The sequence below is a fragment of the Echiichthys vipera genome (assembly GCF_963691815.1).
Source record: "Echiichthys vipera genome assembly, chromosome: 8".
In the NCBI taxonomy this organism is placed as follows: Eukaryota; Metazoa; Chordata; class Actinopteri; order Perciformes; family Trachinidae; genus Echiichthys; species Echiichthys vipera.
In genome coordinates, this window is record NC_139833.1 from 10760803 (window position 1) to 10830982 (window position 70180).

General features: G+C 41.4%; 8 protein-coding genes across 8 annotated transcripts in view; 3 read left to right on the plus strand and 5 right to left on the minus strand.

Annotated features, from left to right (window-relative positions):
* Window positions 1–9282: 9282 nt before the first annotated feature.
* Window positions 9283–12318, minus strand: LOC310950306 (uncharacterized protein). The gene is made up of 3 exons (XM_083918026.1): window positions 12277–12318; window positions 11500–11990; window positions 9283–11001 (listed from the first exon to the last, which is right to left on the minus strand). Exons 2-3 carry the CDS (start codon window positions 11963–11965, stop codon window positions 9617–9619), a joined length of 1851 nt encoding a protein of 616 aa, XP_083774152.1. The 5' UTR covers window positions 11966–11990; window positions 12277–12318; the 3' UTR covers window positions 9283–9616.
* Window positions 12319–13732: 1414 nt separating this feature from the next.
* Window positions 13733–33194, minus strand: megf8 (multiple EGF-like-domains 8). Its single transcript, XM_083917972.1, has 44 exons — window positions 32834–33194; window positions 31935–32124; window positions 31652–31815; window positions 31351–31560; window positions 31004–31184; window positions 30655–30743; window positions 30338–30551; window positions 30038–30221; window positions 29476–29621; window positions 29272–29382; window positions 29001–29152; window positions 28793–28894; window positions 28487–28634; window positions 27945–28108; window positions 27353–27556; window positions 26788–26985; window positions 26344–26604; window positions 25598–25716; window positions 25358–25489; window positions 24968–25081; window positions 24700–24783; window positions 24205–24444; window positions 23934–24118; window positions 23595–23808; window positions 23169–23409; window positions 22908–23040; window positions 22515–22765; window positions 22109–22219; window positions 21883–22001; window positions 21540–21777; window positions 21273–21444; window positions 20983–21146; window positions 20740–20875; window positions 20421–20652; window positions 20200–20326; window positions 19891–20101; window positions 19377–19591; window positions 19086–19281; window positions 18788–18956; window positions 18460–18652; window positions 18200–18370; window positions 17959–18089; window positions 17136–17268; window positions 13733–16928 (listed from the first exon to the last, which is right to left on the minus strand). Exons 1-44 carry the CDS (start codon window positions 32855–32857, stop codon window positions 15429–15431), a joined length of 8673 nt encoding a protein of 2890 aa, XP_083774098.1. The 5' UTR covers window positions 32858–33194; the 3' UTR covers window positions 13733–15428.
* Window positions 33195–34176: 982 nt separating this feature from the next.
* On the minus strand, window positions 34177–39862 carry trim35-28 (tripartite motif containing 35-28). Its single transcript, XM_083918787.1, has 6 exons — window positions 39266–39862; window positions 38207–38302; window positions 37620–37850; window positions 37485–37507; window positions 37173–37291; window positions 34177–36144 (listed from the first exon to the last, which is right to left on the minus strand). The coding sequence occupies exons 1-6, from the start codon at window positions 39674–39676 to the stop codon at window positions 35609–35611; spliced, it is 1416 nt and encodes a 471-aa protein (XP_083774913.1). The 5' UTR covers window positions 39677–39862; the 3' UTR covers window positions 34177–35608.
* An 8865-nt stretch (window positions 39863–48727) lies between these two features.
* cxcr3.1 (chemokine (C-X-C motif) receptor 3, tandem duplicate 1) lies at window positions 48728–52877 on the plus strand. The gene is made up of 3 exons (XM_083918907.1): window positions 48728–48781; window positions 50645–51017; window positions 51125–52877. Exons 2-3 carry the CDS (start codon window positions 50652–50654, stop codon window positions 51860–51862), a joined length of 1104 nt encoding a protein of 367 aa, XP_083775033.1. The 5' UTR covers window positions 48728–48781; window positions 50645–50651; the 3' UTR covers window positions 51863–52877.
* Window positions 52878–55732: 2855 nt separating this feature from the next.
* LOC310950297 (C-X-C chemokine receptor type 3-like) lies at window positions 55733–59472 on the minus strand. The gene is made up of 3 exons (XM_083918015.1): window positions 59333–59472; window positions 57779–58132; window positions 55733–57464 (listed from the first exon to the last, which is right to left on the minus strand). The coding sequence occupies exons 2-3, from the start codon at window positions 58127–58129 to the stop codon at window positions 56706–56708; spliced, it is 1110 nt and encodes a 369-aa protein (XP_083774141.1). The 5' UTR covers window positions 58130–58132; window positions 59333–59472; the 3' UTR covers window positions 55733–56705.
* A 2096-nt stretch (window positions 59473–61568) lies between these two features.
* On the minus strand, window positions 61569–63619 carry cxcr3.2 (chemokine (C-X-C motif) receptor 3, tandem duplicate 2). The gene is made up of 2 exons (XM_083917927.1): window positions 63493–63619; window positions 61569–63239 (listed from the first exon to the last, which is right to left on the minus strand). Exons 1-2 carry the CDS (start codon window positions 63526–63528, stop codon window positions 62136–62138), a joined length of 1140 nt encoding a protein of 379 aa, XP_083774053.1. The 5' UTR covers window positions 63529–63619; the 3' UTR covers window positions 61569–62135.
* Window positions 63620–68591: 4972 nt separating this feature from the next.
* cnfn (cornifelin) lies at window positions 68592–69183 on the plus strand (the record flags this gene model as incomplete). Its single annotated transcript, XM_083917792.1, has 3 exons — window positions 68592–68715; window positions 68806–68942; window positions 69091–69183. 3 exons carry the CDS (start codon window positions 68592–68594, stop codon window positions 69181–69183), a joined length of 354 nt encoding a protein of 117 aa, XP_083773918.1.
* A 715-nt stretch (window positions 69184–69898) lies between these two features.
* Window positions 69899–70180, plus strand: part of tlr21 (toll-like receptor 21) — a 5044-nt gene continuing 4762 nt past the window's right edge. The window contains exon 1 of the mRNA XM_083918905.1: window positions 69899–69966. The gene's annotated coding sequence lies outside the window, so the exon portion shown is untranslated. The remainder of the gene's footprint in view (window positions 69967–70180) is intronic.

Below are 70180 nucleotides of genomic sequence, written 5' to 3' on the forward strand. Positions count from 1 at the left end.
TAATAGACCAATTCCCAACGAATTGACCGAGACAGGTTTGGTTGTAGCCCTTGTCCTAGTGATGCATATCCTGGGTGTAAATGAATGTGTGAGCCAAGGTCTTCCTCTGATTGCTGCCCTGCTAGGAGCAGAAATATATTCTGAAACAGAGGATTAAATGTTATTTCAAAGATAGTCTGAAAAACTAAAAAGGCTATTGTCTTCTTCCCATTTGTTTTTTATGCAATTTTTAATTAGAATTGTGTTTTCCCCCACATAGTTTTTGATTTTTTTTGTTTTTGAAAATGTTTCTTTTCAGAAGTGGTTTCTTTTATGGGGAAAATCATCCAAGCTTGTTTTGTTTTTTTCTAATGGTTATTTAGTATAAGTATAGTACAGTGTCGTACCAAACTTCCTCTTGCAAAAAGAGCCTTTGAATTTCTTATGTTAGTTTGTTTTTCATTTTTTGTCAGACACACGCACACAGATACAATAAGTACATTGAGTTTCATTTACTGCCAATTTTCAGAATAAAATTTTCCAAAGTTAAAAGTAGTAAAGGACCATGTAAACTAAAAAATGCTTGTATCTCACAAAAATAATTATCAACCAATAACAGTAAGGTTTTTCATGTGCTGTATCCTATCAAAACATCATTCTTACTATTTGTAGCGTATCAGTGGTGTGAGCAGTAAGCACCAGTAAAAAGGAAAAAAGCAAACAAACAGCTGCACGGATCCATCCTTTAGGCTGTACTCAAGGCTGAACGTTTTTCCACATGTCTATCTAGCACATGCATTAGAGAGGATTACACTGTGTGTATTAAGCAACTCTTTACAGATAAACCTCAGATTACAAACAGTGCACTCACTGCGTCTTCCCAGATAGCATGAAGCTCATCCCATACTGGTCACATGTGTGGGTGCGCTGGTGGTTGTACAAGTGGTCCTAGTTTTTGAATCTCTTGTAGCACACCCTGCAGTGATAAGACCATTTTCCAGTACAGGGTCTATAGAAAGTCATGATACCACTTTTGAAATAGTCACTTTTTTTTGTTTTACAGCCTGAAATGATAATATATAAAAAATATAAATATTTTTCCAGTGCGATTTACATTTTGCCTTACAACATTCAAGTACATTTTTTTTCTGAATTTCTGAAAATTAATTAAAAAAAGAAAATCTAGAACAGCAGTGTTGGAAAAGAGATGAGTCCTTTTATAAACATTCTCAGGTATAACCAATCACCTTCCAGATTACACACCAAGTTAATTGGCCTCCAACTGAGATCAATTTTGGTGGCTTTGATCACTTCAGAATAAAATCAGCTGTTCCTCGAGGATTCCCCTCCTAGTTGTGCATGGTACAACAAATAATTCACTATGGTTGGAAAGATGCTTTCAAAAGAGCTCCAGGATAAAGTTGTAGATAGGCACAAGTTAGATATAAAAAGATTTCAAAGGCTTTAACTATCCCTCTGAGTACTGCTCAGAATATTGTCACGAAGTTGAGGCTTATGGCACCACCCAGACCGTGCCTAGATTGGGCCGCCCCTCCAAACTGGATGACCAAGCCAAGAAAAGATTGATCAGGGAAGCTACCAAGAGGCCCATGGTGACCTTGGTTACAAGTCTTAATGGCAGAGGTTGGTCGATCTGTGCATGTGACAACAATTTTCACAAGTTCCACATGTATGGCAGGGTAGGAAGAAAGAAGCCTCTTCTGAAAAAATGCCAAACTGAGTCGCATTAACAGTATGCCAAAAAACATATTGAAGATTCTGATGCCATGTGGCAAAAGGTTATATGATCAGATGAGACCAAAATTGAACTTTGTGGGCTGAACTCCAAGCGCTGGTTAGCAGAAACCAAACACAGCACACCACCCAAAACACACCATCCCTACAGTGAAGCATGGTGGCAGCATTATGTTATTACTTGTTTCTCGTCAGCAGGGACTGGGCAACTGGTCAGGATTGAAGGGAAAATGCATGCTGCCAAGTACACCGAAATTTTTCGTGAAAAACTGCGACCCTCTGTTAGACACAAAATGTGCAGGTGGTATATATACATTTTTTTTTTTATATATATTATCATTTCAGGCTGTAAAACAAAAAAAGTGACTATTTCAAAAGAGTATCATGACTTTGTATAGGCACTGTATGTCATTGTAACCTGACCCGCCAGATGGATTGATTCTCATAATTCGCATTTGCTCAGGATATCCAACTGGGAACTCTCAGTTGGAAATCTTTTGGAAAAGGGGCGGAAATACCTTTTGATTGGATAAATCATCTGTCTATCACCACCTATGTTGCCAAATTAATTAATCAGATCAATGAAGCATATGACGTACTAACTGAGTGTCGAGGCAAAGTAAACATGTCTGTAAGGGATGTTTGCCGTTTGTGTAATGTGAATTTACAGATAAAAGGCACAATTTCAGGTGCCTGGTCCATATTCCAACTGAAGGATCCAACAGAAAAAAGCATTAGCGAGCGGCTTGGTCGATATCTGCGCTCATCTCATCCGCGGAAACCACCGTTTAAACTGAACAGTCTCTTCTTGTTGCGTCACACTTCGAGCCGCCTCAAAACCAACGCTGATTGGTCCGGTCACTTGGGCAACCTTCTCCAAATTTCTGCCGCTGGTTACCAGACTGATCCGCGAGTAAAATACAATGAAGCTCGCAAGATACAATGAAGCTCGCAAGATTAGGAAGGTCTCGCGAGGCGAATGTCAGTGGGCATGTACTGTACTTTCGGAACCTGCTAGTTGGCCACCCTTAGAATATCAATTCTTCTGACGTTCTGCTTAAAAATTGTTTAGCGTTTACAAAATGACATTAGGCATAACTTAAAGGCAAGTTAGTTTGCGGCAGGGACCCTCCAATCTTTGGTAGCCAGCAACCCTGAAACCAAAGCCCCCCGCAGGGGACAGTTAGGTACTAGAGTGCTTTGAGGATGTGTCTAAGTATTCTATAGTGCTAATCCCAGTAATGAAACTTGACATGCTGCTGCAGGAAGCCAGAGTTGGTGAAGGAGACCATGTTCCTTAAGGACACAAGTGACACACAAGTGTCTCCTGCAGAAACAAAGGTGGAGACAGAAAAGGGGTGCACCAATAAATATCTCCATATTTAGTGACAGAATTTAAAAAGGCAAGTAGTGAACACATCCCTCATCCATCCATACTGTACACACGCACATCTTGTCATAAATTACAAACACATTTTACCGATGTTATGCTGGTTTCTCAGAGTATCTGTGTCCAGTAGAGACATCTAACTGCACTAGAAAAATAAAATTATATTCTTAGTATGGCATACTGCATATTCTTTCTATTTCATATTTTTCTGCATATTGATTTACCTGTCAGGACTTATGTCTTTGACCTGTGCCAATGAAAGTATGTTACTGTGTCATCTACAAAACAAAAGGATACATTTACAAATAAAGCAAAGTTATTTTTTCAGTTTGAGAAAATGGGGCAAAATTTCTTACCTGTTTATATTCAAACATGGAAACATTGAGATGGTGAAATGAAAAAATGATGATGAGGTGCTTAAACCCTGAAGAATGTTTCAGTAATTCGGTTCAGTACTCAGTTTTAATACTGCGCAACATCTGGAGCAGCAGGAGTTTTCCCCTCATGTGTTAAGTTTTTTTTTTTGTTTTTCTTACACAAAAACAACTTGGGATGAATCCTTGTTTTCTAGGTCAATAACTGTTGGTCAAACAACGTTTCAGAAATGAGGATTTCATCATAAATAACTTAAATCATCAACACAGTTCATGCTGAATCTACACTGTAAAAACAACTTTGCACTGACCACTTTTAAGGACACTTCAACTCAAAATCGCTGCCATGCAAACAATAAGGTGCATGGTTTAATGGTGACAAAACAAGGGAATATCATGAAAGGTACTGATGGTGTTCGATGAAGTCTGTATAAATTCTCTCTGGTTAAATTTAAGGTCAGCAGCAGGCTACCACAATGTGCGTTGTAGCCATGACAAAACTTTGTAGTTTTAGGTATGCAGAGATTGTTTGCTACAATAGCAAATAAAGCGAAAAAACCAAACCTTTATGACCTTTTGTTGTCGTAAGGTATACATGATTTGGTGAAGGCACAAGACAGTGAAGTTATTGAAACAACACAATTAGTTACCAGAATCAAATAATAAAATAAAGAAGACATGATCCACACAAGGTTTAATTATCCATTAAAATGGTTAACAACAATTGCATCCATAGACTAGCTAAGCTTTTGCTTTTATGATTTAAACTAAGTAAATAAATAAATAAATGAATAAATTAATTAATTGTGATGATGATTGATCTAACTGACGTGCCTGAAATAAACACATAAAAAAAAAAAAAATCCTCAAAGCAAATCTGTACTAGCAATAAATTCAAAGTGAAATTAGTAAAAAATAAGCTTGAAAAACTCTTTAATAAAGCATCTAGTTGCACTGAGGAGGATTAGTAAAAGATTAGATGTGCGGTGGTTTACTTGTGTTGCTTTCCACTGCCTCGGCTGTCGGTGTCTCCGTAGTGTCCAGTTAAGTGTGGCCCAGTCCTTCCCTTAACAAATGCCTCCAGGCCTTCAAATTCCCAATTCCCAAACTTTGTTACATGGAAGATTTCATGTGTCTCAGGGTCTGCTGGCTCCTCTTCGACTTGTTTACAGATAAAATCATTCCAACTCATGCTCTCCTCTGTTCATTTTTCAACACTTCTCTACTTTAGGCAGTGTAGCAATTAGGGTGTCCTCCACCTTATTTTGCAGACCTAATCATGTAGATAATAAAGGACAATTCATCTTGTTTTTCAGGGGACATTTCTCCGCAGTAATGCTTTTGTGTTAGGGCGTTCCCCATTTGGTGGTTTGACTCATAGGACAGCCAATTATACAGTTTAGTTTGTGGGCCAACCAGATGACTTGGGAGAAGAGATTATACTACCAAAGATACTTGTTCCTCATCCCCTGGTATGGTTTGAGGTTTTTTAGGGCGACCTGGTCCCCTTTCGAAAGAGTGGATCTTCATCTTCATCTTACCTACCTCAGAAGTTCTGTCCTCGGTGTGTGCAGTCTTTTGAGGATGCTGAAGTCCCATCTCAGGTGTCTGAGTCATCTTACCTGCTGCCTTCCTCTTCAGTGGAGAGGAAATCTACAGCCCTTTTGATAAAGACAGCAGAAGCAAGAAAGTTTGTGACAGCACTTGCTACTATGCAAATAGGAATATATGGTAATAATAAATGTTACCCTTTTTTTAAGTTGAATTTACATTATATTATACGATAACATATCATCAGGCATTATGATGCAATTGACCAAAGTTTAGTGCAAACACAGTGAGGCTGTTAAACAGGACTGCTGTGATTGACAGGTTCACTGAGTCTTGTAGAAATTGCCTTAGAGCCACTAGAGGTCTCTGCATCTGAGGTTTTATCTTTATCTTGCTATAAGCATGACGAAGAAACACTATTGCTGAGGTTCTTTTGTATCATTAGCCCAGACCCTCAGACCATTTTTTCTACAAAATAAAACGTTACATCATCCATTCAGTTCTAAAGGGCCATTTTCCAGGGCGCCCACTAACTCACCTGGTGGAGCAGGCGTCCCATATTCAGAAGCAGGTCCTCTCCGCAGCATCTCATGTTCAACTCTGACCTGCAACCCCCCACATTTCCTATCAACCTGTAGCTGTTCTGTCAAATAAAAGGCAGCAATAGCAGCAACAAAAAAACAAAACTTTATGACGGCCACTTTTAAGTGTGAATTAAATGTGTTACTATGTAATCAAAAAGTGTCATATCCCCTCAATTCATTCATTTACAGAGAGAGGCTTATTGATTATATGACAAACTGCAGAGGCCAATTCATGGTAAACATGTGATGCATGACCACATGCTAAGACGTAAAAAGAGAACCATAGACTTGTTTGTCAATAAAGCATGTGAATAATAAATACCTATATGTAGGCTAAAGATTTTTTTACTTCATTGTAAATTTGTGCAGCAGTTTCATGCGGGCTTATTGAAAAGAGAGAATTTTAAGCTCCATCTAATTGGAGTGTCATAATTTCAATTCCAAAATCGATCAAGATGAGCTGAAATCAAAAGCAGGATCAGCAATTACTTAAATATGATCATATTGCCTTAAGTGTTGTATGTTCCTCCCAAAATACGGCATCAGATCACACCATGTAGCCTCTATTTAAATAAGAATATGAAAATGTGAACAGTTGTCACGACATCAAACCAATATTCTGTTGATCTTTATGAATCAAGACTCAATAGGGACAAACTGTGCAAGGCAGATGACAGAAGTTGCATCTTAAACAACACTGCTTTCTTTCTAAATCTCAAGTTTTAATTTATGTTATCAGCATTAAGTCTTCCATTTGAATCATTTTTAGATGAAATGTTTGTACAAAATAATTGTCAATATTTGCAGACACAATTAAAATGATTTATCCCCCACATTAGTTCCTGAACTACTTAAATAGCACATCTCAAAGTCAACCACTTACTCCTGGCAGAAGATTTCTAATAGAGAACCTCATATACTATCTCACCTTTTTATTTTTACTGTCCTTTCATTTCATCTGAACACCATTCATTCATTCATCTTCAACCGCTTATCCCGGGGTCGGGGTCGCGGGGGGGCTTGAGCCGATCCCAGCTGACAACGGGCGTGAGGCGGGATACACCGTGGACAGGACGCCAGTCTATCACAGGGCACATAAAGACGAACAGAGACAAACAACCATTCACACCTAAGGGCAATTTTTTAGAGTCATCAATTAACCTAACACGGGCATGTCTTTGGATTGTGGGAGGAAACCGGAGTACCCGGAGAAAACCCACGCAGACACAGGGAGAACATGCAAACTCCACACTGAAAGGCCCAATCTGAACACCATCTCCACCTAAATCCTATCATCATGTTTTATTTACATGCAGGCTAACCATAAAAAGTAAATAAAAATACCTATTTTTGAACATTTTCTTGAACATTTTTAAAGAATGTCAAGTGTTTCTGTTCAGGTGCTTTGTACAGTGACATTGCTTGTGTACTGATGTGGGTTGCTAGTGAGATCAGTGGTGTTTTTCATTCTTGTAAAAAAGAAACGTTTTAAGACAAACCAACAGGAATGGAAGCTCCAAAATTGCTGAAAGAAATCATCTAATCATGACCTAATAATCAAAAGTACAATCTTGGATTTTAAAAAAAGTGACACCCCTAAAATTGAATATACTGTAAACGGTAAAACTGTTGCTGGTGCGTGAAAGTGAAAGTAGGCTACGCCGATAGAACGTGATGACGTAGCCATGAAACAGTAAACTAGAACCGCCCAACTGTAATGTCAAAACCATTTGTCGCAGCATAGTGAGAAAACTTACTTTGCTTACCAACAATGTATTCTTGAACCAGGTACTTCATGTAGTGCTTTCGCCGTGCCAACTCGTCTAAACTGGCTCTAAAACTTGTCCCCAGAAGGCGCCGGGTTCAGCTTGTAAACATACGGCTGAATCGGCGTCATATCAGTACGTTACAAACCGTTGCTACGTTACAGACCGTCGCTACGTTACAAACCGTGTCCCGCGGACCAGTGTGCTTGTTGTGTCTGCCGTGCGAGAAATGTTGAAAAATGTCTCAGAGCCCAAAACTCAATGGAAAAACTCGTAACTTGACGAATTAACTGACTTTGTGGCGAGTCGACGACACAAAACTACTCTTCTAAACTTACGCGCATCTAGCGAAGTATCACGTGCGCGCGGTGCTTTGCCCGCTAAAAGTAAAGATGGGGATGCTCTTTATATCCGCCTGCTCCTCCTCGCGGGCGGAGCTTACACGTTAAACGCAACGCTAACGAAAGGGTGATCCGCCCCGCCGGGATACACCGTACCTCGCATCAACGCTCAGGTAACAACTAGAGCTGCATTTGAACGTTCATAGGGTTTAGCTTAATTCATCTTCTTCTCTATATTATTAATCTCATCTCATCTCATCTTCATCCGCTTATCCGGGGTCGGGTTGCGATGGCAGCAGCTTTAGCAGGGGACCCCAAACTTCCCTTTCCTGGGCCACATTAACCAGCTCTAACTGGGGGGTCCTGAGGCGTTCCCAGGCCAGTGTGGAGATATAATCTCTCCACCTAGTCCCGGGTCTTCCCTGAGGCCTCCTCCCAGCTGGACGTGCCTGGAACACCTCCCTAGGGAGGCGCCCAGGGGGCATCCTTACTAGATGATCCTGAACCACCTCAACTGGCTCCTTTCAACGCTAAGGAGCAGCGGCTCTACTCCGAGTTCCTCACGGATGGCCGAACTTCTCACCCTATCTCTAAGGGAGACTCCAGCCACCCTCCTGAGAAAACCCATTTCGGCCGCTTGTACTCGCGATATATTATTTTTAATCATATTTATCTGTTATTGCTGTCACTCGCTCGGGCGTTTATACTGTATAAAACTTGTATTATCTTAAATATGATGTATGCCTTTTTGGTTGTGCAATAAAATAAAAAAACTTAACTTCATCTTTACATCTCACAGTTTTCATGAACCCAGAAATTGTAAAAATGTCGTCACATGTTGCCTGTTTTCAATAACACAGAGGAAGCTCTATAGACCTTTTCAATACAATCCAATTGCTAGGCAACAGGACCAAGGCCTTGTTAACTTCCTGTCAGCTGATGTCATTCACAAATGTTTATGTTTACAACTTTGAAAAGGTCTATAGAATGATAGTGCTTTAGTGTTGAGGAACTTTATGGTTACTATGCAGTTGCTTTACACTTATCCTGCCCATTATAGGCAATAGAGTGAACCAATTTAAGTCTAATAAAGTAAATTCATAGCTGGAAGTCCAATAAAAGACCACTTGGTTTTTCAGTAAAACAGAAAAGGAGAGCATCACAATTCACATCATGTGATGATTGTTTCATGAAGCAAAAGTTGACTAAATAAATCCTCAAACCGATTCTCCTTCTTTTAACCGCACACCCAGGTCAGCCCCAGGTATGTCTTTGAAGCAAAAATACCTATTAAAAAGTCAGAAGTTGCATTGAATCCAATTTTGTTTTTAGAATTTCTACAAGCGAATTCTCTAGTTTTCAGTTTCTAGTGAAATATGGCCATCCTCTTTGTGGCCTCTCACAGTGACTTAACACAAAGTAGCATCACACACAGTGTCCATGCATTCATTAAATAATTTATTACATTTTTACAAATGATACAGCCTGATCTGTGGAGAAAAAATAATCAGTTATCTGCACGTCCCACTGAATTGTGCCTCATACCATGTCCTTAAGCCTTCATTATAATAGTGTCTTGCAAAACCAGTTTAGACCTACCCTGCACAAAATCATACAAGACCTGCAGTAGTGCTTTAAAGAAGTTCTATGCAATAACAACCATCATGTGTCCTATTTACTTTCCATTATAACTTAAAACTGTCATCTGAGTCAAAAGGGTTACAGAAGTTCATAGTTCATATAAATAATGATATACAGATATGAATATTACTTTAACACATTCATCAAAAAACCTAGCAGAAGCCTGGATAGAGCTCCCATAATTGCCACTTCAAATCAGCATAGCTTATTTACAGTAGAGTCCTCTCATGAAAGCTTAGCGACATTTAGCCACATGCCCAGAAAGATGGTGAGAGCGAGCAAACCTGCGGAGGCAGTTTGGGCAGGAGTATGGCTTCTCCCCTGTGTGAGTTAACATGTGAGTTTTCAAATGGCCTGACAAGCGAAAGCTTTTCCCACATTCTTGACATGTGTAGGGACGCAGGTTAGTGTGACTCCTCCTGTGCTTGCCCAGATCACCAGAGGAGATGTAACGATTGTGGCAGTCTGGGCATTCAAACGGCTTCTCCCCAGAGTGAATCCTCTTATGCTTCACCAGGTCGCCAGACTGAGTGAAACTCTTGTCGCATTCCGTGCATTTGTAAGGTCTCTCACCAGTGTGGGTGCGTTGGTGGTTTCGCAGATGTGCAAGGCGAATGAACCTATTGCCGCAGACTGTGCAGTGGTAAGGCCTTTCTCCGGTGTGTGTCCGCAGGTGTATTTTCAAAGCCCCAAGATCGCCGATCTTCAGCCCACAGTCTCCACACTGGTGAGCTTTCTCTTTGGAGTGAAGTTTGGTGTGAACCCTCAGGTTTTTCTTAGTGTTAAAGTTCTTCCCGCACACAGTGCAGTGGAAGGGTTTCTCACTGGAGTGTGTCCTTACGTGGAGATCCAGACTTGACTTGAACCCAAACTCTTTTCCACATTCAGAACAAGAATATTCCTTCTTGCCAGAGTGTGTGGTTAAGTGGCACTTGAGGTGGTGTGACCTTAAAAAAGCCTTCCCACACACTTGGCATTTGTACGTCTTCTCCCCTGTGTGTATCTTCATGTGTTGCCGCCAACCACTGCGCTCGACAAACCTCCTGCCACAATCCTTGCAGGCAAATGGCCGGTCACCTGTGTGGGTGCGCATGTGATCCTCCAGGCTTTGAGGTGTGCCCATCTTCTTGCCACATTCTGTACACTGCACACCAATGTCCAGGCAGATTGGCTTATCCTCAGATTCTGTGTTATGTGGTTCATGACATAAATGAGGCCCTTGACCCCAGGTAGCTTTGAAGCTCTTGCCACAGTCAGCGCAGCTGAGATGCCCTCCTCTGGTAACCACAGACATTTTATGCCAGCGCTGACAGTGATTCTTCAGATTCTTAAGGTACTGGAAGCTGCGTGCGCAGGTTGGACAGGGATGAAGCCTGCGGGGAGGTGCAGAAGGGTGGGCTTCACGTACATGGACCCTAAGGTGTACTTTAGAGTTAAAGGTGCTGCTGCAGACAGTGCAGGTGTGTTTAGGGATGAGATTTAGTGTGCGGCTTGAGAGGCAATCTTTCAGCTTGGCAAGATACTCTTTCTGATGGACCCACTTGACATGTTTCTCCAAGAAGTCCAAGTCAGTAAAGGAGACAGTGCAGTGAGGACATGGATAGAAGTCAGTTGATGATTCTAAGTAGGAGAGGAAGACACACATAGAAAGCAAAGCGTGTTAAAAAAGGGTAATGATTATGATCTTACACTTCCCTGTACATACATGTGGAATATACTGGTTTAAAGGTATGAGAAGCAGAGTTAGGTCATTGCACATACTAGTAATGCACTTTAAAAAAATATTTCTAAGATATCAATGCTATATCCACCATAGTGTCTGACACAGATTCATTTTTGCAAGAAGGTGAATACAAATGCAGGTACAGAAGCAAAACAGCAAATGAAAAAAACAAATTGTTTAAATTAAAAGACAGTCAAGTTTGACACTTCCAGTAAGACCAACATTACTAAAAACGCAGTTCCACAAATGGCAAAAAAGTGGTCACCTGTGAGGTTCTATTACACTTATAACAGCTTTTTGGATCTGAATATTTGCTACATCTGATCAAAAACAACAAAACAAAAAGCAAATTATACCAATGGATTGCGTGATTTTTACAAGCTACAGGTTCCTACCTGTGGAGACCTCTTCGCCCTCTCCATAATCTTCCTGGACGTTGCCTGCTCCCTCCTCTTCTTCCTCAATCTCTCTCTCTTCTTTAACCCAAGTGTCCCTTTCTTCTTTAATACACTCCTCCTTGACAGCAGATTCAGTGTTACCGTATTCTGGTTGATGGTCAGAGTCACACTCGTCCTTCACGCATCCCTGTTGATGGTGAACATCTGATCTGGATGCCACAGTGTCCGGCTTAGTGTCTAAACAGCTGAATGAGTCTCCACTGTGCTCCTCACTAATCTCCTGTGAGTGCGGTTCCTCCTTGATTTGGATGTTTAGACCACATCCATTAGTGTCCAGTTCATGACAAGCTTCCTCTACTTCACCCTCCAGCTTGACTTCATGCTCAGTTTTGACCACATCGTGTTGTTTCTCTCCTCTCTTTGCTTTGTTGAGCAGAGACTTCTTGGCAGATTTAATCTTCATGTTGTCACCATTGGTGTGTAGTGGGCTGTGGACCAGAGGAACGCATTTGTTGGGGTAAAAATATCTTGGAAGGCAAAGACAGCCACATACAAGGCAATACAAGCGATACATAAACATAAGCATGCGCTAATATGCTCCATTTTAGTAATCTCTCGGTTATCCAGCGTTAGCATCTTAGCTAAGCTAAACTAACGGCCGCCTTAGTCTAGCAGCATTATTAACACAATGGACCGTTTACTGTGGTTTTCTGTTAGCTACGCAGCTGTCAACTGTCATCCAGCTTTTGTATGTTAAATAAAGAAAATACTTACCCTTGAAAATGTAGCGAGTCAGCCAAATATTTAGTGCTAACGTCAGGCTACATTAGTTTGTAGTGATGGTAACACAGGAAGAGGCAGCGCACTTCTTCCGGTTTTAACCAATCAGCGCAGATCGATGTTGTCTAGGTAACAGCCCACGAAGTAATTAAAGGGAAAGCAACAACAAAACATTGTTTTAATAATATTTTACTTTTATTTTATTTGGAAATATTTTTAATTGGTAAGTGGATCTTGCCACAAGCTCAACCCCTCTCTCAAAAAGGCAACATTAATTAAATAAGGGATCCAATTTATTCCAAATACGTCTGACTTCTTTGAAAGTAACAAATAAAAGATGTCAAGTCTATCTTTAATTGACCTATCAATTATTTTATTCACCAGAATCATTTGTGGTTAGCACTGTCTCCTCACAGCAAGAAGGTTCCAGGTTCGCATCCCGGCTGGGGCCTTTCTGTGCGGAGTTTGCATGTTCTCCCCGTGTCTGCGTGGGTTTGCTTCCGGGTTCTCCGGTTTCCTCCCACAGTCCAAAGACATGCACGTGTTAGGTTAATTGATGACTCTAAAACTGCCCGTAGGTGTGAATGGTTGTCTGTCTCTGTTCGTCTCTATGAGGCCTGCGATAGACTGGCGTCCTGTCCAGGATGTACCCCACCTCACGCCCGATGTCAGCTGGGATCGGCTCCAGCCCCCCATGACCCCGACAGGGACAAGCGGTTGAAGATGAATAAATGATGAATAATGTGTATCTATTTAGCAAAATCATACTAGTAAGTAATTCCCTTAGCCTTTGTTCAAGCTGTGATGTCTGAATATTACTAATTGGTTTGGTTCATAAAGATTTTTTAAAATGACAAAAAATGTATTTCAGCAGGCCTATATATATTCAGTACTGTAGCTTAATTACCATTCAATATAAGGTTGTCATTATCATATCATATTATCATAGTTTTAAAGTTCATTACAATACTAGTATGAAAGAGAAACAATTCTGATATCTCCTTAGATACCATGTAAAAATAAAACTAAGTTTTAAGCACTCAAAATTAAGATTTTTTTCTTTTTTATTATAAACAACCTGCACACAGTGCTGGTATAGAAAAAGTCACTGAACACATACCAACACATTTGTAACCTGATTGTAGATCTGTTTTTATAAAGCTCCAGTACTTTGATACTACCAAATGTAATTAAGCTGTAGGCTTTTCCCAATAACCTACAGTAGCTCTAGGTTAGTCTCAATATAATATCAATCAATGTTTTTTCAATAATAGAAAAGCACAATTCTGACCTTTCAATTATATTTCTATATTAAAAATGATATATTTACATTATGGCAGCATATTTTTTGTTAACATTGCAGTACTAAACATGTTTTTTTCTAGGTGTCATGTCCCAACTGTTCTTTGATATCACGATTTTCTCTTCTGTACAAAACACACACTTGTAATCATTTTCCACAGACTTTATTTCAGCCAACTCAGGACAGAAAATCTTGACGCAATCCTCTGTAGAACACTGTTCCCTTCTTTGAAAACAAAAAACAGACACAACAAAAGTTATGTACAAAAATATGTTAAAAAAAAGAACATACACAAAGATACACGACAAAAAAACAGTATTAATGCTTATTTGTGGAGGGCTTTTTATAAATAGTGACAGTATTTATTTGAGCGTTAGTTTCCTTAGTTATGCTGGGAGTATTCAGTTCATAATCATGATTTTGTTCATCCGATAAGAAACCAGTAGCATCAGTGTGAGTTCATCCATGACACTGTGTGCCATCTGAGGCTGGACGACATCCCCTCTTAGTGTTTCACGTGAATAATGGGGCTCATTGCCTCCATGCAGTGCAAAAAGAAAGACGAAGAGAAAACAAAAAATACTAACGTCAACACCAAACAGTGAACAAGTTATTCAGTCTCTTATTGCAAATAAAAATGCGGTCAAGTCTTCTCGAAATCTCTCACCAGGAGAACTCTTTCCATTATCAATGTAATCTCAATAGAGTAACATTTTCCATACTGTATTCTTTTTCCCACAACCATTTTTTTCCTATCAAATTGTAAGTATGATTGGCTAATACAATCATCTAAGCACACAAAATGCCTGAAAAAAAGCAGTCCAGCGAAACTAGCCAAACACCAACATACATTACATGTCAACGAAATGTAACCAAATGTTTCAAAATGACATAATTTCTTCAATTAAATGGACGTGTTCTGTTGTGTTATTAAATTATTAGAGTGTAAGGAACTGAAGACAAATATTGAAAACATTATCCTTCCTTTTTTTTTTTACAAAAACAATTCATGAAACAAAATGTAAAACATGTTGCGGTTATCAAGTGTAAGCCAGTCGACTTACAGACAAGGCAAGAAGTGAAGGCAGATGAGCAGAAACACAAACAAAAGTGTAACAGAGCCGTTGAATGACTTTGCAGAAACATACTCAGGAGTCTGTTTAACATGAACTGTAGCTTCGAAGCCTGCCATATACTGAGTTACAATTATTAATCACTCATATTGACTATGATATAAAAACCATCTCACAAGCAACTTTGACTTCTTCTTTTTTTTTTTTTTTACCTGCGCTGAGCTGACAATCAAAATCTTGCACATAATGCTGAACCAATCTGAAAGTCTTTTGTTCTCAATGGCAACTTTGATTGTCACTTTTTGGGGTATAAAGCACATGTTGGTTCCAAAGAGAGCGTCTGTATTTGTAACACCTTTGTTGGTCAGTGAGAAGGATTTTGGCATCAGTCCAGCTTCAGTCTGTGTAGGAGACTGAATGTTAAGTGTGCTCATACCTCTTTAGTGATCACAGACAGGATGCAACATAGTTTTCTTGATACGTATAGCAGTTGTAGTGCATTCTAGAGACAGCTGGCTTGGTCATGTGAAGCACTGAAGTACAGTACAGCAATACATAATACAATAAAAGACACTTAATAACTCATTATACAGTGTATGTACAACTCTGTTCTAAATGCTCATTTTAACTGACTCTGTCACAACTCCTTCTTTTGGACTTTGTTTTTGCCTTACAGCTTTCAAAAAATTAATTTATCATATATCAAACATTTTACAGATGTATCTCATCTCTTTCATCCCTGTCCTCTTTTAAATTATATCATCGCTTCCCTACATTGCCATAGTGGTCAGGTGTTGATGCCCTAGGAGCCCCTTGCGCCCGCCTCCAGCCCCCGGGTGTCCCCCTCCGTTGCCATGGCCACAGTATTCTTGTAGGTTCTGACGCAAAGTAACCAGTGCAGAGCCCAGACAGGCACGATTTGGAGCCAAAACACCCCCAGGCAACTGGAAGAGGACAGTGGCCACCCCAGCCATGCCATCATCAGTGGGCTCCAGGGTGATGGGCCCGACCTTAAAGGTGGAATAAGAAAAGCCCATGAGCTGAGAAAGGAAGGGGTCAGAGCGGCAAAAGTGCTGGTAGCCACTGTACGTGGATGGATGGTGATGGTGTGAGGCCGGGGTGCCAGACGTGGTGCTAGCATAGTGGTGGGTGTTCAAGTAGTGCAGCGGTAGGTGCTGGCTACCGTTGCCCCCTCCACCCAGAGTGAGGTGATGGTGGTGGTGGGCTGTCTGTCCGGAGCTCGGGTCATGTTTGTAGGAAACAGCTCCCGCCCTGCCCCTCTGGCCCACCACCACTCCTCCTAACTTGCCAGTGCGGGCATGAGCAAGCGATACAGTGGGGCCCCCCACGCCTCCACCAGTTGAAGGCAGGTAGATGAGCTGAGGCTCCTCTGGCTCAAGGTATATGGTGAGTTTAGCAAAGGGCCTTGACGCCATCTTGGTCATCTCCTGAATGTGACGACGTTGCTCCCGACGGAAGTCCAGGAACTGCTTAACCTTCCACAGGAGGACGCAGACGGACAGAAAGAGGAAAAAGCAGGAGAAGAAAACAGAGAAGAAGACAAAAAGATCGATGTGGGCTTGGTCCTGTCGTAGAAACAGCAGGCCCTGGGACTCTCCCTGTCTCTCGTCAGTTCCCACACCTCTTAGAGCAATGTAGAAGCGGCTGGATTTCAGGGAGTGCACCTCATGGGGGAAGGTGATGACCACACGGTCTCGAACACCACGGACAATCAGCACTGTCTGTGGTTTCCACACAGTAATATAGGTGATGAGTCCTTCAGCCCGCTCCTCTGTAATTTCTCTCTCTGCCCCTGGGGCTTTCGCTTGCAACTGCAGTGGGTTGTGGGAGAGCACGGGGCCCCCAAGACTGGATGAGGCATTGGCAAACACCTTTATAGGGGACGGAGGTGAATCCTTATCTACACCAGTCGTTGTCCCACGAGTCGCTGACTCCTCCTCAATCTTGATGGTGTGAATCCCTGTGTTTCGGTCTACGTCAACAATGAAAATGTCATGAGAGTTGGACACATACACCTCCACCTCGCCAAAGGTAACATCAATGGTGACCCGAATGTCCACATTGGTGAACTTTGGCTGCGCGGAGAAAAAGACTGTACGCCCCCTGGGCAGGTTGCGAATGGTGGGATCGTGGAAGCAGTTGGTCTGGGACGTGGGGTCGAAGCAGCACTCTGTGTCCACGTTGAACTGGCGGTAGCACTGACGCCCATTCACCGGTGTGCCATTGAAGGAGTCTTTGCACTTGGCACACTGAATAGAAAAAAAAGCACAGCAAAAACACTTTGAGCAAAATTCAGCAATGAATAAAACAAAATCACAAACTTTTTTTCCCAATTCTAAATATTGGTTTTATCAATGTAGTGAAAGAAAATCAAAGATTATACTGTGACGAAGGCCAATATGTCGTCATTTGCAAAGCGGAAACCCTTCTTCCCTATCTGAAATGAGTATGTATACCTGTTGCCTGTAGCAGTCTTTCCGGTCACTCTGAGGGCTGCTGAGACAGGAGGAGGTCTCTGTGTTGTTTTGGCAGGGGCAACCTGTACCATCGTGTTCATTACATGTGTCTGCATGGCCATTACATTGACACCTGCAATGAAGAGGAGAGCATAGAAAAAATAAAAAGGAGAAAATCCAAACACTAACGAGGAGAAAACAGAGCTTTATTAAAAGCCAACTCTCTCCGAGTTATTTTCCAGGTTTTTCAAATGAAAACAATAAGGTCATGAACAATGTGGACGCTACCACTAACTGAGACAACTGAACCTTTTCCTCACCTTTTTAAAAGAAGAAGAAACACTTAAGTATTTTTTTTACCAACTGGTCACTTAGAGATAGGACATCACTTAAAATCAAAATTACTTTTCAAGAAAGCCATAAAAGTATTTTATTAAAAAACTCTATCATTTCATCATTGTAACATTATGAAAAATACAATTTCTTAAGCTGCGAGAGCATATCATTTAGACGACCGGTACTGTCAATAAAGGGCAGTCAATATTGGAACGGCCTACCATGCAATAAGGAAGTGCCCTACATATTCACCAGCACTGTGATCATATTTTACCTGACATGTTGCACAATGTATATCGTCCTTTTCAACTTGTGTAATGTATATTTGTTTTTGTATGTTGTTTGTCATTTTCTGTTACCTGCCTATATGTTTATACTGATGTTCATATACAGGCTTTGTCCCTATCAGATAAATACATAAATAAAAATTGTAATGTTGGCCACAGCATGGAGATCCACTGACTATTGAACAGAAAACAATACTCACTTTTCACACTTCCCCTGCAGCAGGAAGAAGCCACTGAGGCAGCTCTCACACTTGTCCCCCACGCTGTTGTTCTGACAATTCACACAGACAGCATTCTCTTCTGTGGGACCCTCAGACACCCAGTTCTGAATCTGATAAAGGGACAAAGAAAGATGGACCGCCAAAACAAGAGTAAGCACACAACTTGTGGGTTTGTTTTTACACACAGAATCAGGAGGCCACAAGGGTGGCAGACACTTACACTGCTGGGGTCCAGAGGGAAGAGCCGTGGGTTCTCAAGGGCCTTCTTATGTTCATCTCCGGATAAACACACAGCACTGTTTCCCCTGCAAAACTCCCGACATGGACGACAAGTGCCGCCTCCCTTGGCAGAGCCCACAAACAGAGGCTTACACTTCTCGCAGTGCTTACCCTGGAAATGGGTAAAAAAAAAATTGTCACCAGTGGGCATTGGAAAACTCTGTTGACAGTATGTGCATGTGTTTTACTATAAGCACTCACTATGGTGTTATTGTGGCACTCAAGGCAAACATCGGGTTTGCTGACCCCAGCGCAGTTGCTGTGTTTGTTGCAGCTGCACTGAGAGGAGCAGTTATCCCCCACAAATCCAAAATGACACTGGCAAACTCCTGGGGACACGCATGTTCCGTTCACACAGCCTTGTGCACACACTGGCCCACACTGACCAGAAACACTGTACAAGGGAAAAACAAAAATAGAAGATTTAGATAAACCTGTACAGTTAATATGAAAAGCAATTCAGTATTATTTTTTGAACTAACTTTGTGTTTTCAGTGCCTGAGTCATTAATGCTAACTCCTGATCTTACCTGCTAAGTATGTAACCCTGTTTGCAGGTGCAGTGATATCCCTGGTTTTGGTCGTGGCAGTCCTGGGTGCTGTTGCAGTGGTGATGGCCGTTAGCACACTCATCCTCCTCTGGGCAGTGGAGGAAGGACCAGCTGCTGTTTCTCAGGGGGCAAACACCCTCACTCACACCTTGGAGACAAGAATGGAGGAAGGTAAGTGAACCACAGATTTGAAAAGTAGAAATTTAAATTAATCGGAAAATGTAACACAGGACTGGTTCCACTACACATACATGTACTACATGAAGATATTTCTCACCATCAAGTCCTCCTTGTAAGCAGCGTCCAGCACCATTGCCCCCCCGAGTAGCACACCAGCCACACTGAGGCCTGGCAATACACTGGGAACACTGGGTGAGCTGGGAGCACTGCGGAGAGCAAGAGTCTCCCCCAGAGAGCAGGCGACCACACTGACCCGCCTCACATCGCAGGGGCAGGAAAGACGGGCTCATGCACTAGAGAAAGGGGAGAGAGGTTAGCTGTATGTGAGCATACTTTTATGGAACAACTCACAAAAAACACTCGAGCAACTCCAGCAGGGCTGTCTTACCTGCTGCAGAGCCATGCTCCAGACACAGTGCTGCCAGCCCCCATCAGAGCCTCTGGAGCCCAGACAGAGGCTGCAGTTACTGAGACTGTGGCAGGGTGGAGGGCACGGCATAGGGGGAGAAGATTCCACCTGCATGGGTGAAACGTTGAGCAGGGCGTAGCTGAAACACGTCCAGTCATAGGTGGGGTTCACGCTCAGGATGCGCCTTGTCTCACCTGGAGGAATCACAACACAGTTAACATTTTCTAGTGGAACCCTTCAAGAGAAGAAAAATGCCATAAATTTGAATTAGAAAAATTTAGCTGGAAACCTTAAGGCATATTTTATCTGAGCTGCACAATTATTTCCAATGTAATATTCTGCAAGAAGGTGTATATTCTACTAGGTGTGATGGTCAGAATGACTAGATCACAATTTGTAGTGTTTAGCCCTAATTCTGTTTTACATGGAAATCTCTATAGAGCTTTGAATAAATTCATAACTTCCCAAAGCTCTTCAAAACTACTGCCTGTACCTGTGCGTTTGAATTGGCGAGTCCACATGCATTTTCCAGAGGCAGTACACTTGGGGCAGTCAGAGGCTTCACAGCTGGTCTCAGTGCAGTTGCTGGACAGGAAGATCTCCCTCTGGTTTATCCGACAGTCATGTTCAGACGTACAGCTAACAGAGCTGCTGATACAGGCCCCTTCTGGACAGTTAGTGCACCACTTACACTGAAGTGCAGGCTGGGAAATTCAGTGAAGGAACAGGTATTAGTTGATAGAAAGTAGCTGCCTCTCTTTCAGCTGGTGATTGTGTTAAGAGTAGGGGTGTTGTATGTCACCTGTGATGGACTTGAGAATGTTTTAGGGTGTCGGGCGAGGCATTCACTGCAAGTCTTTAGTCTGCGACACTGGTCTGGCTGACGAGGGGTTGGGGAACAGGGAGATTGGCCAGTGAAGCAGCCCATTCTGGTAGAGAGGGAGGGGAAGAAATGTAAAATTGGACACATTGTATTTAGTAGCTGCACATAACTTCAAGAGTTTCTTTCAACCAATGCATTACCTCTCAGCGGTATCAGAGGAAGCACAGGTCCCCCTACACCAGACGCAGCTGCCTGAGGTGGTGTTGCAGGTCTCTGGTGTGGGCAGGAGGGCACAGGGGTCAGAGGGCACAGACAGTGTTAGGAGTCTGCCAAGCGTGACACCATTGAAGCCTCCGGACAGGAAGAGACGACCGCCCCAGCTCGTCATGGCAAGAGACACTGACCGATTAACTGGATCTCCTACAACTGAGACTGAAGGATAGAGGATAAAAAGGTTACGGTATGGCAAGTTATGATTCGCCCATAATTGTATCTGCAGGAAGACATTAAGATGGTCACCTGGTTGTATCCAGGTGTTACAGTTGATCTGGTACAGAGACACAGAATTACTGTAGTCTTCTGATTCTGTCCTTCCCCCAACAATGACCATGGTGTCTTTGATCATGGCTGCAGCGTGGAAGAAACGGGACGGGGGCTGCATAGTAAAGCGATGACACAGCAAAAATAGATAAGTTATCTTTATGCGGTGGACTAAGATGATAAATGCTTGGCTAGGATAGAGACTAGATGATGTCAGCCTACCTTATTACCCTGTGAGGGGACCAGCAGAGACCAGGTGAGGTTGGGGTAGTACAGACTGTAGAGTTCGCCTGAGGGCTCCACAGTCTCCACATGGAAGCGGTACCCTCCAAAGACATAGATGGCATCAGTCTGCTCATGGTAGACTGCTGAGTGGCCATATAAACCTGATTAAAGAACACATAAGGAAAAAATAAGTTTGCTACATCTGTTGTGGTGCATCAGTCAATCGAGTTATTGACAAAGTAAAAACTATGTTTCAACCAATGAAAAATAAAAAAGGCCTACAAAACCTGTAGGTGGTGTGCCAGTGTGGGGGGCAATGGTCCAGTTTCCAGTATGAGGGCTGAACTCTAGTAGATGATGGTTGAAGCCGTTGTCTGGAGAGTAACCTCCAATCAACAGCACAGAGGACTCTCGACGTACAGTTAAAGTGTGGCCCGCCACCGGGGGCAGTAGTGTGTTCTGTCAGAGATGGAAGAAAATTGAATTTGCTAGAGGTAAGAAACACTTCAGATTTTTCAGTCATTTTGTATTTTCACAATAGGTCTAACCCCAACCTTGTGTTCTCTCCAGACTAAACTGCTGAGATTGAGACTCCAGGTATCCATGGCAACACCGCTTTGAGTGACACCACCCACGACCAACATGAAGTCATGAGTGGCTCCGTGGCTTCCAGAGCCAGATTCGTGACTGCTCAGCAGTGCAGATGCATGTTGATAGCGAGAGTTTGGAGTTGAGCCTTCCTCCACAGAGCTTGTCAACATTTGGGTCCAACGGTGCTCTGACACAGAATATCTAGACAAACCAGCAACAAAATGTGTTATTACGCATGTAGACATTTCATGTATTATATACACATAACTTTCACACTCAGAAGGGCCTCGGGTTACTTGACCCTACCTGTAGACGTTTCCCAGAATGCCCTCTGACAGAGAGAGTCCTCCATACATCCAGAGGTTGCCCTGTGGTCCAGACACCAGAGTGTGGCCCATCCTGTGAAGGAACCTGTGGGCCTGGTTCTGTGGAGCAACAGTCCATAATAAATGAGTGTTTGTGTGTGCTGGGGTGTAAGATTTACAAATTGAGTAGATTGAGTTTCTTTTTCCTGTTTATGTTCTGGCCCTACCACTGTCAGTTGTGTGTCCAGCAGTGTATCCCAGACCAGGCTGTTGGCGTCCCGAGGAACAGAGCAGTCTGAGCCAGCCCAGCTGTCTGCGCACACGCACACTCCCAATGACTGACACAAACAAAATATGTTGGTTAGCAATCTAGGAAAATCTGTAACATGACATCACCAAGACACATTACTCGACAGCTGTCATTTTAAAGCTGAAGATCATTATTAATACATCAAAATAAATCATACGGCAGACAGTTTACAACTTAAGTTGATGGTACTTTAATACTAACTGGTAAATTTGGGACATAATTTCAATTCCCAAACACATCTAGTCCCAGAAATAATTGATCCATGTTAAAAAAAAAATAAGACCAAATGTAAACCTCTTATTATAAACTATCACAACTCTTACTATATTACAAGTTCCTCTTCCTTCTGCTATTCCACAATCCTGAGGGCACATGGCCCGGTCGCATTGGGGTCCACCATATCCCTGAGGGCACTGACAGAGACCCCCTTGGCACTGGGATGAACCTGGACACGCAGGTGACCCATCGTCCCCCTCATCAGAGCTCTGGTGACACCGTCGCACCCAGAAAGATGCATTGAAGCCTTGAGGTTTGTTTGAGGAGACGTTGGCCTCAAAGTAGACAGAGATCACACCTGGTAGTAAAAGACAAAATACAATATAGTGAAGCGACAAGGTGAAATCCAACTCTGTGTGTTTAAATGCCAGCTATTACCTCAAATAAACAGATTTCTTCATGCAGAATGTTTATGACTGAATGAATTCATGGACAGATACCTGAGGTGGCCTCCACAGTGATAGGCTGAGTCCTTGTGGTGCCACAAAATGCCCCGATCAGGTTGTGGTCTGAATGTACGACTCCATTGGCCAGGAAACGAGGGAGGCCATCAAACACATAGACATAGGAGCTCTGTAAAACAAAACATAATGAATGTAATGAACAGTTACACAGAGAGGATTACTGACAATGTTTGATGCTGCAGTAGAGCTAACATGTTCATTTTCTTGTGTGTATAATCTGACCGTGTTTCTACTCACTTTACAGTGTGTATGGGAGTCCGGGTGTAGAGTGAGAGCTACAGGGGGACACAGCTGTCTGGGCAGACAAGGTGCCAGGTTTTCAGTCACAGACAGAACCCACAGGCAATGAGAAAGTCCTCCTTTCCCCTCTGTGCCACTTCGCCATCCCAGAGAAGAGGAGAGAGGCATGGCAGAGGAGGAGGTGGAGGAGAGCAGCACAGAACGGCCCTGGCACTGGCGGTAGCATGTGCCGTTGTTTCTGTTGGAAAAAAGTCGCGATGAAATAATCAACTAAATACTCTTGTGTACTTCACACTTTCTGCTTCTATCAGCATCTTATTATAATCGTCAACCCTTGATTTGAAATTTGTTTTTGATCAACTCAGACAAATATAAAAGAAAAGCGTGCATTACACTTAAGGTATATGATGAGGATCTCCTTACCTGGGGTCTCCGTAATAACCAGGCAGGCAGGACTCACAGTGTGGTCCCTGAGTGTTGTGGGTGCAGTAGCACTGGCCTGTCTGGTTGTGACAGTATCCTCGAAGAGGGTCGCCATGGCCGTTACACTCACACTGCACACATCCACCGCCACCAGCCAGGGCTGAACCAAAGCTACCTGGACGGCAGTGCTCACAGTGCGGCCCTGTGGTCCAATCTGAAAGACGGAGAAGGAAGCTTTGAGTACGATTTAGCTCATAAAATGGTTTGGTTCATTACTAGTTAAGTACAAAAGATGACTGAGAACAAAATATTGAAATAAGCAGTAAATAAAGGACTCACCCTGGCATTCATCACAGATCCCCGGTGCAGTAATACAGGTGGAATGGAAGTTGCAGCCACAGTCCACATCACATTCGACACCACTGAGAACCAGAGTGGCGGGGTCAGACGTCCAGCCAAGGGAACATTCACATTCAAACCGCGGGCTGCCACTACATTGGCCTTCACGACACTCATTGTAGCACCTGTAGTCACAGGAAAAAGATTTTTGGGTTAAGAGAGTTGGAGGATGAATCAACAGAGGAACAGATTTTTAGTTGAAGACTCTTACGTCTGGTTGCAGTGAAGTGTGCCATCCCCTGTGTAACCTCTCTCACAGTGGCACTCATAAGAGGTGGGAGTGTTGATGCAGGTGGCGAAGAGGTGACAGTTGTGGAGACCCAGCCTGCATTCCTCTACATCAGGACAGGTGGGGTAGGACCAGATTGCATCTTGCTCTTCGTCATCCAAGTGCTCCAGCTCCAGCTCCATCTCTAGGGGACGCGGCGGGGCTGAGGTCTGGGGCTCTGGGCTGGAAGAGCAGCATGAGGAGACGTGAAGTAGGACAGGTATAATATATCCATCTACTCACTGTGTTATAGCTCTAAGTAGTAGTTCTGTCCCGTGGACATTGTGGTCTACAGTATGTATAGGTTTCAGAAAGCGAAACCCAGCCATAATTAAAGACGTACTGCATACTCAAACATGTTTTTGAGCCCCCCTCCCATTGCCTTTTCTCTGCACACTTGCTTACAAAGATCTAATGGCATCAAAATAAATATCTTACTTTGCAGCCCGTGCTTCTGCTACCGCTACACTGCAGTTATACACCGACGAGTCGTCCATTCCCGCCCAGTCGCCCCTCAAACATCTGAAAAGTTGGATGAAAAACATGATGAATACAAAAAGACATTGCCTATTAACATATCAGAAATTTGATAATGAAAGGGATTTATCAATTAGTCATTCAAATCAGATATGTTGGCACTACATGTACTTCCTCTGTACAGTGTAATTGTCAAAGTATTCATTCGTTACATTTTGGCTTCACTTACTTTCCAATCGTGGGATTGTTGTAGTCACCACACCAGCCACACTGGAATGTCCTCAGGCAGTCTGTGCACGTGTTCAAAGCTGAACATTGTTTACACTGCGGAACCGAATGAACACTGACGAGTAACAGAATAAGAAAAGAGAATACTGTGTTATTGATTTAAGGTTCATTTAAAATCATTGACTGACAAAATACCGTATATGTAATTGCACTCACAAAACTACATTTTTTTAAATTTAGACATGTCGTTTATTTACCGTAAGTAATGTGAGTGTACTGTTGCATGTTTAAGTAGAAAACACTTCAATTTACAAATATTTATTATTTGTATCAACTGTGAGTTAAAAATTATTTATTTTTTTTAATTTTTAAAAAAATGTCCTTATTTTACCTGTCGTACCAGTCCCTGCACTCTCCATAGGGGTATTTTGTGAGGTAGGCAGCAAAATAGAAGCAGGCCTGGGCTGACTCACACCATGCACACTGGCTGGAGTTAGAGAGGCACTCACCACACGTCTTTCTCCTTTGCAACACAAAAAGGTGTCCGGAGAGGGGAGAACAGTAAGGGTGAGTTGTAGGTTGCTGTTGAAAACCTGTATAATCTGTAACAAAAATAGTTTTTCCAACTCACTGGTTGCAGACTTTAGGACACCCCCTTGAGTCACGTATGGATCCATCTAGTCTTCCCCGTCGACTGCACTGATAGTCGCCTTTCTTACTCAAGTTTATCTGCCACTCGCAGAAAGGGTCCTGCAGTCAAGAATACAGCAGCTCCACATAAATTTTTAATTGTTCAGAATTTGATAGAATATAAGCTGTGGCTATTCCACTGCTGTACTAGCATGCTTTTTTAAATAATCAAAGCACTTTTAAAAAAACTTTATTTTGTGAAAAACCAGTGATCATAATTAGAGAACAGTAACCATTGTGTCAGAAGAGAAGATTTAAACAATGTTTTCTCTGGGATATAGGAATCAGAAATGAATAGGAAGAGTCGAGGCCACAGCTTTGAATGACTTCAGCACATCTGCACCCACAGGACATCACTAGTTTCTTATACTGCTCAGGTTTGATCTTGGTCCATTCTTCTTGCAATCTCTAAACCATTATTTGTTGCCGAGGATTTTCCAGAGATTCTCTATTGGGGTTTTAGATCAATTTTGCTCACTGTTGTTTTCACAAAAGAAAAGTTTTTTGTTGAAGTGCCTTGGTTATTTAAAAATACATGCTAGTACAGCAGTGGTATAGCCACGGCTGATATTCTATCAAATTCTGAGCACTAATAATAACAGTATTTTAGAATAAATCAAGTATAAATCATTTGATTGAAATAATTGATCGCCAGTGTATTTTACAATGAAGTGTTCTGTGATGTACCTGAGTACAAGCAGAGCAGTCTCTGTACTCTTCACACAAGGTGCAGTGCTGGGGTGCCAACAGCAGATGGCGCTGACCTTCTACCTTGTCATCACCCTTCTCTCCCTCAGGGCAGGGCTCGAGGTCTGGGCTGTCCCGCATCAGGCAGCGGGACAAAGATGGGCACCAGCCACAAGACTGGTCCGATAGACAGGCCAAGCAGGACATGTATACTGAGCAGGAACCTGAGCGATAAGGCTCCAGGAACAGGAAGGAGATCTCCTAAAGACAGAGCAAGTTAAGGGGAAAAGGGGATATGAATTCAGCTTTTGTTTTACTACTGAATGAAAAAATGACAAAATGTAAATGTAAAAGTTAACAACTACATTTCTTTTTATTTACTTTCACTGGCTATGCAGTTTAAATCTCTTTGAGAAGCACAGGTTTAAACATGCCAATACTCACACTCCCTCCAGGCAATGTTCTGTTCCATATCAGGGCCATCTCACTAGTCTGTCCGGAGCCCGAGTTGTTAAGGTAGCCCTCAGCCTGAACAAGGTAATGGTTGCCCCTGGTCAGGTTAGAGAACAGTCTGTTCCCATCTGTGCGAGCAAGCAGCTTCAACTCCTTCTCCTGCTGGGCTGCCCAACGACCCACTACCTCCTGCTCCGACAGTTTTAAAATGAACAGAGAATTACAGAGAAAGAGAAAGTAGAGAGGAGAAGTAAGAAGTTATTATGTTTTTGAATTAAATTAGCATTATTCAATTTAAGGCAGTACATTTAAAAAGTACACAATCACAATCTATTGCAATATGTGTCCACATTTCATTACACTATTGCAGGTGTTTCATTTCCAACACACAAGCACATACTTTCAAGTATGGTAGGTCTACTGATAGCAAGCAAAGACACATGGGAGGTTATGTCACAATGTTATTCCACATGGGACTAAAATCACTACAGAATAGTGAGCAATTTGTTTTAAAATAATCTATTAAGTTAAAAAAAGAACACGCATTTTCCCTCACCAGTTGGCTGGAGTTGGGCCCGGATGCCATTCGAGCCTCAAAGTGGAGCCTCTGGATGCGAGCCCACATGGAGACAGACTCTGTGGGAGGGGTTGCAGGTGGAGGGGCTCCCCACAACGGGTGGATGAAGCCCCTGAACTGTAGGGCTACGTCCATTTCTGTGGTAGGACTAAGGATGATGGTGGTGCTGCGGAGGATGGACACCTGGCGAAGAGGTGAGGAGGATGGAGGATAGTGGAGGATGGATGGAAGTGGAGAAACATCAACAGAAGCACTATTCTCTACAAACTGATCCACAAGTTTGACAAACTACTTGAAAAAGGAATCTTCTCTATCAGCGAATTGCAAAACAGAACAGTGGAAGAGGGCAAAAAAAGAGAGTGAGAATTGTCAAGAGGTTGTGAAGCCATGGGCACAAGGTAGAAATTAACAATTGAAGAGAAACAATCATAATATTTAAGGTGGAGAACGGCTGTGCAGTCAAGGTGTCAAAGCAAAGTTGGAGGAAGTAAGGAGGGATAAGTATAGGCAGAGGGGGAAGTAGTTACAACCACAACTAGTACAGTTAGGACTTGAGATTTGGACTCCGTACCTTGTCAGGCTGGGAGTCGTTGCGGGGGTGCTGGAAGGTGAGCAGGTGCAGTCCCGGGACATAGTTCTCGGTGCGACAGGAGTGGAGGGAGGTTAGGAAAAGGGTACGCTCCCCCCACCAGCCGTACGCCCCTGAGATCTGGTCCACACGGCACGCACTTCGCTCTGTGAGACCGAGAGGGAGAGGTCAGCACACAAAGAACACATCTGACCTCTAAAAATCTCATGATACAGCCCTTTTACTAAAGTGTTCTACTGTACTGAAAGGAGCCTGATCTGTGACTTTTGTGTGACGTGTGTTCAAAAGGAGGAAAACGACATGACCTGCACTACACCAAAGAAAGCATGCTATTGGACAGGCAAGTCAAATCATGGTCTGAGTAGCCTGTCCAATCTCAGCGGGGTGTAGTCACATCCCTGTCCTCCATCTCTGAAACACGCCCAACATAAGTGCCTCCCACGTCGACTCCCAACATCTTTTTTGTTTCAGTCTGAGGCTTAGCCCTTCTCTTCTGCCCTCCTTCCTCCCTCCCTGGCTCTCACCTGACACTGGGAGGCAGGACTCATTCTGAACACACCAGCCAAATTCACCAGGGGCACGGGCCAGAGAAGCTGGAGTGCCACTGAACACCAGACAGGACTGGCAATCAGACAGGAAGCGAGCCAGGCCCAGGCAACCAGTACTGCCACACTGAGAACACAAAATAGAGGCTATGAAGACGCATCAAAGTGAAAGAAATAATTTGAGTGTCTCACAATGTGGTAATGGATCCAACAATAATATATTTTTAACATACACTTGTATGTCAAAGAGAGTAAAACACAAGACTGTGGTGAGGGAAATATTACCGGATTAGTGGGCTGGTACTCTCGACAGCGTCCTTCACACCAGCTGCACTCTGGGTTCTTAAGACACATACTTTCGTCCAGCGCCTCAGCACAAACAGCATCCTAATAAGGCAACACACACACATACAATTTCGCAATTATAATTATTCCTATTTTCTGATTTCAAGTTAGGGATGCTTGGACTGTATCAGTCCACAATTTGACTCACCCTGTCACCTTGATCACTACTGACAAACAGTGGAACTTTGTATGCCACCAGGTCTCCACGGGCAACACCACTGTAACCCCCAGCAACCAGCAGCACTCGTCCCTCCATCACAGCAGCAACATGCGAGTAACGTCCCCTGACAGAATCCCCTCCTTAGAAAAAAATTCAAGTTTTGTAGGCGCTGTATGTGCAGGTGTTTAAGTGTCAACCATCAAGAAACAAGCTGTAAATTAAAAAAATGGACTGTTTGGGAGAGTCAACAGGAACTCACTGAGTGACCATCTCTCCCCAGCAGACACCCATTGGTGACAGCCGAGATGGTAAAAGAAGATCTCCTCATCATAGCATTTCTCCTCTTGGTAATGAATATGTACATTTCCCCCTGCGAGAGAAGGGCAGGAAGAAAACGGCTAAATACACATAGGACGGCACCGTTTAAAGGGAATTATGTCTGCTCATTTTTTTCTGTGCTTACCGTACACCACCATGTAATTTCCAATGACGGTGGCTGAGTGAAAAGCTCTCTCTCTGGGGCCAGTTGCTGGGAAACGGGAACGGAAGGATGTCCAAAACCGCCTGTCCACGTGGAACACGTCTGTGTTGTTCACCCTCACACTAAACCTTATAAAAGTAAAAATATACATGTGTACTTTTAGTATCTATGCTGTTTATCTTCTCTAAATGGATAATTCTCAAAATATTCTTCTCACTTGTTTTATTATTTAATTAAAATCATTCTGCCTCTGATAATCTAATTTTTTTCTGGAGTGCTAAATTTAACTAATTCCTACAGCTATTGTGTTCTATCTTATCTAAATGGACAAATAGTTTACATTTCACTTGATGTGTACAGGAATAGACAGACATATCACGTGCAATCCCCAGACAAATAGAGACACACTCTAAAACTATGCAGCAAACTGTTCCCCTTACCTATTAACAACCACAAATAGAAGAGGTGTGTAGTGTAAAAAAGTTTCTAATGGCTTTGTGCGCATTACTGTTTGCAGTATGCTAACGCACAACAGGGTGTGTACCTGGCAGTTGTAGGCCTGTGGCCTCCGTATACCAGCAGTGTCCTGGATGGGCTGTGAAACACCATGGAATGGCCAGCCGTGGCCGGGGGCTTCCCACCAGTGGGCTGAACAGTCTCCCACCGCCCAGAGCCATGCAGGCCGAAACGATAAAGAGAAGAGGAAAACATATCCTCCTCAGTGCGACCTGGGAAACAAAGAGAGAGAAAGGAAAAGTGGCGCTTAAGTATGATTTATTTCTTAAAGGATATACGTGCCAGTCCAAGCACAGACTGCCAAGTGACAACATGATGTAAAACCCACCTCCAAATACATAGAGATAATTATCCACTACAGCTGCAGCGTGATTGGCCAGTTTAGGAGATCCATGTGAACTTGAAAAGCCATGCTGTTGCCAGTCATCCTGGAGTGGCCGGTACATCCAGACATCGCTGGCCAGGGAGCCGTTGGCGAGCTCTCCTCCAAATATAACCATATTACCCATCCACTCTACTGCTGTGTGGGAATGACGAGCCACCTGACAACATAGGAGATTCAAATAGTGCAGGAAGGAAATGTAAAATAATAAATGGGAGAACTTATATTCACGTGTTTGTATGGGTATCCATAAAACCACTTACAGGGGAGTGACCATAAGATCTGCTTTCCCATTGGTTGGATGTGAAGTTATATTTGATCAAGTCACCAAGAGCTCTGTTCAAGTCAAAACCTGGAGGAAAAGAAGTAACAATGAAACCCAGATGTCGTTACTCAAATGTCAAATAAAGGACTGCAGCTAAAATCAAGTAATATAAAAGTTGGTTAGGTTATTTGAAGCTATAGGCAGGGTTAAGTTACAATTTAATAACTCTACTGAAAAATGAAAGGACCATTCATTCATAACAAGTGTGTTAAAAACGGGGGGTGAAATGTTGGTTTGTTCATTAAATATTAAAACATCAGAGGAAATTAAGAGTATATCGTTCTCACCGCCAAACAAGTACATGGCTCCAGTGGAGGACAGGTACACGCCAGCAGAACCCGTCCTGGGAGGCGTGTAAGGGTTTCCTTCACTTACACGGCACCACTGCCCCACCCCATTGTCGTCATGGAAACCGAGTTGGCAGCTGTGACCCAGGAAGCCTGGGTTACACAGACACCGCTCGCCTTTCTGAGAGAAAACACGGAGAAGAAAAATAGTAAAAGACCAATAAATCATTGTTTCAATAAACTGCACAACTGACAACTATAATTCAAGTTATTCAGGGAAGGATGATTGATCCTTTGGTTAAAGCCTCACTGCTTTCTTTCTTCATCAAACCTTCCCCATCCCTTACCTTGTCACACTGGCCATTCACAGAACAAGCCTGGGAGCAAAGAGGGGTTGAACAAGCTGCTCCTCCCCAACCCTGATGGCACTGGCACTTCGATGTAGAGGAATCACAGCGGCCATGTCCGCCACAGGCTCCAGGGCACACAGAGAATGTGTAAGTTGCATTGAAACCCAGGAGGTTGTAATTAGCATCACTGAAAAGATGAAGCAGCATCTGGAACAAAGATATTAAATAATGGGGCAAGTAAATACTAGCCATAGTTATAATGTTTCAGAGATACTTTCATTGTGCCATTAGTGGTTACCTTGCCAGACTTGGCTTCAATGGGTTGAGGCAGAGTGTTGCCACTCAGGCTGGCTAGGAGAGGGCTCTGGTAGGAGTCTCCATCATACACAAACAAGTAATCATAGGTACACTCTGTGTCCATGAAGGTGAAGTTTAAGACAGCGCGGTGGTTGTTACTGGGAGCTGGAAGATATAAAAGGTGGAAAATATCAGTGAGATTAACTGACAGTCTACTGGCTGCAAGTTAATTGTTTAAATCGACAATTTTCCTGTGCTCAAGACAGTATCTTGGCTCATTATACCTTTGATTAGCCACTCGCAGTTCCCATTGACAGAGTAGTTTCCTGGTCCATCTGTGACGTAGCCTGGTGGGCCCCTCAACACCTGCCTGTGGCCCTTGCAGTCCCCTGCCTGGCATGCAGGCAACTCAGCGAACAGCAGAACCACCAGGATGAAGGAGACAGGGAGGGGGGAGGCCATCACTGGCACCGCCTAAATAATCAGAGGCAAAAGGTGAAAGAGAGTAACAGACGTATTCTCACTAAAAACATGCAGCAGCATTGTGCAGCAAATATGAACCCACCTCCCAAATTTCAGTTGATTGACCACTAGATCTACAAAACAAGACAGCTTAACTCTGCCAGCAGGATATAAGAATAATGCATATTGAAAGAGTCATGCAGCCTGGTAGTCCCACGAACGACATCATCATGTCTGGCCCTTGCAGTCCCCTATACTGTTAACATCATTCTCTTTTTGCTGCAAGATTGCATATCAAGTGTACATGCACCACCTGTAAACTGCTATGCCATTCGCACTGCAGACTTGAACAGGCCCGAATGTGCCAAATGCATAATGCTTTAAGTGCATTACGAGACTCAGAGGAAAAAATAGGGACTCTGGTGAACAATTAGCCCAATCTACAGTACGCTCAGTGCACCAATCACACAAACTTAACAGTAACGTTACATGGAAGATTTGACACATGTAGCGTTATATAAATTTAAATAATGCTATTCACCAACACCACGTATTAACTGTCTTACTTACAGCCAACTAGCTAAAAGCATAAATTACCTGGCATCAGCAACAAGGGGCTCTCCGCATCAAAACAAAGCTAACGTAGTGGGTTGCTAAGCTAACATAGCTAGCCGAATACCGTTAGCTGGCTATTTTAGGACATTTGCATCATCACACTCACCAGTTCCCGTCTCTTTGGCCCCATGGTAATTTACATTTTCGGTGACCCTTTAAACGCTAGCTACCATATGAGCTAACTTATATCCAGTGGGTGCTGAAGACTGACAGCTAGCTGAGTTAGCTAGTAGCTTCTTCTACGGGATCAATAACAGTGGTCCGCTAGCTTGTTTGCTAGCTAGCAGTAGCGGCTAAATCCAGATGCGCAGTCGTCAGTTGCTGCGAAACCTACAAGGAAAAACTCTTTTTTTAAGCTTAATTCATCGTTATGTAATAACTAATTTATGTTTTTGAAGCTCGGCTGCTACACTAGTGGGAAATGCTGCCAGCTCACAACGGATTTTTTTTTATCATTATCGACCCGATTTCTGCAGCCCATCTTCGGGACAGATGCCCGTTGTTTTGGTGTTTATGGCTGTAACCGGTGGTTTCCAACACAAAAGACAGCGCCGCCAGCGGCATGTGGCACCACTGCCATCCAGCGGCAACGAGAAGCAACGTTTAAACATCTGGATATTTATTTGATTTTATTTTGATTCATTTTTGGCAGTTTTTCAAGGCTTTATTACATAGAAAAGACAGGAGATGAGGTGAGAGAGAGGGGGTCGGCAGGTCGGACTCGAACCCGCGGCCGCTACGTCGGTCGAGACCTTCAGCCTCTTTACTTGGGGTGACTGCTCTAACATCTGAGACCCCAGCCGCCCCTTATTTTATTTTTTATATAATTATTTATTGTATTAGTTTATTAATTGATATTTTTATTATTTTTGAGGGATTTATTTTATTTTTTAAACAAACTTTATTTATTTATACAATATTAAAATACAACTTTATAGGGGAAAAACGTCCCGATAACACATCTGTGCTGAATATAAGAATAGACACGAGAAAAGAATAAAATAATATAATAGCCGGTCAAGACAGAAAGCTGTCTGCTTGACATTCCTGCCTGTTAAAAGGAAGGTTTTGCACAAGATTGCTGGATAAATACTGTTTATAGATATTATTATAATAGATTGTGACCTGCTGCTGCTCATGGAGGAATTGTCTCTGTAAATCATTAACAAGTATAGAGTGTTATCTTGCCCTACTCTATATGTAAAGTGTCTTGAGATACATTTTGTCATGATTTGGCAATATAAATAAAATTGGATTGAATTGAATTAAAAAGTAATAATTATAACAACAAAAATAGGAAAAATAAACAAAGTTAAAGGAAAAGGCCGACACTGGGGTCTACAATGCTTCTGATTAATATAACTAAACACATTTGATTTAATGTCATTTATTGAAGTGTTCATATTGACACAGAAAATCCAGATTTATGCACATACAGATTCAGAGCAGTCGTGGTAAATCCTACTTAGAAGTATTGCCTAAGCCGTGTCCTGCTGCTGAGCATGACTAATGCCAGGCCACACTTTGTGTAGTAAATCAAAAGTAAATACAACTATCCCCAAACCAACAAACCCACATAGATTCAGTGAACATTTTAGACCACAATATTTGAGCAGAATCAAAAAAATCATTAAATTAAATTAAAACGGATTTCCCAAACAGAAAGGCAGTCAATTCAATTGATTCCTGTTATAAATTCAATAACTCAATATGTAAAGATAACATAGTGAAGCAAGCAACTTAATTTATTACATTCACATTTGATTCTGGGAGGAGGCCTCGGGATCCCCCAGTTAGAGCTGGTTAATGTGGCCCGGGAAAGGGAAGTTTGGGGTCCCCTGCTAGAACTGCTGCCCCCGCGACCCGACCCCGGATAAGCAGTTGAAGATGAGATGACACATTTGATTTTTTTTTTTTTAGTGGCACATATTTTATTTTATTTTTTAACTATTGACCTCTCATTTTAAGAGCTGGACATCACAGATTTCCTCCAGTGAAATAATAAATCAGGACGAGAGACTGATTAATTCAAACTTCATCAGCATTGGCCACCAGCATCTGTCATTGAATGACTCTACACAGTGAAGTGATGCTAAAATACTGGTCAATGCCGTTTCCTCCAGTTAAGGCACATCTAAAAAGAAAAAAAGGTCTTTGTTATCCGTCGTCGACCCTCAGAAAGTAATTCCACCTCAGTATTCAAAATGTAATTTCTCAGCTCTAACATTAGTCCCTTACCTTAACGTCAGCCTCATCATCTCAATCTTTTCTTCAAACGTACTTTTTGTGAAGCATTCATTCAACATGCTCATCTATGTTTTATTATGTTTCATCTCTTCTCATTTGCAGATTTTAATCCTTTATTTTCTACCCACGTTTGAATGATAGTGTCATTACATTCATCTTGCTGTTAAAGAGTATTATCTGAAATAGGTGGTTATTCTGTAAGAGTGTAAGAAAATATTGATACACTCGATTATCGCGATATTATGTTTTATGATACGGCAAACATTTTTAATAGTTGTAAATGCAAAGATTTGTGGCACACAGTGTGTTGTTTAAAAACCCTGACTGCTAGATGGCAGTGTGGCAGTGAATCTTCAGCTATTTGACTCTTTCACTCCACTACATATACACACATGGTGGCGTTTTCTTTATACTATCAGAATCAGAATCAGAAATACTTTTATAATCCCCGGGGGGAAATTATTTTATTACTATGATGCGTTTTTTAGAAATCACAAAATATCAGTATCACAGTATATTAAATCATAACATCCGTTTCATCATATATTGTAGAGCCAGATTCTTCCCAAACACAGACCTATTATTCTCATTTCCAACAGGGGCAGCATCCTTCCCTCTGCAGTACATCAGCCCATCATGAGGTGTGTACAGCTATTTTTCCCACAGGCAGACTCATAGGCGCACTATGGAGCCCAGGGCCAAAAATAGGATACATCTTCTCATCAAACTTGTGTGTTAAAGTAACAAGGTGCTTTGCTGTTCCCCCGTCCCAAAATGACACCTCTCCCTTATCTATGTTCAGCTTAACGCGGATCCTTTCGGGACGCTGCTGCACCTGCAGCTCTGTACGCTCGGATGTTGAGACCGTGTACACCCCTTTGCTCAGTCCTATGGACCACACACCACGGTTCGTAGACACTGTGAACTTCTTTTTACGTGGCACTGACTCTTTGCACACCCCCACAATCCACTTGGGGTTGTCACCGACAAAGACATCCCATCTGTGTTTCCCAGAGATGTAACCTTCAGCACCCAGGACGAAGATGCAGGGATCAAAGCGCTCCGGGTTATCAGGGGCGGTTAGCCGCTCTGAGCTTTCCTTCACACTGGACAGGTCAGCATTCAAGGACAGCCATGGAGAGGCTGTGTTCGGGTTCAACACCACTGGATCTGCACACAGGAAGAGACACGTGTTATATCTGTTGTTCGGTCACATATGTTTATGGACTGAATAATGGCGGTGATATGTGTCAATATTCAAGTCAGTGTTCCCAACAGACCTATGTTTCTATTTTAAAGGTCCCTAGCCAGATCTTCAGAAATTATATTTTTTGGTATCCAATCAATAGTACGTTCCATTCGGGACACTCTTGTACGATAAAACTACTCTGCTACGATCAACGTTTTGGGGTTTTCACACACAAAGTTGTTTTTTTTAACTCAGAGAAAGGGCTGGAAGCACATCTACTCTTTCTCCCACATTGAGAAGTTCTGCATCTGGCCTCGCCCCGCCTATCGGTGCTGCTGCTACCTTGAGACTTTTATGTGACTACATTCTAGCTTCTCTCTACGAGGTGGACCAGGGAAAAAGAAGTGCAAATCTGAATGGCTAAACGTCATAGCACTAAGGGTTTGAGGCTGGCTTCAGACAGGAGGCAGCAGAACCAGTCTGAAACCAGCGTCAGTTAGACGAAGAGTCTGTTGAGCACCATAATCGGCGACTAGCAGACGTATCAGACGTATCAGAATGTTAAGTGCAGTTAGCATCTTTTATCTGTTTCTGTTGTTTGTTAGCTTGTTAGCTTGCAACTATCAGTAGCTGACAGCTATGATGGCAGTGTGTTTTGACTCTTAACTGACAGTCCGAGCTGGAGGTTTCAGGTTTTTTTGCCAGTGTTGTGTCAAAGTTGTTCTCACGTCAAACCGTGTTTCACATATTAGAAAGTGGTTGGTTTATGTACTAGTGACGCACCAACTGAAGCTGCCCGAAATACATTTGAATCTCAAATTGCAGAGAAGTGCACAGACATCTATTTTTTCAGTAGAGCGATGTGAAAACGCCTCTCTAGTGACAAACTTTGCTCAGATACAAGACATTTTAGATGACAGTATTAGTGACAGGGGGCTTAAAGCATATTGAACAAACCACTAAACACATATTGTTCCAACTCTAGTAAAGACTCCCACAGTGTACTCACTGTATTTGACATGGGCCTGCATGTTCTTCCAGATTTTGAAGCTCAAAGCGCCAACATGCTTCCCCATGTCCAAAAGAGAGTCATCATAGAGGCGCGGCTCATCATTGGTCCACTGGGCTCTAATGCAAAGATGGAAAAATGTGAAGTTAATGAGACATTTGCAGATCCACAGAACACAGCAGAAACCTGGAGAAAGCAGATCATCAGAGCTGAATGAAAAAGTAGTTTACTTTGCAGTGAATATTTGCGTATGCAGATTCAGAGCTTTTATATATATTTGTGATTGCTACAGGGAATTTCAAAGTTACTTACTCTCTTTTTAACCTCTGAAAGTTCTAAAACAAAAAAAACAAAGAGTAATTGATATTAGCTTAAATTTTAGAATCGTCAGAGACTAAACAAGGTACATAAGTCTCATAACTGTGGGGACGAGCTGCCTTCTCTTACCCGCAGGAGGGCTAGATCCTCGTTGCCGATCTCTTTCTTCAGAGTTTCATTGAGCGTTTTCAAAGTGTCAATGTCCTTGTTTGTGTTGTCGATCAGCTCCTGTATGGCAGTGACCTTCTGCTCCTCCTCAGAAGCCAGGGCTTTCAGGCGCAGAGCTTCCTCTGTGACAAGCGCCTTGTGAAGCCTTTCAAACTCCGCCTTGATCTGCTTCTCTGCCTGCCCAGCTTGATACTGCGTTAAGAGACGGGAGCTTCCATTAAGAGCGTAAACACAGATATGAATTAAGATGTGTGCAGTCTTTGGTAGGTTATATGTCTTGTACTATCTCTTTGCACTGTATGGAGGGTCTTGTATGATGCATGCACTGCAGAATATGATTTGTCGCTGTGAATGTGTAAGGGAAGAACGGTCCAGATCAGATACAGAGCTGCCCTGGTAGAGCTGAACGAAGAGGGTGTGAACCTGAAGGATCTTGTTAAAGGACTGTAGATGGACCAGTTTTGCAGCTCGTATGATAATAAAAGAGATAAGTGATTATTCAGAGATGAATGTAGCATGAACAGCGTGAGACGTGGCAGCAACTTTACCTTGACGTACTCCATTGCGTTGCTGAGTTTGCGTGTCATTTTAGTATATGTCTCCACTTTCTTTTCAAAAATCTGGACTTTGAAGCTCAGCTCCCTCTGCAGGGACAAAAAGCAGAATATGAGATTACAAAAATCATGGGGCACGGTACAGACGGACAGTGTGAGTGCGCCCTTAGTTGGACCAGTCCCAGCCTGGTCAGATGCGTACATGAACTGATGAAGCCTCTTGGATGAGAGGTGAAACGTCTTTCTAGACAAATAACCAGTCCAGTTGCTTTTGACTGAAATTGCTTTGAGGATACCAAAAGGAAATTGTGTCATCAAAAGTAGTTTTAGGGCGCACTCACACTGTCCTTCCGCACCGGGCCAAAACCGGCTTTTCAGCTAAAGCCTAGTGCGTTTGAGCAGTGTGAGTGCACCCGCTCCGCGCATAACTGCGGACAGCAGGGCGGACAGCAGTCCGTCCACGGCCCGCCTGAGAGAGGTGGGCTTTTGTAGAGCCCGTTTGCACATGTACGAGCACGAGCGTAGATATTTTTGGGCCAATACCCAGTTTATAACTGGTTAAAAGTGGTGGGAAGTAACTGAGTACATTTACACAAATACTTTACTTAAGTACAATTGTGAGGTACTTGTACTTTACTTGAGTAATTCCATTGTATGCTACTTCATACTTGTACCCCATTTCAGAGGAAATATTGTACTTTTTACTCCACTACATTTATATGGCAAATGGAATATCCTTTATTGTTATAGATTTGGCTAAACAGCAGTATATAAAGTAAATACAATCGGTGCCACCTGTATCAGCTGCAACATTAAAGTAACGTTTACATGAATCTATCAATAAACTATAATCTGATAATATAATGAAATGGGCCATTCTGCATAATGAGTACTTTTACTTTTTGTGCTTTAAGTACATTTCGATGCTTATACTTTTGTTCTTTTACTTAAGTAACATTTTGAATGCAGTTCTTTTACGTCTGAAAGAGTATTTCTACACTGAAGTAAAAGCTCCGAGTAGTTCTTCCACCACTGCCGGAGAGAGTACTTTACCTTGCACATCGGTGCGCCCTCCTTCAGTGACCACAGCCTGTGTGTGTTGTGCAGGGTGACACAGTCCACACACACGGGCTCCTCGTCCTTCTCACAGTACAGCTCCAGGGGCTTCAGGTGCAGGTTGCAGGTGGCCTCACTGGGGCGTTTCCGGGTGAACCGATAGTTTGATTCTTTCAGGAAGGTCTCGCACGCACCGCTGAGCGCGCGGTTGGAGATAGCCTGCGCTTCCTCAAACACGTCCCTGCACACGGGGCACTTCTTATTGACCTGAAAACACTTCTGCAGACACTCCCGACAGAAGCTGTGGGTGCACGGAAGCAGCACCGGGTCCTGGAAGATGCCCTGACACACGGGGCAGGTCAGGTCCTGCCGCAGAGGCAGAGACTCCTCCGACATGTCTTCGTCCATGGCTTCACGGGCCCGCTTCAGTTTACTTTCGGTATTGGGAAAACCCGAAAAAGACGAATGCACACACACAGAAACACACTCACCTGTCTCTGTGTGGTATGTCGAGGCTTCAACGGTTTGTTTAAGCTCGCAAAAATGAAAAAGCAGAGCAGTTTTATGAAGTAGCAAAGCCCTCAAACTGCTCTAACTGCGAGCTCAAGTTGGTGTAAATGCTTTTCCGTGTTTCAGTGACAGGATGCGAACCTGAGCGGGTTTTTACAACACTGTCCTCTAGTGGGTCTGGAGGATGTGACAGAAATTATTATCACCAAATTAGGAAAATCTTGCTTTTCTTACTGTGCACCTGCAGCCCGGAACACTCTGCACAACCACCTGAAACTTCCCACACTCCTATCATTAGGACAATTTAGATCCATTACTGCGACTTATTTTACTTCTAACTGCTCCTGTTTTAAACTTGATTTCTCTGTTTTCTGATATTTGGGATTTCAGATTAGCTCATGTATTTTTTCAAATGTTTTGTCTTGTCCACAAATGTTTTGTGTTTTCGTCTCGGCTATATTGCAAATGAGGTTGCTCCTCAATATATTCCCGAGTGTAAATAAAGGTTATAAATAAATGATCAGAATCAACTCTATTGGCTTATGCATTCAGGGCATTTGACTAGTACTGACATATATCATTTTAAAACATAAAGAGGGCAAAAATAAACAATAATAAACAGAATACTGGAAGTAAGTATGTAAAGAAACAAGGTATGTGGCAGCTACAGACCATCTCCCACTTGCTAATAAACACAAAATAAAACAAACAGCATAAACACTCAGCTGACAGGAAGTGAACAAGGACCAAGGCTGTTGCCTAGCAATGGATTTCCACTAAAAAAGGTCTATACAGTATAAATTATAACCAATGTTCTGTACAGTAGTTGAATATGTAGGCCTCTACATTTGCAGGCCTAGGTTTATATTGCATGATAATATTATGACCATTTATTCCCATGGTATGCACATTTTACACTTGTGTTCTTTATATATTTATCCTCTATTTGTTTTGTATTATATATATATTATCTTTCTCAGTAACCATTATTCTTTCTTTGTTTGTTTTTTTTACTTTTTAAGTCACTGGCTATGTTAGCCATATGTACAATCTGCATTTGTTTATATATTTATCTTCAGTTTTATATTTTCATGTCATAGAAATCATTATTCTTGCACTATTTTTACTTTTTAATTACTTTTAAACACTTACATTTGCCACAGCCACCCCTATCTACAGTAAACATATAGATAGATAGATAGACAGACAGACAGACAGACAGACAGATAGATAGATAGGTAGGTAGGTAGGTAGGTAGATAGATAGATAGATAGATAGATAGATAGATAGATAGATAGATAGATAGATAGATGGATAGATAGATAGATAGATAGATAGATAGATAGATAGATAGATAGATAGATGGATGGATAGATAGATAGATAGATAGATAGATAGATAGATAGATAGATAGATAGATAGATAGATAGATAGATAGATAGATAGATAGATAGATAGATAGATAGATGGATAGATAGATAGATAGATAGATAGATAGATAGATAGATAGATAGATAGATGGATGGATGGATAGATAGATAGATAGATAGATAGATAGATAGATAGATAGATAGATAGATAGATAGATAGATAGATAGATAGATAGATAGATAGATAGATAGATAGATAGATAGATAGATAGATAGATAGATAGATAGATAACCCATAAACTTTCTAGAGTCGATGTTTTGTCAGTTTGTGGTGGTCCTGGAGAAACAATACATCATTTAGCTGTAGTTGAAATAACAAATTTTCATGACCATAAACTTGACAGTTTAGTTTTTGTCTGCACGGGAAAGACCACGCTGTCGTGTATCTCTGCTGGTTTGAGATAACTCAACAGTTGCTCATTACGGAGTTCAGACACCTCTCTGTCTTCCTCTTTCAGCAGAACAGAGTGACTGAGGGCATGTTTTTAAGTAAAGGGTCTTTAAAAAAAGACAAATCATCTGCTTGACTGCTCCACAAACTGCTTTATTCAAAACACTATTCTGGGAGGTCATGATTCAAGTACATCCAACAGATGGAGCCAGTGCCATATTATGTGACTGTGACACTGCACTGTGACGAAGTGAGCTCTTTGTTTGTGTTTCTGTCCTTTAAAGGGTCTTTGCAAACATTTAAAACAGAAACCAAAACACTGTGATTTAATGCACATCAGCTGTTCTGGGTTTCCATCACATGTTGATGCCTGAAGAGACATGAAGGGAGCTGCAGTTGGATAAGGTGTATGTTAATATTGTTAAATGTTCAAACTAACTAAAAGTGACCCCTGAAAGTACTGTTCAGGATTAATATAAGGAAAATACTTTTAGGTAATTTAGGTTATTAATTTTTAACATGTAACAAATTACTAAAAACAAATTAAATGACCAGTAAACATAAAGCACTATCAATGCAAAAATGATCACAAACAACATTAATAAATAAATATTACAAGACCAAAAATGAGTAGGCAGAAGTTTAAACTTACCCGGTCTAACCCCCCCTCGATTAACTCAAATATTGAATTATGTTATTCAAATATATTATATTTTCACTCTGATATAACTTAACTGAAATAACGTTCACCCTACCCACCTGTTCTCATCACTTTAGCTCTTTAAAAATGTTTTTTATACATCTTCTTGAATTTAATTTAAGTTTGGACTTTTCTGTTTTTGTTGCTCTCAATGGTGCAGCTCCAATATGTAGCAATAGCAAGTTTGACGACTAATTCACTATATCACTATATTACATCCTTGTCTCAAAGTGGGGAATTTTGCACACTGTCAACACAAAACGTGAAGCTACAATTCAGCGATGCAACTTAATCGTGTACAGTACGTTTGTTTCTATGAAGCAAAAATCAGTCAGTATTTAAAAAATCCACGCTGCGCCGCTGAATACAAAAGGTGTGAATATGATTTCTGACAGTCACAGCAGCAAATGTAACACAGGAAATCCACAAATGTGCTGTGGGTACTCCCTTTTTCAAGTGAAGTTGTACAGACCATGTTTTTGACATTTATAAGTTCACTGCGGGGCTGTTTTGTGATCTTCATGTTGTATAACTTTGGGGCAAAGGCCTCACAGATTAACCAAAGTGACACTGACGCTGACTACAGCTGCAAATATCAACTGATTAATCGATTAGTTATCAGCTATTAAATGAATCACCAACTATGTCGATGATCAGTTAATCAGACTGAGTCATTTTTTAGGGAAAAAAAATCCAAATTCCCTGATTGCAGCTTCTTAAATGTGAATATTTTCTGCTTTCTTTACGCCTCTATGACAGAAAACTGAATTTCTTTTTTTTTTGTGGAAAATCTACACATTTGAGGACGTCATCCCGGACTTTGGGAAACAGATTCATCAACTATGAAAATAATCGTGAATTGCAGGGTCAGGCCTGAGTCCTGTCCTCTTTCCTTCTGTTAATCAGGAGGACGTCACCAGATGATGAAACCATCACTGCCACCATGGATATAAGTCTCCAATCCAATGTACCCGGTGATGTTAGTGACATACTGACCTAAAATGTTGTGATATCACTTTCAGTCAAAACCAAAAGCTGCAAGAGGAAGGAGAGTTTAAAACGGAGGGCTACACAAAACCATTTCTGCAGGTGTTCAAACAGCAGTGGAAGGGAAATCTTGTGTTTTTCATCATGAATTATTAATAAATCTTCATTTCTTATATCACTGTGCTCCATGCATCTCACACCACCATGACAGGACGTTGAAGATAATGAAACTCTGAACTTTGTAAATGTTGAATTAGTACACTCAATGTAGTATACAATTATTGGTTGCCTAGCAAATTATAGGACAGGATTATAGGAATCAAAACTATGTGGAAATAGATTTTTCAAACATGCTTTCTTTCAGTTCCTCAAATTACATGTATCTCCATGGTTTCACTGTCTGAAACAAAACCTAAATCTGGGGGTAAACCTCGTGATAAAAACATACTTTTACTTTATTTCACTTCACATTCTTAACTAGCGATTTCTTTTAATACACTAAAGCAGGAACATCTAAATGATTTGTGAAAAAAGAGGAAGTGTTGTTGGTCTGCGGGAGAGAAACGTCTTTCAGTGATGTGCACTTTAACTGTAGTGATGGAAAATAAAAACCCTTTTCCTGTCTAATTCTTTGAACAAGGACTAGTCAACCTATTCAAACTGGTCCTGCATCTTCAAACTAACAATGCTCGCTTGGGTTGTCCATTGTGATGTGATTCTCATGAAGCTTGTCAATGTCTCTCATGTGCTTCTTCATATGTACTGGTTGTTCTGGTGGTGGCTGGAGAGGTGCCAGTTCATCTCTTGGGCACTGCCGAGGTGCTGTTGAGCAAGGCACCGAACCCCCAACTTCTCGGGGCGCCGGTCACTGACAGCCCCCTCGCTCTAACATCTCTCCATCAGTTGCATGTGTATAGGTCCTATCTGTGCATGTGTGTGTGTATTTCGGGCCTGTGTGTGTGTGTAAAATGTAAAAATAGAGTGAAAATTTGATTTCCCCATTGTGGGACAAATAAAGGAATTCCTCTTCTTCTTCTTTGTTTTCTTGTTGGGACTGATAGACCTGTTTGATGCTAGTGTATATTGTTGCTGTATGTTGCTCTGTTGTGTGCATGTACTGTCTGCTCCAATGGGCCTCTGCCTGTACGCTTTGGCTAACTCTCTAGCATTGCTGCTTAATGTGCTGATGCATGCCTCGCTGTATATGCTGTTGCTTTTGCCACTGTAAGTCGTGTCTGCCTTAACTGGTATTTGTCTGATGCTGCTTCTTATTTATCCTGCATGCTTCAGGTATTTTATGCTTTGATCTACTGTCTTCTATATGCCGATTTTATTAATGTCTTATCACAAAGTGTTGCTTTTATATTAGTTAATGTATGTCTTTCTCAACCCTTCTTGTATATTTGCTTTATAGGGAGCCTTTTGTAACATCTGACCTGGGGCTACAGATGAAAACTAGCCTTCTGGCTAAATTTGGCATATTTACAGTAGTGTTTATGCACTTTCCCTGTCAGATAAAGATAAAGATAAAGACAAAGAAAGGCCTGTGACAGAGGGTTTTCTTATTTTGAAGTAAAACAATCTTGGAAGCAGACACACAACTGCTGCGCATGCTTCAGCAGTTTATCTGACTATTTTGCGGAAATGAAAATTAACCACTTCAGTGTTTCTGAAACCGCACTGAGGCTATCAACATTTCCATATCTCCTTCTCCAAACATAGGAAAGATGTTTGGGAGATATGATTTAACCTTGCAGGTCCAAAACACTGCATTTCACAATAAAACACAATAAAATTCAGGCATGCAGACGTATTCCACTTTATGTAAAATACTCAGTTGCGAATCACAATTTAATTAGTTTCCAGCCATCTTTGTCTCCGGCTGTGGGCTGAAAAAGTCACCAGTTTGACTTTCATGGCCAGATGCTCTACCAGCCTCTCTCACCGCAAGAATTGCATAAAGCCTGCAAAAACAGAAGAGGAAAGACAAAGGTGTGAAACAAACAAGCTCTGAGATGGGCGAAGGGAAACAGACAAGACACCCCGTGCTGTCGCAGGTGTCGTGTTTGCATGCTCGGCGTGCGTACATGAGCAATACAGAGAAAGAAAGAAAGAAAAAAACGTGTGATTAAAATCTTGAGGTTTTGGAGCCAACGACAATGAGTTGGTTAGTGAACAAGATTTAAGGAGAGATTTCACACTGATATGTGATATATAAATAGTATCGGGTTCTTAATAAAGTGCATTGTGGAATTAATTGTACATTCAGTGCATTGAGTCTATTCTTGTGGTCTAACAAACATGCGGGTGCATTTCCTTCCTCATAAAACAACAAACGCGCAAAGTACGCGTTTTATGCTTACATCCAGCTCGCAGTCCTCTTCTTCTTCCCAGGTCATGTCTGACACATTGCAGCCCATCTTGTCATGTTACCACCACCTGTTGATCAGTGGAAAAGTGAAATACCATTGGACCCTGAAAGGCATCACTGGTGTGCACATAATAAACAAAACAATCATTATAAAAACAAGTTAATTCATTATTTTTCATTGGTTCAGATGAGACCGTCTTTTAACAACTCTACATGGTAAATGGACTAGTTCTTATATGGCAACTTTCTAGTCTTCTGACTACTCAAGGCGCTTTAACACTACTTGTCACATTCACCCATTCACACAGATGGCGGTGGACATCTTCATACTTCATCTAATCTAACCATACACACCACATTTTACACACCCATGCGCGGCACAGGGAGCAATTCGGGGATCAGTGTCTTGCTTTGACATGTAGACCGGGGGAGCTGGGGATCAAACCACCGGTCTCTCAAATGGAGGACGACCCACTCTTACACTGAGTCACTGCCGCCATGAGTATATGTGAGTTGCTGCTGTTTGTGTGTCAGTACATATCGTCTACACACATCTCTGCACTAACACCGCAAGAACAAACCTCAGTTGTTCCTGTTAATTTGGAGCAAGATGATGAAGGTGAACAGCGTGACCACAGGATACTCATTTCATTGCTCTGCTTGTAAGCAGCTGTACAATTCTCACAATCTGTATTTTTTTGTGTTTTTCAAACCGATATAACGGCATAGATTTAAGGTTTAGGTTGATGAGTATGACAGATTTTTTATTGGTCTTGTTTTTAGGTGCATCACTTACAATCATCATTTTGTCTTTTAATTGCTCTGTTGTAATTACATCAGCTCGTATCTTAGTGGCTCAGGTTCACAACAAGCTTCCTCTTTGAATATGTGCTAGTTTCTGTGTTAGTGTTACAACTGTAGTGGTAGTTTCATATGCCGTCTGCTGTGACGTTGTGCAGTTCAGCAGTTTAATGAAAGGTCTAATATTGTCATAATTTTCTGGTCCATACTTTTATAACATGCTTTATTGTTCACATTTTTTATTTTTTTCCTCATACTGTCTGTGTGTATCTTCCTCTATTCACCCTATGTCCGCTCCGTTTTAGCACCTGTCTCCTTAAGACCCCCTCTCGAAAAAAGCACCCACGCCGTCTCTGCACTGTCATTGCAGCCGGGGAATGACTGTAGCAGCATTTTCGACCTATATAAAGCAACATCGTGACATCACAACTGTACAGAAGTCCCGAAGGCTCGTTTAAAGGCAGTTTCTGAATGTGGGCTGTGAGCATTTCTCTGTTGATTGAGCGTTTTGATAGTTTCAGTTTTTAAAAAGCAGCTCAACAATTTAAAAAAAAAAGACTGGCAACTGAAATCTTACTTTTTACACTATGGGACTTTTAATGGCTTTAACATGTCTATTAAAAGTTTAAAAAAAAGATCAAACTCTACACATGATCATGCCAGCATGTTCAGTTTAATACAAGTCATTCATTGAATTTAATGAACAATGAACAACTGGTATTAAACTGCACATAAAATTAAACTAAAGGAGATCATTCATGCAATAAATGACACATGTCTCTGTTCTCTAATACAGTTCACGAAGGAAGTTGAAGAGCTTTCCTGTACGGCGAAGGTGATCTGAAAATAGGAAACTACACCTGAAAGTAAAACTTCCTGCACGCTGTTGCTCTCTGACCAGAATAAATGCAGATGTTCTCCTCAGGTTGCAGCATCATTCAAATGTCAATGAACCCACAGTATTGCCACAACATGGCTGTGCACACCACATATTTTACAAAGTCAGCACTCATGATGATGTTTCCCTCCAACACCAACAGATTCTGAGCTCATCTTTTGAGCTTTTTATTACCGTTTTACAACTGGTTTTACCTACATTTACTTTTCTTTGTGCACATTGTTGTGGAAATAGATTCTTCAATACAGATCAACAAACAGGATCAGCTTTTTCTCCGTGGTTTATTTTGCCAAAGCATTTTCCTCTGCAGACAGAAATACGTACAGCCCTGCATCCTCACAAAGCATAGAGGCTAGCAGGAATGACAACGCGCCAAATCGTGCCCAGTCTTTTAGGGGAAGGGACAGGTTGGGTGACGTCTTTAGACCAAACAAAAATATGCCCTAGACATTACAATTCTGAACCTCTCTCATCACAAGGTCTCTAACACAGGGTGCAGATGCACAAATGTGCCATTATACCATCATGAGTTCGTTATTTGCATTATCCATTCAGAAGGTGAGACAGAGGAGACACTGAACTGCGTCTGACCTGACAAAACTATGATTTTGAATTACAAATATCCAAAATTCCCACAACAACATATACATTCACTACATTCCTGTTTGTCTAATTTATACATATTTTGTAGTGCTATATTGTATTCCTTATTTTAACATGCAATACTTGGTGTTTAGATTCTTATTTAGTTGTCTCTTGCGTGAGCTAACTTTTATTTCCGACACATAAATTATTAGCCGTTGGAGAATTTTTATTGCCAACGACCGTTTCCCTGTAATTGTTGTGGAAACTGATGCAGTATAAATTCAGAGAAATGTTATTTATCAGTTTCGATGGAAAATCTACCTGCCTACTCACATGCTGTGCCACCTTCAGTTTTTTTTAGCATATCATTACCTTACGTTGGTGTAAAGTCCCTTTAAGACAAGAGGGCAGCATAAAGACCAGACCTCTCGGACACCGTCCAGATCTCTGATTTTTTCAGTGTTTCAATAAATTGTCGACATAAAACTTAATTTTTAAACTTTTAAGTTAAGTTGATTTTGAAGAGTTGTTTATTTTAAGAGAAAATAAACTTTAGAAATATAAAAGCAAGAATTAAATCACATTAATTGTTTATCAATACAGTGGAAACATTAACAGTTTCCCTAATTTCCTCTTAAAACAATAAACCCTCTGCATGCTTGTTCCTTGTTGTAAGAGGCTGAATGTTTTAACGCATGGTTAGAGGCGGGTTTTTTCTTTTCAGTGGGCTTCCTCAGTGGTGGCTCTATAGGCGCAGTTACTACCACTAGAGCTCACTCCTGCTGTCGCCTTGTGATCCTGCTCACTGAGGAGAATACTATAGAAAAGGATTACACTTTGGTAAGTTATTAAGCCTTATTTTTTAGGTCAATCAATGGATAACACACACAAAAACAAAGGGCACATAAATACAGCACTAAGACCAAAAAAAGAAAAACATAAATACAAGGTCAGTTGCACAGATATTCAAAATTAATGCATATATCGTTCTGTACTAAGATTTTAACAAATCATTTATTATTTGAGGATTTCAATCCTACCAAATCCAGTTTGGAACTACTTTTGTACTTCTCTGTAAACCTGTTTTGTGTGACTATTTACTGATAATAAATTCATGACTTTTGATGAATTTATGAATCTTTGTTCTCCCCTTTTGCTGTTTGTTCTTCCGCCTTTAGTTCACAGTAAGGGACCACAGTGTTGGACTGTGATGTGGTTTGTATCTCCACAGAGTGCCCTTAACATCAAGGTGCCATTGAGTAAAAAGTTGCAGCATTTTGTGAAAGGTTGCGCATTCAATGAGACAAAGATGGATCTACAGACAATTAGGCTTTTGAATCATTCACCTTGACCAAATGATAATTTATGCAACAACGTACAGATCCTAATTATAATTGTGATTAATATTTTAGTGCATCAAGGCTCTTAACTTCCTGCAAACTCTGAAACAGAACGTATACATGCTTCCTCTAGGAAATATGCATCTATTTCTGTTCCCTATCTGCTTTTCTATCACAACACAGTTCTCTACACTGCCGGTATATGACTGAAGTGGTCATATCTTTCTCCAGTTAATTGGAAACTGAGATCATGTTGCTTGGCACAAAGTCATAAAGTTCACCAGGCATGGTGCCGTAAAACCTTATAAAACTCTGTATTGTAACACCACAGTCAAGACAAGTTACGGTGGTATTTCCCCCCGTTTAACATACAGCAAGAGTAGCAAAGCGGGCTCTCCTTCAAAACATTTTCACTTCTCTGTCCAGAGGGAACAGAATACCTAAAGCACACTTTTGTCTCATGCACTTCTTTTGTAGTCTCCCAATAAGTAAGTGGCACAACGTCTCCAGATCACAACTATGAGTTTTAACGCATCCTAAGTAAAACACAATAATTAACTAACTGCATGTGTTTTATTGAAGTCAGTAATTATTAAATGATGCCAATGTTCGGCTTCAGTCTTGTATTTTGTGTTCCTACTAGAACATGTTTAAATGCTTTAATGTTCAAGAAATGTCTGTCTGAATATACCTGTGTTGACCTCCTGTCTGAAACGCTTCATTGTCTCTTTGAGTCCCCCTCCCAAAAAAAAGCCCACTCTGCTCTGATTTGTCAGCGTTTCCTGGCTCCAAATTTGCACCGTTGGCCTCTCAGTGCCATTGCTGCAGCCGGGGAATGACTGTAGCAGCACTGTAGCGACAATTTCTACCTATATAAAGTGTATTAGTGACTTAACAATGGCACCAAAGTCCCTACGGCTCGTTTAAAGGCACAGTTTGTGGAAACAGGCTGTGTGCATTTCTCCGTTGATTAAGCGTTTTTGGTACTTTCACAGTATTTATAAAGCGTGTCGAGCTGCTTATAATCAGACATGGAAAACATATATTTTTACAGCATGGAACCTTTAATTTTTTTTTATGTTCACTGATGCTCAGGGAATTTTGTTTAACCGCAAACAGACTTACTTTTCCTAAAAGACACAAACATATTTTACTTATAAATCAAAATATTTATATAATGGTGACTCATCCTATGGGGTCTGATTCTGTCTTGTTTTTTATCCAACTGTATCACACAGAAATGTGCTTTAGATATAAAACAAAACACAGACTTGTTTAAAGCTACACAGCACCCCCATGTGGCTGAAACAGACAAATGCTTGAAAACACATTAAAGTTTAGTTTTTTCTCTTCTTTTTTTCAGTTCACTGATGGCAGACTGGAGAGAAAGCCTTGACGGCATTGATGACATATATGACAACTCCTCTTATGAAGGAGAGTGCTGTGATGTGGGTGATGTGTGCGACCTGACTGAGGGCATGCATTTTGAGGCGGTTTTCATCCCAGTTCTGTACTCTGTGGCGTTTGTTGTGGGTATCCTGGGGAACGGAGTACTGCTGGGAGTTCTGGCTCAGAGCAGGAGGAACTGGAGTGTGACAGACACCTTCATCCTCCACCTTGGTGTGGCAGACGTCCTGCTGCTGGTGACGCTGCCCTTCTGGGCTGCACAGTCGGCTCAAGGTGCCGGGTGGACCTTTGGCACTCCTCTCTGTAAGATTACTGGAGCTGTTTTCACGGTAAGAGCAGAAAAGATGCACTAAAACTGAATTAAAGTGCGTGAGAGTGAATATTCCATGGTTGCAAAAATATTGTTCACTTAACTCTGATTTATTTGTATCCTCAGATTAACTTCTACTGTGGGATCTTTCTGCTGGCCTGCATCAGTCTGGACCGTTACCTGTCCATCGTCCACGCCACCCAGATGTACTCCCGCAGGAAGCCCTGGGTCGTTCACGTCAGCTGCTTGGTCGTGTGGCTCTTCTCCTTGCTCCTCTCTATCCCTGACTGGATCTTTTTGGAGGCTGTGAAGGATGACAGACGACACAAAACAGAATGTGTCAGCAACTACTTTAAGATCAACTCTAAGGCAGTAGATGACTGGCGACTGGCATCACGTCTGCTCTACCACACAGTGGGCTTCCTGCTGCCTTCGGCCGTCCTGATCTTCTGCTACACCTGCATCCTGCGGCAGCTGCAGTGCGGCTCCCAGGGCCTCCAAAAGCAGAAGGCCTTCAGGGTCATCGTGGCCGTGGTGGTGGTTTTCTTTCTCTGCTGGACGCCATATAACATCACACTGATGGTGGACACACTTCATTCCAGCAACAGCAGCAGTATCTGTGGAGTCAGAACATCTCTGGAGAAAGCCAAGATAGTCACCTCCTCCGTGGGTTACCTCCACTGCAGCCTCAATCCCGTCCTGTATGCCTTTGTGGGCGTGAAGTTCCGACGTCAGCTCCTGGACATCTTGAGGTCTCTGGGCTGCAAGCTGAAGACAAGTGTCAAACTGCACTCTGTTGGTACGAGCAGGAGAAGCTCCATTTGGTCAGAGTCGGCTGACACCTCCAACTCCATTGCTATCTGAGAGAGACATATAAACGAGCAGCTGTACAAACGTGAACAAGCTTACAAACTGTTTTAAACTGACAAAGACATGAACAGCTGAATGTGCAATGTGTTGCTGTAAGATTTGTGTGTTATATAACCTGTAACAGGCTTTCTTTCACTGTCATGTAGTGCACAGCGCATTCACAGCTGTACACGAACATTTATTGGTCAGTCTGGTACTTGAGGCCATACACCTGTACTTGTAGGCAGCTAATCTACTTTTCTTGTAGTAGAAATGTATTATTCCCCTTTTCTGACAGCAAAGCAACATTGTAATATAACATGTATAACTGCAGTGGATATTATTACTGTATCTATCTGCTGTTTTACATACAAACTTTTAAAGGTCGGTGTGTAGGGGAATCTACGGACAGACATGCTTTATAATACTGATAAGTATTCATTAATGTACAGTCACCTGAAAAAAGGGATTGTTGTGTTCCCGTTACTTTAGAATGAGCCCTTCATATCTGCAGACAGAGCAGGCCCTGTTCCACGCAGATCCCATTTTGCGCCTCCATGTTTCTACAGAAGCCCACAACGGTCAAACCAAACCCTCCATGTGTCCACATACCCATACTCCCATACTATTAGAAAAATTGTATGTACCAATACAGTACCAAAAAAGTACCAGGATGTCCTACAACATCCAGGTGGATTTTGCAGTGAGCAAGTCAGCATAGTTTTTCCCTGGCTATTTTGATTCACAATCCTTTAAGCAGCATATGTGAGGGTCAAAGTTCAAGTTGCAGAGTGTAGTAGTAGAAGTAGTAGAATATATAGTAGTAGAGGTAGTATGTCCCTATTGTATGCATACTGCATGCAACAGAAGGTACTCTAACAGGGCAGCTGCAGTACGTACTAAAAGTAAGAAGAAAAAGTGATTTGAAACTCTTAGTTCTCGGTCAGTTCACCACTAGATGCCACTGAACCCTACACACTGAAACTTTAAATCACATTTATTTTAGACCACAGTTATACTGAATGTTGCATTATGTTTTTGTATGGAATTTTATTTGAATAAAATGTTATTTTAAAAAATCATAAACCAGTGTGTTTTCAACATTGCAGTGCACCAACAAGGCAAACACGAACTTTGTATGGCACATTTTTAATAGATTTTTTAGACTAGATGTCTTTACATGTTAGTGTTTTTTAAAAAAAAGAAAAAGCTTGTTGTGTAGAGAAGACTTTGTTACAACTGTTAGACCTTGATGTCAATTTACAGGAAATAAAATAGTTAAATTATTTTAAATGATTTTTCTTTTTAAATATCTAGGGAATATTTCGGACTTTTGGTTGGTGGCTTCCACAGCGATCTGGGTGAGTGGAAGGCTGTTGTGAGTGGTGAAGAGGACTTTTACAATTTACTTTTCTATGTTCATTTCACACAGACCAGCTCCAGTTTCTCAGCTGAAGAAGTACAAGATTTACTTAAGTAAAAATACCAATACTGCTGTGTAAAAACACCTGTTACACCTAAAAGTCCTGCATTCAAAGATGTATTTTAAAGTTTTACTATCTAAATAATCTTTAGCATCTAAATGACCACAAGTTAAAGTATTATTAAGCATAATAGCCCATTTCCGAATAATATATTTTATATTACTGGATTATAACCATTGATAAGCTAATACACATATCACTTTAATGTTGCAGCTGGTAAAGGTGGAGCTCATTTTAATTACTTGATATACTTCTGTGTACTGTACCTTTAATGAATCTGAAAGATAACAAGAGAAATAGGCTTTTAAATAAATGTAGTGGAGTAAAAAGTACAATATAAAAAAATATCTTAAAGTGGAAATACTCAAGTAATAACAAGTATCTGAAAATTGTACTTTCCACCACTGAGTTTCTGTATAAACCATTCCCATGTATGCACACATGTACACATGTAACAATGTGTTTTACTTACTATGTGATTTTTACTGTATGTTTACAACATTTTTATCTCGATAACTGTAATTGGACCTGATGTTTTTGTTATACAACTAGCAAAAAAGTTATAAGTCCTCAGTCAAGTACATACTGGATACACTGTAATAAATGTTGTGACTCACGTTCAGTGTGAAATATTATAATTTAAACTCCAGGAGGAGTCAGATTACATAACATAATTTTCCCTCTCTTCTCTCTGTGTGTAGTGTGAGTAGAGTTAAGACATTATAATATATTAACTACTATAAAATGTTCTATGTTCTTATGATAAAGTCAGGATACTGTGAATATTTGCAAGAACAAAACTACAAGCCCACGTGTAGCAGTTTCACTGGAAATACCGTACATATTTTTGACAGGAAATTGAAACAAAGTGAAGAAATGCAGCCGCACATCCTCAAAAGTGTGGTTTAAGCAGAGGAGACGAGTGATAGATAAGCAAAGTCTTCTCAAGCTCAACCCGTGTGCACAGGATTACAATTAAAAAAAAAACACACAAGGTATCACCACTGCCACCCTTTACAGCACGTCGAGGCAAACACTTTACTAAAGCAGGGCGGTGGTGTTAAGACAATCATACTTAAACTGGTGACTGCTGGTTCAGTCACTGCGGCAGAGAGCAAAGTGAGCAAAGGGTTCATAAACTCTCCCACCAGAGTTAAGGGCTCGGCTGCACGCACATTCACACACATCAAGCTCTGTGTGGTATGTGGTCACCATGCATTGGTCTTATTTTTAATCTAAATCTTGAAATACTCAACTTTTTTTTACTTTTGTTCTCTCTCCAACAAGATGCCTTCATTTTATATTGATTCAAAATAATTGCATAGGGCCAGTCAACTTCCTTTCTTGTGGACTGTACAACTAAGTTTATGTTTTAACTGATAACAGGTCTGTTATTCATTAAAGAATAATCCTGATTAGCTGCTTGTCCTTTTGTGAGTTAGCTGATAAGCTCTTGCTCAGAGGTTTTCAGGTGGACTTGACAGTGTCAGGGTAGTGAATGGAAGTGAAGAAGTCTGACATTTGTTATTAATCATCAAAAGAAGATCACATACAATAGCCTAAATGTGTGCTTTGGATAACGAGATACAGTACAGTAGTTTTTTGGGGGCATTTCACTATTTTTCAGAAACTAATACATACATTTTTATGTATTTGGTGCAGCTAAAAGTCACGTCAAACAGCAAAATTCAGCTAATATCTTTGATTATTTTTGCGAGTGTCTGTGGGATCAAATAGCAAAATCATGATCGATAGGTTTCCAGGAGTTCAGCAAAACGAAGCACGTAAACTGAGAAGAAAGACCGTGAGCTGGAAAGGGCTTTAACCCAAAAATAATAATGTACCATAACGCAATGTGTGTACCTATGCCTATGTTAGTATGTCCCTCTCATTTTACATGTAGGCTGTGTTTAGTAGGAGAGAGCGTGTGAATATGTTCAGAAGAGTAAAGCACATTTAGGGAGGAACCACTCACTTGACCTCTCTTCATAACCCAGCCGTTCTTGCTCTAACTGATGCAGGAAATAACACTTCAATCTGATGCGATACTCAAGGCTATTCATAGCCAGTAATGCTATAAACTTGACGTGTTGCTGCTGTCCCCGGTCAACCAGCGTTTCTCAGATTAGGCAACATTGTGATGACTATTTTATTTAAAGTGAAAAGAGGAAGGGAAATAGGTGGCCTGAGAGGAGGGAAACTTTCTTTTCCCGTGTGAAATTATTGTATGTTGAGTTTCTAAAAGAACACCCAATTGTGGAAGTAGACTTTATTTCACATTAATACGCGTTAACATTATTATCTGGCGTGCCTGGGAGACCATAAACGGCACAGCAGCATGGAGGTGAAACCCGCAGCACAACAAGCATTGTGATCTTTTAAAATAAGATTGTATCTTCAATAACTCCTCTTCTTTCCTCCATTTTCCACTGACACTCGTTTGATACACTCTGACGCATAAAGCGCGCCACTGTTCTCCCTCCACCAGACAGACAGACGAGTCTTTCGATGAGTGTAAACAGAGAGCTTTGAAAAGGCTGCCGCACCAACACAGAGCTTTGTTTTCCCTCTTCCCCCTCCTCTGTCACCTGACTGATGACATCACCATCTGTTTGTGTCATCCTGCGTCCTTCAGTCCACTCACCCATGTTGAAACAAAGAAGTCAAGAAGAAATAAGGCCCTGGGTTTGGCCAAAGGGAAATTCCCTTACTGCGCTGCAGTTATCCACACACTCATTGCGCAATCGTGGAATCTACACCGTCGTTACTGCCTGAAGGTAACAAGATAACATGGAAAGTGAAACCATTTCTCTTATCAGCAATAAAGTGATAAACTCTGTAGAAGTGTTTAGCGGCATATCACAATAAACGACCGACAAGTATTATATTGTTTTGACAAGAGCTTATATTCCCACCAATTCAAACATTATGGCATTAGCTTTATGATGTTTGTGTAACAGCGTAAAACTGTTCATTGACACATTTGTTTCACTAATATATAAAATAATGAAAAGAAAGTTTGCTCACAATAATAATAATTATAAAAAAAATAATAATTCACAATAAAAATAGGATGAAAAACACATCTACAATTGATTAAAAACTCATGACTTAGGGCGACAAACTAAAGTTGTGCAACAGTGATTGCAAAATAAAAGTACAACAGTATGTCACCATGATGTGGTTCGGAAACCTTCACATTAAAGTGCAATGTGAAAGAGTGATTTTTATAAATATCTATTTCTCATCCTGATCTCATCATAAAGTCCTGCATCCCTTGAACTCATGACCCAACCTCAAGCCGAATTCCCCTCAGGGGTGGCGCATTGTTCAGGTCACTTTTGAGTCACATGACGGCATTTTTCGTCCATTAATCAGCACTGACTCGACTGCACCTGATGGTCTACACTTGTCATCTGTTTCAGCTCTTCACCCTCGTGATTCTGGTCAGGCAGGGCCTCCTCGCCCACATTTAACTCCCACAGCGAGCTCTCAGACTCAGCTGTAGCACATATCAACATGGCCAGCGTCCTTTTCCTGAAGTTTCCACACAAGCCGAAATAGAGCAGAGGCCTGAGGCAGGCGTGTAAGCAGCCCAGAGCAGAAGTGACCATTAGAGCTCTTCTCAGGGAATGTTCAGGATTTCCAGATAAATCATCACCAGGTTTCTTAGCGCTGCTTCTGAATGTGTCCACGATGAGTGTGATGTTGTATGGCGTCCAGCAGAGAAAGAAGACAACTACCAGGGGCAGGATGACCGTGATGGTCCTCAGCTTCTGAAGGCCTTTAGAGCCGCCCCGCAGCAGGACGCAGGATAAACAGGTGATCAGGGCAGCTGCAGGCAGCAGGAAGCCAAGCGTGTGGTGCAGCAGGCGTGACACCAGCTGCCAGCCAGCTATTGGCTGAGAGTAGCTGTGAACACACAGTGTTTTCTCTTGTGCAGGTTCTCTTCTCGCCACCAGGAAAATACAGTCAGGGATGGTGAGGATCACAGAGACTAGCCAGACCGACAGGCAGCAGACATGAGCTAACCTGGGCTTCCTCTGGGAGAACAGCTGGGTGGCCCGGGCAGTGGACACGTAGCGATCCAGGCTGAGGCAAAACAGCAAAAGCATCCCACAGTAGAAGTTGATCTAGGAGAAAGAAAAGGAAAAATTGAGCTTTGATCTAGTGTAAGACAACCCCCCCCCCCCCCCCCCCCCCATCCATCTTTATCACTTTCACTTCTCCCCTACTCTTGCCTGTTCCCCGAAATGCTGAAATGCCTGGAGACATGTGGAGTTTACTTGCTCAATAAAAGTATTGAGTACAATGACCCTGGTCTGCCAAGAGTCTTGATTGAACAGGTTGTAATGGCCCACAGCCAAACACTACTTTCATTTAAGATAAGAGTATCTCACTTTCACTTTCCACTCCCTGCCTGCTCAACACACCAGTTTGAACTTACATTAAAAACAGCTCCACTGATCTTGCAGAGAAAACCCCCAAAGCACCATCCACTTTGTCTAGCGGCCTGTGCAGCCCAGAAGGGCAGCGTCACCAGCAGCAGGATGTCCGCGACACTCATGTTGAGGATGAAGGTGTCCGATATACTCCAGGATCGCCTCTTCTTAGCCAGGACAGCCAAGAGCAGTGCGTTCCCCAGCAGACCTACGAGCAGCTCCAGGGAGTACAGAACCGGGATCAACACCGCTCTACTGCCTCTTGACTCAAAGTCCTCTTTATACTCGTAGTCTTCATCGTAGTCATAGCTGCTGTTGTGGCGAAATAATCCATCCAGCTCCACGTCCATGTTCATCTACTGTGGAAGCAAAAAGGGTCCGCTTAAGAGAGAGAAATACAAAACGCTGCACTGCTTCAGAAGCTTATATACTGGTCCCTCTAACTCTCTCTCTCTCCCTCTCACTGGGTTTGGCGAAGAGTTGTGTGAGGGTTGGGAATTACAAAATCTCCCCTCGGGAAGTCCAGCTGATGCTTTAAAAACTTGCAAAAACTCACACATAACTCACATGGTGTGATGTGACTGGATGAGGCAACGGTGAAGTGGAAAGCACAGTTCCCTTAGTCACACACACACACACACACACACACACACACACACACACACACACACACACACACACACACACACACACACACACACACACACACACACACACACACACACACACACACACACACACACACACACACACACACACACACACACACACACACACTTTTATGTACAGTGGCTGTGTGGCTTTTTTTTATACTGTTGATGAAGATATATATTCAAAAACGAAACCAAAGTGCTGGTATGTGTGCTAAGATAAGGCACACTAGGCGTGCGCAGATAAATATTCTGAACCATTGCTACAGGAAGGATCCGGTTCGGAAGTGACATGAAAGAGAAGAAACCTAGAGATGAAGGCTTGAAATTCTCATGAGCACTGCCAGGCGTCCTACACCTTTTCTAAAGTCAGATTCAAACAATGTTCAAGCACTTCAAGGTGCATTTACAAGCTTTTACAGCCCATTACAGCTGTGGTAAATTACACATGTAAATGCAGCACACACACATAAAGTAAACTGATGTTGATCACATTAAAATATGTGTTGTACTATAAATAACCAACATCATTTAGTGACATTTCTACAGAAGCGAGAAATTGTGTTTATGTCATTTAGCATTATATATAAACTACAATTCAAGCAGTTTCAAACACTTCATTCATAATCCATGAGTATTTTTTAAAATGAAGTATTGATATAAAGAAAGACCTCTTAGATTTTATTATTTTCATTTTGATCCTGATCCTGAGGAGGCCTCAGTGTGTATCAAAGTTTTAAGAGATTGACACCATGAGTATTTTTTAAGGATCTCCTGCACCTTTGAGAACCCTGCACTGCAATATTTGCATCAAGGTTCTAGTTTACATGTATATTATAATACAAACGTCAACATATGTTAGAAGACACCAAAGTCAAATCTTGAGAGGTTTACACATGATCTACTTACCAAGAACCACTGGGTTGATGATGCAAAAAAAGAAAAACAAGCAATCTGCACGTATCTCTTCTCTTCACACCGGGGGTCAACGGCTTTGCACGAGTAACCACCGTCGCTGCTTTTGGAGGGAGGACGGACGGACGAGCTCCTGCAGCTGTCGGGACCAGCAGCGGAGACAAACACCAGAGTCTGAGCGCAGACTTTAAGGAGGCCTGTCTCTACACTTAGACTTAAAGGGGAATCGCGTGTTCAAACTGGTTTTGGGTGAATTCTCGAAAGCAAAACCACAGGGTAACAGGGGGAACTAAAGAGCAGACGGACGCTGAAGAAAACCGGGACGCAACACCGACGCACTGGTGGTGACACCGTTTATTTCCGTGCACAAAGCGAACTTACATGTACTTTAATTACTTCCCCACTGGGTTGTTTTGGTAACTCAAATGTCACCTCTTCTCGTCCACATTGCCACCTCTACCAAAACCAACTCACGCGAAAAACTAGAGTCACTCGATTCACGTGCTTTTCAAAATAAAATCTTAAATGAAATTCACTGCAGCGTCTACAAATAAAAATACAACAGACGCAAGTTGATACATTAGATAGTTCGCTCGTGATTGTAATTAAAACACATGGTGTGATAAAATGACTCAGTCTTTACGGGTTATGGCTTTAAAGTGGGGGACAGGTGTTTTATTTTGAAGGCCAAATTACCAAACTTCCGTGTTTCCGCTTCATGTGCCTGACTTGACGCAACAAAACTGAACAAAAAGAAGAGTCAAACAATGCGCTGCACAAACAGACGCTTTCCACTAGATCGAGCTGTTGCGTCTCATACTGACGCCTGTTGTTCTTTTGAGTTTTAAGTGATAGTTTTTGGGTGCATAGAAATTCATCATAATGAAAAACTTCCATTATAACACCTTGTATCTATACATAAAAATAATAAGAAATAAGACAAAAAATGCGAGCAAATATCAATACATTCAGGAGCAAAGGCTAAACTTGCCTATATACATTCATTCATTCAATCATTCATTCATCTTCAACCGCTTATCCCGGGGTCGGGGTCGTGGGGGGTGCTGGAGCCGATCCCAGCTGACATTGGGCGTGAGGCGGGGTACACCCTGGACAGGACGTCAGTCTATCGCAGGGCACATAGAAACAAACAGAGACAGACAACCATTCACACCTACTGGCAATTTTAGAGTCATCAATTAACCGAACACGTGCATGTCTTTGGACTGTGGGAGGAAACCGGAGTTTAAATATTATTATTACATAGTGTTTTACCAGTTACATGAGAGGTCTTAATGTCTTTCTTTTACATCTTAGAGTCAAAGAGATATTGTAGGTCAGTAGCAAACATATGAACATTAAGGGTGAACTGAGGCACTCTGACCTTATAGATGTGATATTTGCCAATTAAGTTTGATAGCATGGTCAGTAGAATGGGAGCCTGTGTTATAATTCAGAAATAGTTTTAATAGATTGACACCAGTTTATAGAAGACATGGTGTCTTCTATAAATTTGTGTCAATCTCTTATACCTCTAATACACACCGAGGACTACTTGGTTATCAAGATCAAAATGAAAATAATAAAATCTAAGAGGTCTTTTTATATATCAATGCTTCATTTTTAGGTTGATGATGGTTTTACTCAAATATCGAGATGGCTTAAGAACAAACAAAACAAGCACAAATAATTAAATAATAGAGAAAGAAAACACAGATGAAAGATGGAAACTAAAACATAGCTAAAGTGTTTGACAGATGCTAAACAATCATGCACTGCAATAAATACATTTACTGAAGTACCATTTTGAGGAACTCTACTTTATACTTCTACTTTAGCTACATATAGGATATAAATAGCGCCTTTCTCTGCACTGCAATTATGTGACAGCTACAGTTATAAGATAAGATTAGATAAACATCTAATAAGCTTATGAAATCCAGTGCACTGCTAAATACAAACTTGTGAATGATGGGAAAAATTAGTTAAGTAAATAGTGACTGTAGCTGTGTGAAGAGTGCATTTGCGTAGAAGATGTTGTGGAGAAGCGTAAAGTAAAAACATAGATACATTGTATTTGTACATATATGTACTTCAGTAAATGTACTAAGTTACATTAGTCATGATACCTTCTAAGTGAGACACTGATGGACATATAAACATGACACGTTATTTTTATTCCAAAATATTTATTATAAAAAACTTTGTACATCACAAAGATAATGGGTTTTGATGTAATCTACGAAATTCAAAATGAGATATACCGTATGCATTTCCAGAGTTTTGAAGCACACACCCGAGAGAACAGCTGTGCACGGATAACGAGAAATGAAACCTCAGCACTTAAAACTTTTTAATATATTTACAACCATTTTCACTGTTTTATAGGCTGACACGTGTCTTGTTGCAGACTACATGAGCGTGGCGTCTGATGAGAAAAATGAGCGTAAGGATGTGAGATATGAGTCAGACTACTGACGCCACAAGCTACATCATAACTGCTGAGAAAGCGTTTACAGACATTTGAAGAAATGAACAAGTTTCACAAGATTTGACCCATGAACACAAAAATCAACAAGCTCCAAAAAGTTACGTGACAGCGTCAACATGAGGGACGTGACATTCGGTTTCACTCCAGACTCCCTTCATGATTTCACTACTCAAAAACAATGACAGAGCAACGTTGTTTGCTGCACCAATCTGAGAACATTTTAAGCTGCAAACATATTATTATTTAGTCCTTTCTTTCTTTCTTTCTGAATTCATGTAAGTTTGCTTTCTATTTTACTTTAAATTTTCAGCCCATAACAGAGTAGGAGGTGTTCTCGCTTTCTGCAGAGGTGAAAGATCCAGTATGTTTTTTGGGCCTCCTCTCCTTCCAGCCCTTCATCCCCAGCAAGCCCCTCTGTCCCAGCAGCCCCTTACACATTCTGGCCAGCTCCCTCCTGAACTTCACCCCCACGAAACCATACAGCAGAGGGTTCAGGGCACAGTGCGACAGCCCCACACTTTCAGTGATCAGAGTCCCAATGTCCACCACATGGCCAAACTGGCAACCTCCAGTCACCATGCCCAGCCTGTGCAGACTATCCACCAGCTGGAAGCAGTTGTATGGTGCCCAGCAGATGACAAACACAGACACTAAGGAGATGATGAGGCGGAGAGACTTGCGCTTTTGGCGGCGAGTGGCATTGCAAAGAGACCTGAAGATGCAGATGTAGCAGCAGAGCATGATCAACAAAGGCAGCCCAAAACCCAGAACCAAACTGACGAGCTGCAGCCCCACCTGCCACTGCATGGAGTTGTCAGTGAACCACACCTGGCACAGGAACGCCTTCTCGTTGCCCACAGTGTTCACCTCCACTACCTGTTTGAAGGTCATGTCAACTCCGCTCAGGCCCAGGCAGCACACCCAGATGACGGCACACGCAATCTGGGCGTGGCAGGTGTTGCGCTTCCAGCCAGAGCTGACAGCGTGGACGATGGCCAGGTAACGGTCGAAGCTGATGCAGGCCAGGAAAAGGATGCCACTGTAGCGGTTCAGGGAGAAGAGGGCACCGGAGATCTTGCAAACAGCCAAGCCGAACACCCACTGGTGAGCCCACTGCACAGCAAACAGGGGCAGGGTGAAGGCCAGCAGGAGGTCAGAAATAGCCAGGTGAAGCAGGAAGGTGTCCGTCAGAGAGAAGGCACAGACTCCACGACGCTGAGAGTTTCGGTAGCGTCGGATCACACACAGCACAAGCACGTTGCCCACAAGAGCCAGGACGAACACCAGACTGTATACGACAGGGGAATACCTCTGTGCAAAACCATATGTGTCCTCCTGTAAGCATGGGGATGCATGAGTCTTGCTCGTCTCAGGGGACAAGGTGTAATTGTCATAGTCATCCCCATAGTCCTGTTGACAAGAGAGGAAAAGAGGTCTGTCAAATTCTTGAAACAGATGGGTTATTCTAAAAAACGTGTACTTCTCAGCATTTCAGAAGCTTTATGATGCAGAAACCAATTAAACTAAAATCAGCAAAGGGCCTTTCTGACATGCAGGCCATGTCTTAAAGTATCTGGCTCATGGTATAGAAAACAAAGTGCAGGCAAAAGTCTCCTCTGATAAACGATGATGCACGTGAAAGATTAGACAAATATCCACTCACCCAGTAATCTTCTGTGGTTGGTGGGACTTGATCCATCTTTGTAGCCAACAAGGAGACAGCAGAATACCTGAAACCCTCCAACAGTCAAGAGAGCACTCTCATACACACAATGGGGTAAACATCCCTCTTTTCTTCCACACTTGTCCGAAAGATCAAAAAGAAGAAGTTGTCATTTCAGGAACCGAATCTTCGTAGATTTGAGACAGATGCAAACATAGATATAGTAGGAATAGATGACTGTGTCAGGGAAATTGTGACATATATCTTCAAAACTTGGCTGCAGCTATAGCTATAAAGCTCAGTCAGACACAGACAGGGCATGACTGGCGTACTAAATATGGAAAGATATTCTATTTTCTATCTTCTACTTCATCTATACTGCAGATCCAGTTGATTTGATTTTAATATAAATATACAATTATTACATATAATATCCAAAACGTATGGGAATTCAACCCCCAAGAAGCATAAACTGGTTTAACAAAACAATCCTCTACAACTGGAGGAGAAGTGAAAGTGCTTAGCTGGCAGGAGTTTCTCAGTCTCCACTATCTTGTTCTTCATGTTCTGCTTGCTTTGAGATATCGATCATTACACTCATTGTGTGATTGTCCTAATTTTATATTTTATTTTTTATTTTTATTTTACAAATCTATGAAAATGTCAAAATATAGAATTGTAGATGTTGAACTAATCACTTACCCTCTGAGATCTTGTGAAGAAGACAGGATGCAAACAGAGGGGCGGACAAAATACATCCTATGTTTAGATACACTTCAAAAGAACACAACAGGAAATTAAGTCATTTAATGGTCTAACAGACTCTTACAGGAAAGCATGAACATGCTCATGAGAGATGCTTTGGACCAACCATTACCAGAATGGCATTTTCAAGAGTGTACTAAAATAAATACACTTAAAATTATCTCATGCTTTGGAAACAACACTTGAAGAAGTTAAATAATCTTGTAATAGTGTTTTGAAACCTGTGCTAGAGAGTCGAAGACCTCCACTGAGACCTGTATCCTGTCCATATTACAGCTCATTTTCACTTTGAGAGTTTGAAAAGCTTTCAGTGGAGTTTTTAAAGGAGTTAATATAATAATAATCAGCACATGCAGACCCAGCTCAGGGGCACTCAAATTCTGGTTGAGAGATAAAATGCAATGATGAGTCACAAAGCCCCTTTTTGCTTTACTTCCGCAAACTCGACCAAAGACAGGCGGGATGAACAGAACGAGCAAAATCCCCTTTCAGTATTACTTTATGATTTCTTTTCAACAACAGTGCAAAAGTGTGAGGAACCGAACACTCTCGTGGTTACTTCTGTCTCGACTGAGGGTCTTCTGGTAAATTATTTTATTGTGCAACATCTCTAACGTCCTGCTTCCTTTTTGTGTGATGAACAGATAATAACACCCCACACAAGCATATTGTTAAAGTTAGTGATAAATGTCTGTAAGGAGTCTGGTGCACACATGGAGGAGCAGAAAGGGCACTCATATTTCATCTTCTGACTTCTACATAATGTCCATTTAAGGAAAACAGGTGCCTGGTCCAATGAAAACAAAGCTGTGCTTCAGTATTAAAACTCAAATGCCCCTGTGGCTTGTTTAAGTGGCCTGTGGGGTTTTAAAGAAACTGTTTATAGATGCCCCTGTACATAATAATATTAATAATACTTATTATAATACATTTGATTTATATAGCGCTTTAAAAAAACACTCAACACTCAAATGCCCTTTACATAAGAAGCTAAGTCCTGACCAATACTGGAGTCTTGAGGTCGACGCATTCATCCAGTGGCATCACTCGTTTCTTTGTTGTGGCATGAGTGACGTGCTTCTGACTGTTTGTGTCTATTTCTGACATGGTTAAATATTTGCTGACTGATGTTTTTCCCCTCCTTTTTGTTGTTATTTGTTTATGGGGGCATTGTTTTTCTCAGCCTTTGTAAGACGTTTTGTGTTTAGCAATATGTCAGTTTTCACATTTTATAATGTCTCTGTATAAAGGGAATACATAGCTTATTCATTTTTATAAATGATCTGATAACACAATGGTATGTTCATGCAAAACCATGTTAACAAAGTAAAAAAACAAACCAAGACAATATACGGGCTAATGGAAATGTCTTAAAATACATAATCAAATCATCTTGATACAGATCCCTTAGATCAGTTTTTCTAGTGTGACGGTGAGTACCAAGATGAACAAGATACTTTTCAGTTTGAAAATCAACTCGTCAGTGCTCTCCGGTGGACAAACTACATAACAATGGTGACACTGTTTTTAACTCAGACTTAGTTTGGCCTCCCTGTGCTGCAATGTCTTACCCATTGGCATTCTGATTGAGCTTTTAATTTTTATAGGTTTTCAGTTAAAAGTGAAATAATATTTGAAATGCATTTAAAATGTGATATTACGCCTGCAGTGAATGAGTCACAGTAGAGCACAACAATGCATTTATCGGTTCTGTCTTGTCTTGTCAGTTGTTTTTATAATCTAAGTTCATAATATTATCTGCTGCTCCGATCTGTAAATACAAACTCCACACCTCTACAACCTGAGATGCTAGAAAATGTAATGCATGAGCGTGATACGATCAAATGATGATTATCCATGTAATTTCTATAACCCCTCTCTCTTCACACATCAACAAGCCCATAAATCCCACATGCGTGTTGTACATAATGTTGCACATGGTATGTTACAAAAAATAAGAGGAGAGGTTAAATACTGCTTATAGAGTCAACCCTTGTGTTTTGTTGACATTGGCGTTACTTCCTCATTGTGAGTGTCACACACTCCACTGCTGCATGTGTAAACTGCACCGCTGCTGCATCCAGGGAAAAGCGCCGCCCAAGAATATTGTGATCGTTATAAAAGAATGCAAACAGTTGAGAGCAGACTGTTAAAGGGCTGACGTTCAGAACACTGATGAAAACAACCTTTTACTATGTAAATATACTCTATAGTGGGGATATATAGTGGAGTAATGGCATCCTGAGCGTTGAATGAAGTCACCCTCCCTGTGTGTGTTAAAATCTGAGCTTCTCCCCTCTTTGATTGTAATGAACACCGAGGGCCTCGACAGAGTGTTGGTATATGATGAGTTGGCGAATGGTTTCGGAGATTGATGTGGAGCCAATTCCAGCTTCCTTTTTTTTTAGTATTTTGAATACAGCTCCTTTAACTCGGGCAGCCTAATGTTGCATTGTTGTCACTGGAATCTTTGTATTTAGTTGTGAGTCAGCGTTACTTATTACCAGCTGGGACAGCGACACTGATCTGATTGTTTTCATTGTTTTTCCAGGTGTCTGTGGACAGGTATAGTCACTACAACCGTGAGACAAGACACAGTCCCGAAACTGTACACGTGTGTAATTCAAAGATGGGTGTGGTCTGAGCCAGGGCTGGAAGTAGTGAAGGAGACATTGCCCTGACACTCTACAACCCTGGCCAGATTTGGCGTCACAGGTGGTGTGATCCCATCACAAAACAGTCTCTAGTGATGTGTTATTTTTATTTTATCACGATGCAGTACTTATAGCCTCATTTTTAACACAATATTGTAACTATTTCACAAAGATAAAGATAATTAGATAAGATACTAAATAAAAAGAGGAAAGGAAGAGAAGGGAAAAAGAAAACAAGGGGAAACCTGTCGACACACCCGTGCACCTGCACACCAAGAACTAAGTCATTTTTTAGTTTGTGTTCAATTTGTGTATTGTTCAAGAAAAGCAATACAATATGACCATCATTTTTAAAAATGGCTTGAGTTCATCACCCAAGATGACCTCATTTAGCCCAAAGGAGACAAAGCAATGTTAAGGAATAGTCAATTTACTTAATGTCTTCGATATTTCAAGTATAATCGGTTTTGTATCTGGCTCCAGTGGGATTATTTCACTTTCTATTTTGGGGCAAATTACAAAACTGTGGGTTAAAGTGTCTTCTTGGAACGGACACTTTGGTGAATATTTTATTCAGTTTAGATTTTTGGTTATAACCCATGCAGCAATTTAAACAGTATCAGGAAATGTCCGGCATTTATAGAGCAAGCACGGATACATTGTAAACTTTTGTCCAATATAACATTGTAGATTTGATTACCCATGTCATCCTCCCATGCACTCTCATAAACCTCAGATGAAGGGCTGTTAAATGTTTCGTGAAACACTGTAAATGTAGTATATCAACTGCTGACTTTTATACTTCTTCAATGTCGTTCTTATCTTGTGTGTGTGTGTATATTGTTTTTCCATAGACCCATGTGGACATCTGGACAAACTGTGCTATACAGATTCACATATTTACCATATTTATTTATGTATCTCAGCCCAAGAGTAAACCCCTCTACTATTATATTCCCATTCATAGAGTTCGGGCCCACAGTGTGTACACAAACCACACCTGCCCTAAATGGGAAAGCCTGGGTTATAAGTTGCTGAAGTACAGATATGCACTACATGTCTACTTTGTTCTTCAATTACTGTGCTGATAAAGGTCGCGTCATGTTGGGTGAACCCTTTTGAAAAGTGATACGCCCCAAAATTACACACATGGGCTTTTTGTTTGTCATGTTTGCACCTGCCCAAATGGTAATTCATTTCATATCAGAACAGAAACTGGCCCCCAGTATAAGAGTGATGTCAAACTGTGTATAAGAGTTGTGGCCGTGCCTTTGCCGTCTTGTTTGTGGATTTAGCCTGTGACCGTCGACATCGTAAAACCACCATTCAGGAGACATACACGAACCTCAGGAGCTGAAACCAGGTGAGTTTGGAGCAACTTTTCCTCAAAACCAACGTTGTCCAGTCCTGCTTAGTGGAATAGTTGTCAGGTCTTCATTCCAGTTAACTTCACAAACAAATTCTGCTGATTTATGTCTCGATCTCTGGCACTATTAATGGAATATGCTTAAATGAGTTTGAAAAGCTGACAAAGCTTTAATGGCTTGTGACTGGACAGGGAGCAGATTATTCATTTGGGAGAAAATGTTACCAGATGTGAATTTGTGACAATATTGTTACTAAGTACTTTTGTGTGATCTGTTTTCACATTTGAATATTCCTTTGTTTCTACTCACAGCAATGGCGTTCCAGTCAAATGTGATCAACTCGCAGCCTCAGGTCTCGGTCACACAGTACACTGTGTCATCCGGATTAACAGATTGGAGCTCAAATGTGTGCGACTGCTGCGAAGACTGTGGCATCTGTAAGTGTTTGTGTTTCCGTAGAAGCAAGAAGGAATGAACCAACAATCGTGAAAGGAATTCCCATGTGACAATACGTTTCTCACCTCCAGGTCTTTGTGCAACCTTCATCCCATGTATCCTGGGCTGTAAGGTGGCGCAGGACAACGGGGACAGCTGCTGTCTGCCCTTCCTTCCAGGTGCCATGATTGCTCTGAGGACGAGTATGCGCAGCAGATACCACATTGAGGTAAGTGTGCACAAAAACAATCATACATCTGATTTTGAACTGGAAAGATGATGCGTTTTTGTAGTTGTGACATCAAAAAATATCCTTTTTTTTTGCATGAGATAATTGATGTTTGTCTCCAGCTGACTGTCGCTGTGCTTCTTCCCAGGGCTCGGTGTGTGATGACTGGGTAATCATGGCCTGCCTGCCCCTGTGTGGACTGTGTCAAATGGCACGGGAGCAGAAGAGGAGAGGACACTGAATTTAATTTTTGAATTACACAGAAAGAGTTTCTCCATTTCAAATTTCATTTCATTTTGAGACATTTATCAATGAGTTTATGTTACGTGCGTTTCATTTAGTATTTGTTCAAAATAAAAACATAAAGAAAAAAAAAATGGGTTTACTTTGTAAGAATATTTCCTGATCAGGACTGAACTGCCATTTTCTTTATTTTTCTATTGTTATTATTCTGATGAAATATTGAATTTTTTCACTTTTTATTGTTTAGACTTTGAACCAGGCTAAATAATTCAGATGGAAGAAAATTAAAAAGTAAAAAAAATCAAGACTACATCAGGCGTAAACTTTTACACAGGATAATAAGTGACTAACTGTGATGAAATGGTCTGAATTAAATGAGATTTAAAGCAACAATGACTCTTCCCTCTTCCAGTTTATAGTGGTGAATTTACCCACGTTATTTATTTGGAAATTAAACTTTACCCAAATCCTGCTTTTCTTGCATACTTTGTTATTCAATAATGTATATCATGTGTTCATCTCATATTCTATAAAAGGAGTAATTTATGTATGTTGAATTAACTAATGTATATTCTTTCAAGCAACAGTATTTCAATAAAAAACTCTTGAAATCACAGTATCATGTTGTTCCTTAATATGAAAGGAAAAGAGTGGGTTGAACTCTTTTCCTTTTGTTGTTCCTCTTCCTGATTGAGTGTGTATCTCCTTTAAGACATCAACGGCACAAGAAGCTCTCCGAAGAGGCGAGAGCTGAACAACATTCATTTGAATGGCTGCCAAGGTAAAATAATGTTATTCTTTTTAAATATGGTAACATACTTAGCAACTACTGGCAAGTTTTTTTCTTATCAGAGAAGAGTGTGGAAGACTATGTGAAAGACTATAAGAGGGCGACTTCTCACAGGATTCAGAAATGATTATTTGCACATTTTAAAACTGAAATATCTTCTTTAAAAAGGTTGAATCTGAAATTTAGGACAAATAATGGCAAAATG

What these genes read in the sequence shown, in the direction of transcription:
- LOC310950306 (XM_083918026.1), bottom strand. Translation starts at nt 11,965, where the DNA reads ATGAAGATTAAATCTGCCAAGAAGTCTCTGCTCAACAAAGCAAAGAGA. An exon ending in GGGCGAAGAGGTCTCCACAG is followed by an intron (nt 11,002 to 11,499) that starts GTAGGAACCTGT and finishes TCTCCTACTTAG; the next exon opens with AATCATCAACTGACTTCTAT.
- megf8 (XM_083917972.1), bottom strand. Translation starts at nt 32,857, where the DNA reads ATGGGGCCAAAGAGACGGGAACTG. An exon ending in ACACTTCACTGCAACCAGAC is followed by an intron (nt 24,119 to 24,204) that starts GTAAGAGTCTTC and finishes CTGTGACTACAG; the next exon opens with GTGCTACAATGAGTGTCGTG. An exon ending in CTGCAGGGGAAGTGTGAAAA is followed by an intron (nt 17,269 to 17,958) that starts GTGAGTATTGTT and finishes TCTTCATTGCAG; the next exon opens with GTGTCAATGTAATGGCCATG.
- trim35-28 (XM_083918787.1), bottom strand. Translation starts at nt 39,676, where the DNA reads ATGGACGAAGACATGTCGGAGGAGTCTCTGCCTCTGCGGCAGGACCTG. An exon ending in ACGCAATGGAGTACGTCAAG is followed by an intron (nt 37,851 to 38,206) that starts GTAAAGTTGCTG and finishes CTCTTAACGCAG; the next exon opens with TATCAAGCTGGGCAGGCAGA. An exon ending in GCAGGCCCATGTCAAATACA is followed by an intron (nt 36,145 to 37,172) that starts GTGAGTACACTG and finishes TCCTGTGTGCAG; the next exon opens with ATCCAGTGGTGTTGAACCCG.
- cxcr3.1 (XM_083918907.1), top strand. Translation starts at nt 50,652, where the DNA reads ATGGCAGACTGGAGAGAAAGCCTTGACGGCATTGATGACATATATGAC. An exon ending in TTACTGGAGCTGTTTTCACG is followed by an intron (nt 51,018 to 51,124) that starts GTAAGAGCAGAA and finishes TTGTATCCTCAG; the next exon opens with ATTAACTTCTACTGTGGGAT.
- LOC310950297 (XM_083918015.1), bottom strand. Translation starts at nt 58,129, where the DNA reads ATGAACATGGACGTGGAGCTGGATGGATTATTTCGCCACAACAGCAGC. An exon ending in TCAGTGGAGCTGTTTTTAAT is followed by an intron (nt 57,465 to 57,778) that starts GTAAGTTCAAAC and finishes TCTTTCTCCTAG; the next exon opens with ATCAACTTCTACTGTGGGAT.
- cxcr3.2 (XM_083917927.1), bottom strand. Translation starts at nt 63,528, where the DNA reads ATGGATCAAGTCCCACCAACCACAGAAGATTACTGG. An exon ending in CAACCACAGAAGATTACTGG is followed by an intron (nt 63,240 to 63,492) that starts GTGAGTGGATAT and finishes TCTTGTCAACAG; the next exon opens with GACTATGGGGATGACTATGA.